Consider the following 72,089-nt stretch of genomic DNA (forward strand, 5'->3'; position numbering starts at 1 on the left):
TTTGGGTTGGAAGGGACCTTAAAGATCATCGAGTTCCAACCGCCCTGCCATGGGCAGGGACACCTCCCACTAGACCAGGTTGCTCAAAGCCCCATCCAGCCTGGTCTTGAACACCTCCAGGGATGGAGCATCCACAGCTTCTCTGGGCAACCTGTTCCAGTGTCTCACCACCCTTACACTACAGAATTTCTTCCTAATATCTAATGTAAATCTTCCCTCTTTCAGTTTAAAACCATTACCCCTCATCCTATCACTACACTCCCTGATAGAGTCCCTGCCCATCTCTCCTGGCGGACCCTTTCAGGTACTGGAAGGCTGCTATGAGGTCTCCCTGGAGCCTTCCCTTCTCCAGGCTCAACAACCCTAACTCTCTCAGCCTGTCCTCATAGGAGAGGTGCTCCAGCCCTCTGACCATCTTCGTGGCCCTCCTCTGGACTTGCTCCAACAGGTCCATGTCCTTCCTGTGCTGAGGACTCTAGAGCTAGATGTAGTACTCCATGTGGGACCTCATGAGAGCAGACTAGAGGGGCAGAATGACCTCCCTCGACCTGCTGGCCACGCTTCAGGATGTGGTTGCAGCCCAGGATGTGGTTGGCTTTCTGGGCTACCAGTGCACATGACCATCTCATGTTGAGCTTCTCGTCCACCAGCACCCCCAAGGCCTTCTCCTCAGGGCTGCTCTCAATCCATTCTCTGCTCAACCTGTATTTGTGCCTGGGATTGCTGTGACCCAGGTGCAGGACCTTGTACTTGGCCTTGTTGGACTTCATGAGGTTCGCACAGACCCACCTCTCAAGCCCGTCCAGGTCCCTCTGGATGGCATCCCTTCCTTCCAGGGTATCAACAACACCACACAGCTTGATGTCATCGGCAAACCTGCTGAGGATGCACTCAATCCCACTGTCCATGTCTCCAACAAAGATGTTAAATAGTCCTGGTCCCAGTACTGACCCCTGAGGAACACCACTCATCACTGGTCTCCACTTGGACATTGAGCCGTTGACTACAACCCTTTGAGTGCAGCCATCTTGCCAGTTCCTCATCCACCAAGTGGTCCATCCATCAAATCCATGCCTTTCCAGTTTAGAGACCAGGATGTCATGCGGGACAGTGTCAAACGCTTTGCGTGAGTCCAGGTAGATGATGTCTGCTGCTCTCCCGTTATCTACCAATGCTGTAACAACATTGTAGAAGGCCACCAAATTTGTCAGGCATGACTTGCCCTTGGTGAAGCCATATTGGGCTTCACCTCATTTTCCACATGCCTTAGCAGAGATTCCAGGAGGATCTGCTCCATGATCTTGCTGGGAACAGAGATGAGACTGACTGGTCTGTATTCCATGAGGCCTCCTTTGTTCCCTTTTTGCAGATGGGGGTTATATTTCCCCTTTTCCAGTCAGTGGGAACTTCACCGGACTGCCATGACTTTTCATACAATGGAAAGCAGCTTAGCAACTTCATCTGCCAGCTGCCTCAGGACCCATGGATGGATTTCATCAGGTCCCATGGACTTATGTACCTTCAGATTCCTTAGATGATCTCAAACCTGATCTTCTCCTACAGTGGGCAGTTCTTCATTCTGATAGCCCCTGTCTTTGCCTTCTGCGACTTGGGCAGTGTGGTTAGGGCCCTTGCCTGTGAAGACTGAGGCAAAAAAGTCATTCAGTAACTCAGCCTTTTCCATATCCTGGGTCACCAGCTCTCCTGTTTCCTTACGGAAAGGGCCCACATCTTCCCTAGTCTTGCCTTTAACCCTGACATATCTATAGAAGTTTTTCTTCTTGTCCTTGATGTCCCTGGCCAGATTTAATTCTACCTGGGTTTTAGCTTGCCTAATCTGGTTCCTGGCCACTCGGACAGTTTCTCTGTATTCCTCCCAGTCTACTCATCCTTGCTTCCACCCTCTGTAGGCCTCCTTTTTGCTTTTGAGCTTGTCCAGGAGATCCTTGTTCATCCACACAGGCCTCCTGGCTTTTTTCCTGACTTCTTTCTTGTGATATGCTGCTCCTGGGCTTGGAGGAGGTGATCCTTGAATACTAACCAGCTTCCTTGGGCCCCTCTCCCCTCCAGCACTTTTTCCCATGTTACCCTGCCAAGCTGGTTCCTTAAGAGGCTGAAATCTGCTCTCCTGAAGTCCAGGGTAATGAGCTTGTTGTGCACCCTCCTCGTTACCCTAAGGATCTTGAATTCTACCATTTTGTGATCACTGCAGCCAAAGCTACCCTCGAGCTTGACGTTTCCCACCAGCCCCTCCTTGTTGGTATGGACAAAGTCCAGCATGCCTCCTCTTCTCATTGGCTCCTCTACCATCTGAAGAAGAAAGCTGTCATTGACACATTCCAAGAACTTCCTGGATTTCTTGTGCCTGTTGTCCTGTGTTGTCCTTCCAACAGATATCGGGGTGGTTGAACTCCCCCATGAGAACCAGGGTCTGTGAACGCGATGCTGCTCCTATCTTTCTATAGAGGGCCTCATCTGCTCCATCATCCTGGCAGGTGGCCTGTATCAGACCCCACTGTAATGTCACCTGCCCCTGTGTTCCCTTTAATCTTGACCCATAAGCTCTCCCTTGGGAGATTCCATGCAATGTGATATCATGCTCAGCAATAAAAGCTGGGGGAAGAAGAAGGGGGAGGGAGGGAAACATTGGGCATTTGTCTTCCCAAGTATCCTTTATGTGTGATGGAGTCCTGCTTTCCTGGGGATGGCTAAGCATCTGCCTGCTGATGGGACATAGTAAATGAATTATTTATTTTGTTTTGCTTGCCTGTGCAGCTTTTGCTTTACCTATTAAACTGTCTTTATCTCAACCCATGAGTTTTCTCACTTTTATCCTTCCAATTCTCTCCCCTATCCCACCATGGGAGTGAGCAAGCAGCTGTGTGGAGCTGAGCTGCTGGCCAGGGTTAAGCCACAACCATTTTACTTCAATGTTACTTCTACTCTGGAAGAATCAACATTTTACTATTCATTATTCTCCCCTCTGAGATTTCTCCTATACTTACACACACTTGCTTGAAAGAATATGACTGAAATCAATAGTTCCAGCACTACATTCAGCTGCTTCTTTAAGCTGTTGTCTTCACAGAATCACAGAACCTTCATGGTTGGAAGGGACCTTTGAGATCATCGAGTCCAACCACAAAAAAAAAAAAAAAAACCCCAAAAAACCACCCACAAAAAAAAACCCCAAACAAAGCAAAAAAACCCAAAAAAACCCACCATACCCACCCACAAACAGACACAAACCAACAATCTCGGGCACTAGAGCATGCCCTGAAGTGCCACGTCTATATGTTTCTTAAAGACCTCCAGGGATGGCGACTCCACCACCTCCCTGGGCAGGCTGTTCCAGTGCCTGACCACTCTCTCAGTAAAGTCATTCTTCCTGATATCTAATCTAAACCTCCCCTGCCCCAACTTCACACTATTTCCTCTGGTCCTGTCATTATTCCCTTGGGAGAAGAGGCCAACACCCACCTCTCTACACCCTCCTTTCAGGGAGCTGTAGAGGACAAGGAGGTCCCCCCTCAGCCTCCTCTTCTCCAAACTAAACTGAGGCCCAGTTCCCTCAGCGTCTCCTCGTGTGACTTGTTCTCCAGACCCCTCACCAGCTTGGTGGCTTTCCTCTGGACACGCTCCAGCAGCTCCATGTCCTTCCTGTAGTGAGGGGCCCAGAACTGAACACAGCACTCGAGGTGAGGCCTCACCAGTGCCCAGTACAGGGGGACCATCACTGCCCTACTCCTGCTGGCCACGCTATTCCTGATACAGGCCAAGATGCCATTGGTCTTCTTGGCCACCTGGTCTTGTAGAGGATTAACCTGGGCAAGAAACCAGAGACCCCCACCAAGGCCGTGAAGGTACTTGGTTTTGGAGCTTTCTCCTACCAGGTGATGGAGATTTATGGAATCACTTTTTAAGACCATCTATTTCTGAAGTATGAATGCTTTGTCAGTGTCTTCATTTGCTTCATGCTTTGGACAGCCATCTCTTGTTCCTTTTATTTTATAGTAGGTTTTTGTGGGGGTTTTTTCAATTGAAGATACTATTAGTTTCTTGAATTTGCAGTCATTTTTTATTTTTTAACTAGGCTTCCTGGGCTATTATCTGGTTCTCATTTTTGTGATTAGCCTCTGCAGCAGGCCATCATTACTATAATTAATAATACTGATGTAGTTGCACAGGAGCTTTCATGTATGCTACTTGCATATTCGGCTTCTCCCTCTTAGTTATACCTGTAGAAATGCTGTAGCACTTCATCCTGTATTTGATTAGTGATTTGAATAGCACTTCTTACCACCTGCACTTCCCTAAATTTTTTCCATTATGTTGGTAGGACCTGACTATGACATAAATGGTACGGAATAAGCAGTGGAGGAGCAGAGCTGGTATAGTGCTCTGTTTTGGATTTGGGATAAGAATGGTGTTGATAGCACACTAGCGCTTTTGGTTGTTGCTAAGCAGTCAAGGCCTTTTCGGCTCCTCACACCACCCTGCCAGTGAGCAGGCTGGGATCGCACGAAAAGTTGGGAGGAGACACAGCTGGGACAGCTGACCCCAACTGGCCAAGGGGATATTCCGTGCTATCTGATGTCATGCTCGGTATATAAAGCTGGGGGAAGAAGAAGAAAGGGGGGATGTTTGGAGTGATGGCATTTGTCTTCCCAAGTAGCTGTTACAGAGCCCTGCTTCCCTGGAGACGGCTGAACACATGCCTGCTGACGGGAAGCCGTGAACAAATTCCTTGTTTTGCTTTGCTTGTGTGAGCAGCTTTTGCTCTGCCTATTAAACTGTCATTTTCTCAACCCACCAAGTTCTCTCACTTTTACTCTTCTGATTCTCTCCCCCATCCCAGCCCAGGGGGAGTGAACGAACGGCTGCGTGGTCCTAGCTGCTGGCTGGGGTTTAAACCACGACGGGGAGGTAACTGCGGGCTGAGCCAAAGGGGCTGGCATTTGGTGCTGGGCTGTGGCACGGCCACTGGCAGGAGCAAGAGCCAGAGGGACCCGCAGCTGCATCAGAGCAGTGCCTGGGGTCTGACCCCTTGGGGAGGAACCCACAGCTGCTCCCACTCCCCTGAGGCCACCCCCTGCCCGATGCTGAGGGGAGAGGCGACTGATGCGGTGCCGCCTGGTCCTGCCTGGCTCCTGCCACCTCCCTGGAGATGGGAGCGCGGCTCCTGCTCACTGCGGCACCAGGGGGGCTCTTGACATGGCTGTAAATCAATTGCTGCCATCACTTGATTATAAGTATCATAGTTTAATATTGCATATGCATTGAATAATCAATTTACAATTATTTAAATAATAACAAATTATTAGTATACAAATATTGTCTGATTATTAAACACTTAATAATTAGCGAAATACACTAATACAGAAAGTATTGTATAAGTGTAACATGAAAACAAAGATGTAGTTTGGCTGTTTTCTCACTGGAAAGTTCCTTTCTCCCCAGGGATGGATGAGCCGGTTCTGCCCTGGGTTTGTCTGCAGCCAGTGAGGGTGACCAGGCCGGTGGCGCTGCCCCCACAAATTGCTGGGCAGGAACCACGCGTGTGCTGGGACACACCGTTTGTGCCCTTGAAAGGAGGCAGGGAGAGACCTGCCCAGGCTTTACTGAATCCCTGAGGAAGAAGCCAGGCTGCCTTTGCCGAGGATGATGCTGTCGCCTGCCCTGTTCCTGGCTGGGGACAGCCCTGCCCATCCTTAAGCTAATTACAGCTTCTGCTCAGTGTGGGCTTTGACAAGGTCATAAATCAATCACTGTCATAAGAATATGAACTGTCATAGTTATACGTTGTCTAAATATGGACTAATGAGTTAATCACTGTTCCAGCTGTTGTACATACCTCACAGAAAGAGCTGGACACATGAAGACGGTGTGGAAAGTGCCTTTTCCCCCAAGAGGCTCTCTCAGATGTCAAATTCGGTCTGGTGCACGCCAGCCTCCCAAACTTTGGGGACCAACACAACTGGTAGGCACCCTGCCTACCTCCTGCCCGCCTGGAACCCAACGCCTCCCACCCCCCTGCACCGAAACAGCTATGTTTTCTGAGCCCAAACACATTAGGACTTTGTCTCTGCTCCAACCCCCGAGCCGAGTCACAGGATCCCGTTTTCCAAGCCCTAAAAATGCAGGACTTGGGCTCCGTTTTCAAGCTCCAAAAATAGCCCTGTGAGCCTGTTTTTCAAGTCTGGAAAACATAGGGCTTAGTCCCTGTTTTCAAGTATTTGAAAATGCAGAACTTAAGCCCATGTTTCTGACCCTAAAACCAGCCAAACAAGCCTGGCTTTGAGCCCCTGAGCCTCCTTTCAAGGCCTGAAAAACACAGGACCCTACCTCTGCTCCCGAGCCTCGAAACTAGCCCATCAAGCTTGTTTTTGAATCCCAAAAACACACACCCCAGCCTGTGTTTGAGACCCAAACCCACCAAATGACCGTGGTTTTAAACCCCCAAAACACGACTCGGTCTGTGCTGGGCCCCCAAATCAGCTGTACGTGCCTGGTCTCCAGCCCCAGAGTTGAACTCAAAGATGGTGTTTTGAGCTCCAAAAGCCACCTTTCACCCTAGAGACCATCATCTCCTGTGTTATGTCTGGCCCAGTGCACGCCGTCCTCCTCCATTTCGGAGACCGGTGCGACAGCCCAGTTTCTGCACCCCAATCTGGAGGATTTAGCGCCGTTTCTGCCCCACCTCAGGTTGTGTGTGTGATGTCTGGGGAAAGGGGGAGGGGGGGGAACCCCGCAGCCCCGTGTCGTGCCCCCCACACACACTCCAGAGCTGGGATGGAAGCACCCTCCCTACAGACTCAGCCCATCGCTGACCCCAAACCCTGCCAGCCTGCGGCAAGGGCGGCCCTGCCCCTTCCACGGGGAGCCCGGGAAAGGCAGCCTGGGCAGGCGGCAACACCTCCCGCCGCCCCCACCTCCTGGGGAGGCAGCTGGCCCCCGTTGCTGCCCCCTCGCCCTCCGCTCCCCACGGCCGGGCTGGGGAAGCGAGAGCTGGGCCGGTGGCACCGCAGCCGCCTCACCGAAGCGCCGGCGCCGGCCCGCCCCGCCGCCGCCTCCCGCACGGCCTACCCCCGCGCCGGGCCGTGCTCCTGAGGGGAGTCTCCCCGAGCACCGGCCGCCCGACAGTGCCCGCCGCGGGGGCGGGAGGAGGGGGCGGCCGGCGGCCGCAGCGGTGACAGCCGGTACCTCAGCTCCGCCCGGACAAGCGGTGCAGGTTCGCGGAGTAGGGCGGGGGGAGGGGGGGGGTCGGGTCGGGCGCGGTACGAGGGTGGATAGCAGCGGCAGGGGGATCACCCCGGGGCGGGGCGGGGCCGGGCCGGGCAGGTGACACGCAGGCGTGCGTGGAGGCCGCGGTGGCGAGGGGTGGGGAGGCTCAAAAATTGACCCGTGAGGGAAATGGCAAAGTATCCCTGAAATTAACGTTCCACGCGTCTATAAAGCTTAAAGAGCCACACGTTGTCGTCTGTTGTGGCTGCCCCAAAGCCGCTGGCAGCCGGAGAAAACCAGCACCAGGAGGTCTGCCAGCAGCCCTCACCTCTCATTCTGCCCCTCTACTCCACTCCTGTGACACCCCACCTGGAGCACTGTGTCCAGCTCTGGAGTCCTCGGCACAGGAAGGACATGGACCTGTTGGAACGGGTCCAGAGGAGGGCCGTGGAGATGACCAGAGGGATGGAGCCCCTCTGCTACGGGGACAGGCTGAGAGAGTTGGGGTTGTTGAGCTTGGAGAAGAGGAGGCTCTGGGGAGACCTCATAGCGGCTTGCAGTTTCTGAAGGTGTTACAAGAAAGCTGGAGAGGGACTTTTTACAAGGGCGTGTAGAGATAGGATGAGGGGGAATTGGCTTCAAACTGGAAGGGGCTAGGTTTAGATTAGATAGCAGCAAGAAATTTTTCACTATGACAGTGGTGAGACACTGGAACAGGTTGCCCAGGAAAGTTGTTGAGGCCCCATCCCTGGAAATGTTCAAGACCAGGCTGGATGGGGCTTTGAGTAACATGGTCTAGTGGGAGGTGTCCCTGCCCATGGCAGGGGGGTTGGAACTCAATGATCTTTAAGGTCCATTCCCCCCCAAACCATTCTATGATTCTATGAACCCAACTGCTCCTCTAATCTTTTGTGAGGAACAACCTCCTGGTAACAGGCAGTGCCATTGTCCCCTGCCCTGGAGGAGCGGGAATGTGGGCAGAGCACAGACCTATGAGGATGCCATGTAATGGGGACCCCCAGCAGCTAGGGACATATCTTTTAAGAGGAGGAATTACCGTGCTGTGGCCAAATCCCCAGTTGCGAGTGCCTTAGGAGAAGCCTGCCAGTGGGTCTGCCACATCATGGTGATCGTAGGGCTGGGAGTGGTGGTGGGGAAGGGTGAGGCAGTTTGTGGTCTCCTATATGGTGTGCTGCTCCCTGGCAGCTCCCTGAACGGCTCGGCTTGGCCCTCACCAAGGGAGCTCGGCCATGGCCTTTCTGAGGACTCATGCGCGCACACACAGAGCAGTTGAGCTCCTGCTCTCTGGACATCACCCCATAGGAAGCACCTAGGGACCCTCAAATTCAAAAACATTTCAGGAGAAATCAGAATAAACATCCAACAAAAGCTAATAAAGCAACAATTACAACAAAACAGACAAAACCAAACCAAACAGAAACTCGAGGGAGAAAAAGCCCCAAACCTCCCCATGTCAGACTCAAATGAAAAAAACATGAGTTGGCTCTACTGAAACAACCAGGCCTTGGTGCCCAAGACTGCACCACTTACCCCAGTCCCAGGCAGGCTGTCACCTTCACCATTTCAAGGCCTCTCAGCTTGGTGGGTGCCACATAATGCCTTCAGATCTGGGAACTGATATTTCTGAGGGCAAAAAAACCATTTCCACGTCCAGGGCAGACCAGAAAGTTCCCTCAGGGGCCTGTATACAGGCAGCAGCACTGGGTCAGGCACTGTGACAGCACGCAGATATGTTGGGAACCACGATTTCACTGGAGAGCACAAAGATGGGTGCACAGGACTCTCACAAGTGAAAAAATATTAAGTGAGGCGAAAAACTAAAAGAAGCCAAAGGAGCTCCCTGGCATGACTTAAGCATCTCTTTTTCTACAACCAGATTTGTGCACAGGAGTGTATATATGAAGGACATACACATTGTTATCTGCTTCGTTCAATGTGCCTGAAGGACTGACACACGTTAAAGCCTCCTGCACCTCTCAGCTGGAACGAGCACCAGGAGAAAAGGCAAGTCCTGCTCATGGAAATGCAGCCTCCAGCCACTGATGAAGGAGGACCCCAGGGGCAAGCAACAGCCAGCGCCCTCCCAAACTTGGTGTGGCAGGATGCCACCAGCTCAGTGTTGCAGCTGATAAATCCTGGGCTGGAGAGACCCCTCCTTTACCTGGAGCCATCTGGGGGGCTGCGGGGCTTCAGCAGCCACCAGCCTCTGCTCTCAGCTGCTGCCTCTGCACTGGCCACACAGCAGACGGAATCTGCTCACTGAGGAGCAGGCAAGAAGCCTGGATGTAAAAGTGACTTCTAACATATTTCTAAGGGAGGGGGATAGTTATTTTGTAATGCCACAGAGTGTCATATCTGCCACCTTGCTTTGTTAGTGTTTTGTTAATTTGTAGACTGACTGGAGAGCGATTTAAACAAAAGCCTTCAAATCAAGATCAGGACCTTCAATTCTCATCCCTCCTCCCTAACACTGGCCATTGAACTCTTGACTTTGGAAGATACTCTCCCTGACTGTTTGTGGAAGGGAAGATGCCTTAGGAGCTGACGGTCTCTCCCGGAACTATGCAAAAAATGTGGGGTGAAGCACCCCAAAAAGTTAGATATTTTCTCCTAACTATTTTTGTTTGATTTCACTGAGTTTCTTCCAGAGAGACCACCTGCCTGAGGGCCCTTACAGACCCTAATTGCCTTGAGCAGCCTCACCTGGGTCCTTCCCACCACCATTTAAGCACCGAGGGGGCCCTTTTTTTTTTTTTTTTTTTTTTTTTTTTTCCCTTGGCTGTGGCTTTGTGCAGCTCTGGTCCTTACCAAGCTTGGTGTCCTTCCCTGGATGTCTCAGTTTCATTAGCTTGTATTTGCTTTTTAAGTGTTTGACCTTTGGCTGAACCTGCTGTTGCTTCTCGCTCAGCTCTGCTTGCCGTGCTTGGCTGCTGGGGGAGTCGGGCTTCGTCTGTGAGGCTGATGTATGTGGGGTGTTTTGGTTTGTTTCCCCTCATGGGATTTTGGGGCTGGCCTGTAGCTTTAGGTTAAATTGCAAGCAGTGTAGGAGGCTGCAAGTGGTGTACCCTGTTACAGCTGTGCAGGCTTCTGTGGCTTGAACGGGGTAGGGGTGCTGTAGTTAAATGTAGGTCATGTCTCTGCCTCCCCAATAGCTGTTAACTGTTGAGTGGCAGGAGATTCTTAGCTCTTCAGGATGGCTCAAGATGTCATTTGGGTATGCAGTAGAGTGATCTTTGCTCTATAACCGTAATGCCTTACTTACTCACTTTGCATTGTTTCAGGATTGCACTGAGCAGAGTGCTGTTGCAGGCATCCTTGCACAGCAAGGTGGTGCTGTCCTGCGCATGTGTTTGCACAGGGCTACCTATGTTGGTGTCACACACATCTATAGGGCAGGCCCTTAGAACAAGTGCTGGTAATGGGGAGGGATGTCAGGCAAATGCCTGTTGTGAGACATGTCTGTCTTTCTCCAGGTCCTAATGACAGTACCGGCTCAACTTCCTCAAGGAGGAGAAGACCTTTGTAGGCTGTGCTTGGCTGTTGGATGCTTACAAAGAGCAGCTTAAGAACGTGTAAGTACAGGGTGCTTGCGTGCCTTGTACCCCATCCATACTAGCTGCCACTCTGCCCTTGTGCCTGGTGCTGGTTTCTGGGTCTACTGGGGTTATCTGCCCTGCCACAGGTCAGGGATCAGCACCTCTAGGAGCAGCCCCTCTGGGGTTGCCTGTGATGTTTCTCCTGTCTCTTGCACCCCTGGGGAGAAATTGCTTGTGAGAATTTCAGCTCCCCTGGTACGCTACTGGGGCCTCTGACCTGGGACTTGTTGGCCACATCCTGCCAGTGGGTAGGGTCCTGCCTTGAATACAAGGTGGCCCTGACCAGCCTGATCTTCCATGCCTGAGGACACCAATGTCATGCAAGGCTGGACCCTGCCCACAGGAGTGAAGTGGGAAGAGGCAAGATGCTTTGCTAATTTCTTACACCCACCTTGTTAGTCCTCTGTCTTCCTGCTCACCTCAGGAGGGATCTCTGGGAGAAGCCACTGAGTTCCCCTCCCCAGGACATCTCCTTGTGGTGGTGGGCAGCCAGTGGCTGAGGGCAGCAGCAGGCCTTAACTGCCCTGAGCAGTCTTGCCTGGTACCTCCCTGGGCTTCCTCTCTGGGGTATGGAAATGGGTCCGGACAGTGACAGGATTTGGCAGGGGCTTGGGAGTGCTGTGCTGTGAGGAGCCTCAGATGGCTGCCCTGGGCTCTGTGGCAAGTGAGCCTGGGCTGTCTTAGCTTAGGAAGCCTCTGTTAGTCCTAGTCTGCAATAGGCCTTAAAGACTCTTTCCCCCTCTGAGTTGAGGGGCCAGTTTCATGAACTGCGCTGTGTAGTGTGAGCTTGATGGTTTTTTGGATTAACATACACTTGTTTGCTTGTTTGTGCAAGTCCTGTATAACAGTCAGCACAGTGCTTTGAAATTGGATGCTGCAGCATCTCCATGCGTTCTCAAGGCAGTGCTGATCTATGTGAACTCACGCAGTGGTGTTGTCAGGGTACAAATTTTGCATATAAGCAAACATAAAAGGAAAAGCCTCTAAATCCACTAGCTGCACAAAATATAAAGACCCTGTACACACAGTAAAGGGATTGTGTCTTCTGTGATCCTCTGACTGCCAAACCAACAGTCCTTTTGTGTTTCTGATGAGCTGGAGCAGAACTTGTGTTGCCTCTCCTGCCTCGGATTTCTCTCCAGATGGTGAAGACTTCTCTTCACCAAGGACCGGTCACAGACTTCATGACCACTCTCCTGCATAACTTCCTGTGTGCCAGACTGACAGGTGTATGAGGACTGGATTTCCACCTTTCTGGTAGAATGCAGAAGTGAAATACTGCAGGAGATGAGGCGCTTTTTTTTTTTTTCCTCTTTGACTCTGGATTTTTTCTTTCCTGCTTATAAAAAGCTTTTACTGACATGGGGCAGCCTGGCCGCTGTTGGCAAGGGGCTCTGCATGTCCTGTAAAACTGCCAAGGTTGTGGAGGGAGATGTGGGCAACTTGCTTTAATGAAACTATTCCTCTGACCTCAGGTGAGTTAGGCTGACAAGATAATGGAAATTAGCTTTAAGCTATCCTATCCATTGGCCCAGGAGTCAAATTCTGCTTTTAGGAGCTACTGCTGCAATTCCTAGTGTAGAAAGTCTTGTTATGGGAGTGGCTGGGACTTTTGGTAGCCTTGGCCAAGTCTGGAAAGGTTTGCATTGCATAACCAGACACTGAGGTGACAACTTGTGTGTGGGACTTAATCATCTTGTGAAGGGCTTTTGTGAGCACCCGGTACTCACCTCTGGTAGCCTTTTGCTGGCTGTTTTTTCACTGTTCCAGAACCTTATCTGATGAGAAGGTAAAAGCATGTTTCTTGAAAGAAGTTCTTGTGTGACCTTTTTTCCTCCCTTTACAGAGGCTGTGGAGTAGTGAAACTTTCAAAGATGCAACCTGTCTGCAGACTGAAAGCTGTATCAGTTATTTCAGAATTAAAATAGGACATGTGTTTTGGATGACACAAGCACAGAGCTTTTGACAGCAGCGAAGTGTACATTTGATTCTGAAGATAAAATCACTTCACTTTCAAATGGCTGTTGTAACTTTCACTGGGGAATTTAATATCCAGCAAGGGCTCTTGCAAAACCTTTAAGGTGACCTATAATGAAAAACAAAATTGCACTTCTATTGTTGAAAATAACTTGATCAGTTCAGAGGTCTATTTCTTGCTTGATTTCCCACTTGCCCCTTTGTCCATAAACAAAACCTGAATGACAGTCCTCCTTCCAAGAAGAGAAGAAATCTTTCCACCTCTAAGACCAAGAGGTGCAAGTATCATTTAAGTATGTACTTTGAAGGTAGTGCTTAGCATGAGCTGTGTTTTCAGAGCATGGTATCTTATTTGCTGGGCATTAGTCTTGCATGCTTGAAATACAGAACAAGCAGTGCAAGTTAATACTTTTTGAAGCTGTTCCATAACTTGAAGGGAACATGGTTGGAAGAATCAACCACTGTGTATGTCAGTCTGGCAGAAGAGTTCTTGCTTGAAGTCAGCCCGGCCTCCTTGCCCGCACTGCTGAGAACTGCTGTGTGAAGCTCAGCTTGGGTAGGCACTGATCAGACTTAGAGAGCTAAATGAATCCTGCAAAGTCGCCTGGGTATTTCTTTTGGTCCCTTGTGCTGACAACTGAGCTTGAACCCGAGATGTGTTGCTGCTGAAGTCTGTAGAGGCATTGGTTGTGCTGTTCTCCCTGTGAGTGAGAAATAGTGCCACGCTAAAGAGCTAATGGTATGAACAGAGACAGCCAATGGGATGGTAAAGGAACAGCTGTAGAGACTAAGGTAAGAAATGTTATTATTGATGCTTTTCAACATTTGTAACATCCCAATCCAGTGATCTCTTGTATACCTGGAAGTAAGATGCTAAATGCCCCCATAATCCTGGATGTGTCAGAGTGAGGGGGGCATCAAAGGATGCAGGTATGGAAGAGGTGAACAGGCATTTACTCGATGTTATGCTGCTCACTGGTTCCTGGCTGGCTGGCCTGCCTGCAGAGTACTTCCCTGTCTGCAAAAGTGCAATATTAAACTTTGAGTGGACAGTTGATAATTTAGAGTGTAATTTATGGTGTTTTCAGATTCCCTTAGTTTTAGGTTCATATAAAATGTCTTGTTTATTTTCCTGATTATTCAACTGTACATATGATTAAAAATAATGAATGGTTATTAATTTTTATGGTTAGTACTATCATTACACCTACTCAGATCCTTTGATATTATTGCGAAAATTATCTTTAATAGTTTTAATAGGAGCTGTTCCCCCATGCTAATAGGGATATAAATCAAAGTATTAAACAAGATAGAAAGTACAGTTTTGGACTATATTCTGAAATTGAATCCCCTCTGTGGAGTGGATACCTTCAGGTTTTGCTCAGAAGAATAATGATGTATGTCTCTTCCATGTACTTACACGGGAAGGGTTTTAACAACTTGACTGGCATCAATTAAACTGGCTGTGGCAGCAGGGAGACAAATTCAAAGGCAGAAGAAAGAGCAGCTAGGATGTTGCATTGCTGAGCTCTGTTCTTACTTAGGTCAGGAGGTTTTATGCCACTGGCTGCAACAAAGTGAGGTATATGGAGTACTCTAGGGAATCCTACCTGAACGACTTCAGCATGAAGTACAGGACAAGATGCCTGTGCTCTGATATTGAGTAGATATTACTCATTAAATTCCATAGGAGCATGCATTAGAGTTCCCTGTTTAATTACTGGGATGCTAGCTCTGTTAAAACTGAGGCATGGCAGAAAGGAATAAATAATCTCTCTGGTCATCTTCTAACAGATGTCTTCTAAACATGGTAAACCTCTTCCTTCCTATTGTCCTCTGTTGCTTAGCTGCTCGTAACATGGTGAAGACTAACTAGCAAGGGTACGGTGCTGGCAATGGATCCGAGGGTCAGGCTGGCTTCCTGTGCTTTCAGGTTTTATTGGGTGTTTCACCAAGCTCTAGTTAAAATGCCATTAATTTTTGTGAGACTTTTTTTTTTTTTTTTTTTTTCCCCGGTGAATATTGAAGCTCACTTCAGACAGCACAACTTTCTTGCCAATATCAGGGAAAGCAGTATAGCAGGATAATACTTTGGCGTGTTTTCTGTATTCCTAAAATTTCCTGTTCAGTGTTAAAATCCCTGCTTTAAGAGGATTGCAGACTATTTGCTACAGATCCTGCTAATGAAAGATCTTCAGATACCCGGTTTAAGCTAATTGTTGCTAGTCTTGTCGCAGTTTTTGAGGCCAAGGGTATTGCTGCACTGCATGGGGGAATCTGTTAATGTATTGAGTGAAGCTGCTAGAAAGGAAACGTCAAGTGCAATGGAAACGAGTTGTGCACCTAGCTTATTGCTGGCCAAATACTCTGAGCAATTGTGGGGTTTAGGGACTTCAATTGGAATCTGATGGCTGCATCTCGGAGGTGTTGGCTTTTTCCTCCATTCCTGGTGACCCCCTGTCCTGGGAGGACAGCAGTGATGGCTAGTGTTTAGTACCATAGTTGATAAGTGGACAGTGATTTTGTTTCTGTATGTGGGGTGGAGAGTAAGGGCTGTAGAGAAACTTCTCACAAGAGGAAAATAAGGCAGCAAAGGAAGTTGTTGAGTGGAGAGTTTAAAACTTTTAACTTGCAGTGCTTAATTAACCTGTGGACCTCACTGCCGGAGAATGCTATGGAGGGTATTAGTAAAACTTCAGAAAGGTTTAGTCAAGTTAATGAACATGTTGAATATCCATTAATGCAGTTAATACTCTAGATAAAATCTTTCTTGGGAACACTCATCTCTTACCTGTGAAAATGGAAGGATGTAGTGGGATCAAGATCTGTATTGACTCTTGCTTTAAATAATTGCCAGATAGAAGAATATCAGTTAGCTGGACTTCAGTCTGATCCAGAACAAGACCTCATAGTTTCCTGATCCTAGGTTTTGAGGACAACTTGTTGTTCCTGAACAATTTAGGTGCCAGAGTTTAGATGGGTCACTGAGAAAATAGCCTGGAAAACTGGAGCTGAACTAGAACTGCTACCAGCATTACTGCATTACTGTTGGTGCTTTTTTGCAAGAGATGATGAAAACCATACAAGCAAATGGGGGGGAATTACAGATGCGTTTTCTCTTTGACCTTAGTAAACGAGGTCTTCAGTGCCAGGCATCTTTCAAACTATTTGATTATATATCATCATGTGTGTCTGTCCAAGAGCATCTCTCGTTTGAATATCAACAGCTCCCTCTATCTGCCTTGAGTAAACAATGGGCTGTTGCACATCAAGAGATGATGCTGCGTTCTTGTTTCCTGCCCAGTGAAATTCATGCTCTCTAGATACGTTTGCAGCTTAAATGGGTTAACTTTGAGATGGTTTTAGGTTTTATTCGTATATTTTTAGGAGTGGTTGTAAAATGTTTGCTATTACTGCAAATTTCAGTTTATGAATGGAACAACTGTTTTAAAAAAAAAAAAAGGCTGGGGGGGAGGGATGGGGACCTTGCATCACTGCAAGAGACTATTTTCTGTTGAAAGGTAGCTTTGAACAACCCGTGAATTACTGTCACATTGAACATGTCTCTGGAGATTTGAAAGTTTTATGCCCTCTCCCAAAGTGCTGCTATTGTCTGTGTAACAAATGTGAACTGAACTGTTCTGTTAAAAGTAAGTCATGCACACTTAAGAACATAATAGCAGCTGAGAGTTAACAATGCTGCTACATTCATTGTTATTGTACTACAACTGAAGCTCTAGCAAGCCGTTTGCCTTGTGATGAAGAGCCAGCGTGTGATTAAAGGCATGCTATTAACATTTCCTAGCTCTTTTCTCACTTTGACATTTGTCTGGTATCAGGGGTTTTTGATCACGATCTCAGCAGCAGCCTTTACTAGGCACAGCACCTGAAGGTTTCACAGAGCTGCCTCTAAAGGATACATCATCGCTCATCTGGGATTTGCTGCAATAGGTAAAAGAGAAACAATAGCCGGGCTGAACTTTGTTTTGGCTTAAAATACTTTGCCCAACAGCTTTTCTTTCTTTGGTTTTTTTTTTAACACATGAAAACAACTGAGACTCTAGCTCCAAAGTTGAAGAGAGATGCTGGCTTGATGCAGCTGTAATACTGGGAAGGAGTTTGCGATGCCTCAGGCTCCGGGGTGTGTTGAGATGACAAGCCCAAACGGGTTCTTCTCCACAGCAGGAAGACAGCTATTGGCGGTTTGTGGGAGATGTAGTCCAGCCAGGGTGAGCTGGATTCAAGTGGCACATACAGTCCTTATGGTGACTATGGTTCTTGTGAGGTTTTGCTGCAGCCTTTCTGAATCAGTCTTTCATAAAATCACAGAATGGTTAGAGTTGGAAGGGACCTTAAAGATCATCGAGTTCCAACCCCCCTGCCATGGGCAGGGACACCTCCACTAGAGCAGGTTGCTCAAAGCCCCATCCAGCCTGGCCTTGAACACCTCCAGGGATGGGGCATCCACGGCTTCTCTGGGCAACCTGTTCCAGTGTCTCACCACCCTCAAAGGAAAGAATTTCCTCCTAATATCTAATCTAAATCTCCCCTCTTCCAATTTAAAACCATTACCCCTTGTCCTGTCACTACATCTCCTGACCAAGAGTCCCTCTCCGGCTCTCCTGTAGGCTCCCTGTAGTTTTAGTGTTTCTGTTTTTGAGGGATTTTTTTTCTTAATATAGAATTTCACTGAATTTCACTGAATTTTTTAGAGTTGGAAGGGACCGTAAAGATCATCTAGTCCAACTCCCCTGCCGAAGCAGGATTGCCCAGAGCATGTCAGAGCATGTTACCCAGGACTGCATCCAGGCGGGTCTTGAAAATCTCCAGAGAAGGGGACTCCACACCCTCCCTGGGCAGCCTGTTCCAGGGCTCTGGCACCCTCACCGGAAAGAAGTTTCTTCTCATATTTGAGTGGAACCTCCTATGTTCCAGCTTGTGCCCGTTGCCCCTCGTCCTCTCACTGGCAACCACTGAAGAGAGTCTGGCTCCCTCCTCCTTCAACCCACCCTTGAGATACTTATAAGCATTGATAAGGTCTCCCCTCAGCCTTCTCTTCTCCAGGCTAAAGAGTCCCAGCTCTCTCAGCCTTTCTTCATAAGGGAGATGCTCCAATCCTTGAATCATCCTCGTTGCCCTTCGCTGGACTCTTTCCAGTAGTTCCCTATCCCTCTTGAACTGGGGAGCCCAGAACTGGATGCAGTATTCTAGTTGTGGCCTCCCCAGTGCAGAGTAGAGGGGGAGAATGACTTCCCTCGACCTACTGGCCACACTCTTCCCTATGCAGCCCAGGATTCCATTGGCCTTCCTGGCCACAAGAGCACACTGCTTGCTCATTTTGTCATTTTGCTGTCTACCAGGACCCCCAGATCTTTCTTTTCAGAACTTGACTCCAGCAGGTCCACACCTAACCTGTAATTAACCTGAAATTAATTCCTAATTGCATGGAGGAATATGTTTTTTCTGTTAGGTGACTGCAGCCTCCTTTCTGAATAGGAGCAAGATACCTTCAAGTGTTTTTCCCAAGCAGCCAGATTAAAAAAAAAAAAAACAAAAAAACAAAAACAAACCACAAAAAACCCCCAAAACCCACAACTCCCCCCCAAACAAACAGCAACAACAAAATAACTGAAGCCAAAATAAACCCCAACCAACCAACCCAACCCACCATCCCACCCTCTTTTATTTCCTCCCCGAAACCAACAATGTCAGTCTGCTGCTGTTGAGTTCTGCTTTTGTTGTCTTTGGATCTGTGTTTGTGGTCAGAGGTAGAAGAAAAAAGTTGCAAGGAGTGTGGAGTTGTGTTTTGTGGCATGGCTTGACCAAGTGAGTATGCCTATACTTGATAAAAAGCTTGTATAAAAGCAGCCATTTATAGAGTCCTCTGATCTTTCGTGCTTCATGGCTGGGCCTCAGGGATGGGTTTTAGAGGCATGTACCTTGTAGAAGACAAAGTTAAAGCTTTGTCAGAATTAGAATGCACTCACAAGTTTTGGTAGCCTACCCTGCTAGCTACTGAAACTGGTCTAGCACCCAAGTCTCTCCTCAGAGGTGACAGTGCCACTGTGGATGTGCTTGTTGGATGTTCCCTTCTTGATTTAACTCCTATACTTCAGACTCTCTTTAAATATACATATAAAGTGAAACTACCTTACATTTAAAAGGGACAAATTCATGATGCATTTTTGTTGTTAATAAAACATGAAATTCTTTCACATGATAAAATATTTCATGGGTTTTCTTTTCCTTCAGTAAATGTTGTCAGGTTCAACAAACATTCTTGAATGAAAAACAGTAGCTTCTGAGGAGGAGGGGCGGGGGGGGGTACACACCTAACCAACCCAAGCTGTACAGCTCACTCACAGCCCACTCAGCCCCAGGCTACATGGCTAAATTATTGAACAGTGAGCAATGACCGAATGAATGGCAAATGCCTGGCCCTTCAAGTGCTTCGGCTCTTCTTTTTTGGTTTTTTTTTTTTTTTTTTTTTTTTTTAAGCCCTCTTTCCCATCTCTGGTTGCCAGGAGGATGACTGCAGCCTGGCTGGCTGTGGTCACATCACCCTGGGCACCCCAGAGTCACTGTGGAAGGCTGTTAGTCTAGGTGCCAGCTTGAGCTGAGCCTGAATCTGGTGCTGTACCCATTAGCCAAGTCTAGTGTAACACACACAATGCTCCATTTGGCAGGAGCAAAGGTCTCAAGTTGTTCCCTGTAGTCAAAATACTCATTTCATTGGGAATCTTTCCTGAACTTGTACAATTTCTCTCAGTAAAACTTTCCTTAATGCAAGCTCTATGTGTAGAGAGCTTGTTTCAATGAAATAACATTTGCTTTTTTTTTTTTTATTTTTTTATACGTGCACATATAGATAAAATAACTAGTCTTAATTAGAAAGGGAAGCGTTACTGTCTTGAAAGAATACTGCTTCTACGAAACTTAGTTATGCTTCACTCTACTAGAAGTTGTAATGTAAAATTGCTCAAAGAAGAACAGCATTTGGTGACTGCAAGATGGTATGTTTATATGTAAGAAATCATCCTGTTGTCAGTGGTGTTGATAACAGACCTGCCAGCTAAAGCAGGGGGAAGTCGATGAACGCTACCTTATTAATGACATAATGAGGGCTGTTGGGCTTGGTGTGCTGCTCTGTGGTTAGTTGCATGTTTTCAAAGAAAATAATTCAGGGTTACCTGTTATTTTGTGTGCAAAATTACTAAGTCTATGGTGGGTTCTATTCTTTTTCTAACCCTATGCTGCTCACAGCATTGGTAGGTTTTTGTGAACAAAGAGCACATGCTCTAGGGAGACAGAATCACAGAATCTTCATAGTTGGAAGGGACCTTTGGGGTCATCGAGTCCAACCATATAAAAAAAACAAAACAAAAAAGCCGCAGCACACAAACCAAACACAAAACAAAACACCCAACCCAACAATCTCGGGCACTAGACCATGCCCTGAAGTGCCACGTCTATATGTTTCTTAAATACCTCCAGGGATGGTGACTCCACCACCTCCCTGGGCAGGCTGTTCCAGTGCCTGACCACTCTCTCAGGAAAGTCATTCTGCCTAATATCTAATCTAAACCTCCCCTGCCCCAACTTCAGACCATTTCCTCTGCTCCTGTCATTATTCCCTTGGGAGAAGAGGCCAACACCCACCTCTCTATACCCTCCTTTCAGGGAGCTGTAGAGGGCAATGAGGTCCCCCCTCAGCCTTCTCTTCTCCAAACTAAACATGCCCAGTTCCCTCATCCTCTCCTCGTGTGACTTGTTCTCCAGACCCCTCACCAGCTTGGTGGCTCTCCTCTGGACACGCTCCAGCAGCTCCATGTCCTTCCTGTAGTGAGGGGCCCAGAACTGGACACAGCACTCGAGGTGAGGCCTCACCAGTGCCCAGGACAGAGGCACCATCACTGCCCTACTCCTGCTGGCCACGCTGTTCCTGACACAGGCCAGATACTTTGCTGATGTGTACCAGTTAGATGAATCTAGCCAGATTGGATAGATGAACGTAGGAGACAACTATATTCCCTATGCTGTACTACTAAACCAGATGCCTGGCATCTTCTTCCTGTTGTCTTGGCATTGCTTGCATGAGCACCCGCTTGCTATCGGAGCCAGCTGGCTGCAGGGAATCCTCTGACTTGCCCTTTGGCTTTACTGGTCCCAGAGCACAGCCTTTCTGCTTGCAAAGCCTGGAGAGCTGGCCAGGAGGCATTGAAGTCTGTGTGCTTGGGCTATGGGTGTCTGAGGCAGTCTTTAAAGCCCAGGGGTATTGTTTCCAAATCTAATTGGTATTTTGGATCTCCCATGAAGTATTTGGGTAACTAGAACTTTGAGTGTGTGTGTTTGGGTGGAGATGGTGGGGAGAAGCCTGGGTTGGTTTGTTTTTCAGGCCAGTGAAGAACTGTATGGCCATTCCAAGGGGAAGTGAAGGTATTTCCCAGCTGGTTTGGTGCTTAGAGTTTTAAATGCCATTTCTGTCAGCTGCAATGACAAAGGGTCATCTGGTCCTTCCCATGTGCCTTGGACTTGTGTTGTGGGACTTAAATTCTCCATGCATGCATGCAAACCGTGAACAGAGGTGGCCTGGACCATGCATCTTCTGTCTGAAGAATGGAGGGAAGAAATGTTTCCCTCATGGTCGTTTGATTATGAACATAAGGGAGCCATCTGTCCCTTACAAAAGACTTGCAGTGAATGAGGACTGAGGGCACTAGAAGGGAAAGGAGGTATGTCCAGGAACAATGTCTGAGCTGATCTTTCAGAGCATCTTCTGGCTGGTGCCACCACCACCGGGGGCTGTGGCATGCAGGGGGCCAGCAGCTATCCAGGCTTATCAGCTGCTGCAGCTAGCAGGGAGGAACTGGGCTAGCACACAGCCTGCCTGTCTTCCACCTTTGGAAAACACTCAGCTTTTGACTTCAAGCACTACATGATGGTGTCCCCCCACACAGCTGGGAGCACCATGTGAGGCACAAACCTCGAGTGAGGTCTAAGCTGAAGGAATAGCCAGAGGCCTTAACCAGTCTCTGGTTACTCCATGAGTGCTGCTGTTGTCCCTGGCCTTCTGTCTACTCATCTGCACCTGCAGGGTTGAAAACGCTAAAGAAATCCTGTTCAGTCCGAACCAAAATGTACAGCTGGGCTTTGTGTGCACAGAGGGCTTTGTAAAGGTCATGAATTGAGCTCTTGTGCCAGCCTTTTTGTGATTTACTTCTCATTGTTTCTCTTTCTCCAGGAATTCCTCTTCTGAATTGCCATCTGGCAGCTTTTTTAACAGGGAGTTCTGTGTTGCAGGTTTTCTATTAACTCATGTCTTAACGCCTTTGTGTGGGAAAGCGGGACCACGGTGGAGGTCTGTCACTGCTATATCTACTGGAGTCATGCTGGAGAGTTACCACTTGGGTTTTTGGAGGGGAAAGAACAACTAGTTCCAAATAGTCTGCAGCACTGGTTGTAAGCTAATCTCTGGGACAGCAAGGAAATCCAGGGTGTGAGAAAGACTGTCGGATCAAACACAAATTCATTTGGTTTTACAATCAGTTCTGTGTTTGAGGTCTGTGAGGGGTTCATTCAGGCTCATTCATAAGTCTTCTGTTACCAGTTCTGAGCATGTTTTGAACCAGTTTTGCTCTGATGCTGTGAAAAAAGATTAGGCACAAAAGGCCAGCTGCAAAGATGCTTCTTCTGATCGCTTGGGTTTACTGCTGCGCTCAGTCCTGCAGATAGCTGATATAATAGACTGACATGGTTCTGTCTCTCCCTTCAGTAACAAACACTATAAAATGCTCAGAATGCTTTTGATTAGTAGTGATGTAGTTATGGCACATGTGCAGCCTTCGTATGTATTTCTTTCAAAATACTCAAGGTAATTAGGTCACACTATCAGCATCAAAAATTCTTCATAATTCTGCTCTTGGAAGAAACCAGCATCTCCTTCTGCGCAGAAGAGTGAGGGAAGTTGAAACTCAGCCTGTTTCTATTTAGGAGCTGAAATGCACCAATTGTAAATAGAAGATTGTTACTACTGGTTTGTGGTGTCAACTATGGCAGAAAAGCAAAGGCTAGGCTGTGCAGATCAGGAATCCTGGGGAAGGATTAATTTGGCCATCGGTGGGGCAAGTGTCTGAGTAATGGCTTAAGATCCTTTTGATACGATAGAGTGAGTTGGCTGCTAGCTTAGCCTAGATGCCTGACTTTTAGCCATTCAGTCTTGGGTAAGATGATTCTTTCCTGCATATCTATATTAAGAAACAAGCTGTTGATTATCTTCCCCCCTCCCCAGTCTTAATAATTACAAGATTTCAAAGGATATCCTAGCAAAGATAGAAATTGGGGTGGGATGTGTGCACTCACCTATCTCTTCCTCAGGCCAAAGCCCACTTTGCAGATGGAAGGCTGAGATGATCGGTGAGTTCTGGCTTATGCTGCACCCCAAGAAAATACTCAATGTCAATGTATTTAAATAGTGAAATGCAAGACAGAAACATTATTAATTAATGAGAAGTGTCTGCACAAGGTAATTGGTGATCCCCAGGGAAAATGTGTTGCATCCCCTGAATGTTGATAAACCCCACTTTATCTGTGGAGTTTTGAGGAATTAATAAAATCCAGCATCTCCTTTGCTTTTGTTCTGACAGGTCGTATCTCGTCTAGTGCTTCCCCTGAAAGAGTCAGATCCCCTTTGCCTTTTGTATCTCCTGGGGTCTCTGAACTCCACTTTGTTCCTAGTATCCTTGCATAGACCTGTTTTGAGGTATGAGTTAACATGGTGCTGCTTGGTCTCCCAAATGTCTAAATTTGAGTCCTTCATACTCAGTTCCCAAAAGGTGCGCTGTTTCTCAGGAAGCTGTGCTCAGCTAGGGGAAAGAATTGTAATCTGGAAGTTGTATTTGCAGAAAATTGGAGAAGCAATTATAACCAGTTAGCTGCCATCTATCTGAAAATCCCATCTGTGCAAACCTCATGAAGTTCAACAAGGCCAAGTGCAAGGTCCTGCCTGTGGTTTGGGGCAATCCCATGGACAAAGACAGGTTGGGCGGAGAATGGCTTCAGAGCAGCCCTGAGGAGAAGGACTTGGGGGTGTTGGTGGATGAGAAGCTCAACGTGAGCTGGCAACGTGCACTCGCAGCCCAGAAAGCCAGCAACATCCTAGACTGCAGCAAAAGAAGTGGAGTTGAGGTGGGCAGTTGAAGAGGGCAGTTTTAGATTAGATATCAACAAGGAATTTTTTCATTATGAGGGTGGTGAGACACTGGAACAGGTTGCCCAGAGAAGCTGTGGATGCCCCATCCCTGGAGGTGTTCAAGGCCAGGCTGGATGGGGCTTTGAGCAACCTGCTCTAGTGGAGGTGTCCCTGCCCATGGCAGGGGGGTTGGAACTAGGTGTTCTTCAAGGTCCTTTCCAACCCAAACCATTCTATGATTCTACGATCTTTAAAATTAACAACTCATAAAAACATCTTTGAAAAGTGAGAAAAAATAGAAAGGTCCAATGGAAAAAATCCACACTGCCTTTTTCTCTTGCACAGGCTTGCTTATTCAAAGTTTTTACCAGAAATCTAACAAAAATAAAATGACTGTAAATAACAGTGGACCTATGAAGGCTTCTAGGACAAGAGGAAATGGCCTCAAGTTATACCAGGGGAGGTTTAGATTGGATATTAGGAAAAAATGTCTTCACTGAAAGGGTTTTCAAATATTGGAACAGGCTGCCCAGGGAAGTGGTGGAATCGCCATTCCTGGAGGTATTTAGAAGATGGGTAGACATGGTGCTTTGCAACATGGTTTAGTGGTGGTTTTGGTCATGTTAGGTTGATGATTGGACTCGATGAACTGCAAGGTGTCCCTTCCAACCTAGACAATTCTATGATTCTGCTGGCACTGGTAAACTTGACATTGTGTCCTTAAAATGAGCTTGAGGAGCCAGCCACAGCCTTGGCATCTCCTGCTGTAAAATTTGTTTTAATAGAATGCAACAGACAGATTGGAACAAGACAACCCTATAAATAGTAAAAGTTTTGGTGTGATGGTTGAGACAGATTAAGTGAGGCTTTGTAGACAAATAAGGCCACTGAAGATATGTTTCAGTTCTTGGATTTGGGGTGGGGTTTGGGCTGGTTTTTTCTTCTCTCGGTTAACACTGCTTCATTCTTCTGGATTCATAAAAACTGAAGCTGAGTCAGGACCTTGCTGGGTCCCCAAGATCAGCCTAGAACTGTAAATTGTGGCTGGCTCAGCAGGACTTTCCAGACCAATTTCCACATTATTCCCCCTTTACCAACACAGTTTAAACTTTCTCCTTTCCAAGGCAAAGAAAACTTTGTGGGGCTCAAGTTTTAATGCATAATGCGACCTTCAAAGTCCAAAAGAAGCAGGCAGAAATCAAAGGCTTGACATCAAGTAAGTGATTTCATTCTGCAAATAGCAATGCAGTTGGTTCTTCCATTGAAGAGGCTGTATTGCCTTTAGGATTTACTGTAATCACGACAGCCACTTGCTGGATATTGATAATCTAGCTGCTGCCACTCTGGAAAAGGTGGAAAAGGTAGTTCACTAACCACTGTATAACAGCTTTCTTAGAAGTTATTTCCCAGCTGGCTACATGCGTTTCTCAAAGGGTTTTTCCTTTCCATTTTACATATGTTAATATATATTATTTTTCTTTTGCATAAGATCCCCAACAGCAAGTGGAGTTCTCATGCTGGAAAGCAGTATTTCCATTTAAAATGGTCACAAATCTACTTTTTGTGCGGAGGCAAAGGCACAATTCACGTAGCTAGACCACCGAGCAGACATCTTCCCGTGCTTGCTGAGCAAGACTGGCTGGGAGCGCAGTGACAACATGGGGCTGATGCTGGGCAGAGCTGCCTGCCTCAGAAAAAAGAAATCCTGGGGTTAGCAATTATCACGGAATCACGGAATTGTCAGAGTTGGAAGGGACCTCTAGAGATCATCTAGTCCAACTCCCCTGATTATGGTGCAACCTACCTAAATGCCTGTAACTAAGGACTGGCTTTTAGACATCAAAGTCTGAGAATTTCCAGCCTTAGCAGAATTTTTATTTTAATGTTGTTTTCTAGCATTTCGATGGCAGGTGTACCTTTTACATGTCAGATTGTCTCTTGATTCCAGTTTTGTCAGCTCTAATCTTGTTCCACAGGTTCAGGGATGAGTGCGGCCCTGCAGTTTTGTATGAGTTTACAACTCAGACAGGAACGGATGGTTGTAACTTGGCTGTCTAATCTGGCAAATCCAGCTAGCCCTGGCCCTAAGGGACCAGTTTGGCCATGCTTATCGTAAAGCATTTTTTGAACATATTCTAGTGTCTCCGATGGTAACTGTTCTTCTAGGCTTACTCTGGAGCCCAGGTGAAGCCATGGCATGCCACTTCTTGGCATACGTCTTCCCTCACTGCCAGCAAGGCAAAAGGGCCTCTTGAAGAAAGATTACTTATTCCAAAATACTCCCTGGTGTGGGAAACTGCATTTTGGTAGCAAGCACCTCTCACCCAGTATGTGTGTTGGTTGCCATGGGTGGGAGGACTTGCTCTGCTGGGTTATCAGGGAGCTCGTTTCTTTGTTTGCAGTGCTCTTTCAAGTTTTGCAAAGAACAGGCAAGCCTTTGCAAGTGATATACCAGGTGTATCTGAGATATACCTGGTAAAGCAGGAAATAGCGTCGTCAAAGCTCAGTGGACAGGCTATGGTATCATGCTTAAAAGAGCCCTGTGTTCCTCCCCGAGATTGCCGTGTACCTTTGGTGTCCTGCCTGGTCTGTGGAGAGATGGGAGAGACATGTTCCTGCTGTTAGCCAGGAGTTCCTCTCCTGTCTGAGACAGGTGAATTCATCGCTCTGAGAGACACGCTAAGGTGGAGTCCTCACTCAGTTATAAATCATTTATGCTTTCTCAGTCCTGCGCTTCCCAGACCTCAATAATTTAATCGTTCCAGCTGAACAGGAGTTTTACCTTGTTAAATTCAGGGAGTGCGGCTGATGGCAGCAGTCTTTTATCCTGTCCTTCTCATTTTCGGTCAGACCCATAATGAATGATTAATCTCAATGTGTTGCAAAGGGTGCAAGTACCTGTTTCTTTTGCCCCTAATAAAATATATGCCATTTGATACGATTGTGCAGCATCTGTATTTGGATTTTTTTTTTGCCATTTCATCTGTTTTATATTGTAAAGCCACTTGAAGAGCTGTACTCTAACTCTGGAAAATGTGATTTTTTCCCCCCTGTTGTCCCTCTTTATTTTTAATGAACTGATTTCACTATTTCTAATGCACGTTAGCTTGTGTGCCTTTGCCATCCATCCATGCTAAGACTCAAGTTTATTGATTCTAAATATACGTTCCACTAGTCTTCTTGCTTATTGTCAAAAATCAAAGCAGCCAGATACATCTCTGATCTACAATCTTTTCATGTAGATCATGAAAAAGCTATCACTTTAATAATCAAATCTCTCTCTCTCTTCATGGTCTAGAGCAGACCACAGGTGTAAATTGCTACATCCCCATGGGGCTATTCAAATGGACACCAACAGGGGCTGTGGTCTTCCAGAGCAGCACATTTTCTGACATATCTGTATATTGGAATCATGCAAGTCAAACAGTACTTAAATAATGCAAGAGCATCGAAACAATGGGTCCATTTTCACTGAATTTTCACTGATTTTTTTTTAGAGTTGGAAGGGACCGTAAAGATCATCTAGTCCAACTCCCCTGCCGAAGCAGGATTGCCCAGAGCATGTCAGAGCATGTTACTCAGGACTGCATCCAGGCGGGTCTTGAAAATCTCCAGAGAAGGGGACTCCACACCCTCCCTGGGCAGCCTGTTCCAGGGCTCTGGCACCCTCACCGGAAAGAAGTTTCTTCTCATATTTGAGTGGAACCTCCTATGTTCCAGCTTGTGCCCGTTGCCCCTCATCCTCTCACTGGCAACCACTGAAAAGAGTCTGGCTCCCTCCTCCTTCAACCCACCCTTCAGATACTTATAAGCATTGATAAGGTCTCCCCTCAGCCTTCTCTTCTCCAGGCTAAAGAGTCCCAGCTCTCTCAGCCTTTCTTCATAAGGGAGATGCTCCAATCCTTGAATCATCCTCGTTGCCCTTCGCTGGACTCTTTCCAGTAGTTCCCTATCCCTCTTGAACTGGGGAGCCCAGAACTGGATGCAGTATTCCAGTTGTGGCCTCCCCAGTGCAGAGTAGAGGGGGAGAATGACTTCCCTCGACCTACTGGCCACACTCTTCCCTATGCAGCCCAGGATTCCATTGGCCTTCCTGGCCACAAGAGCACACACATTGATTTGTCCTCTTTCTTGAAATTATTTTTACTAAATTTTGCTTCTTAGGTTCTTTTTGGGTTGAAATACTGAAAGCACAGTAAGATGGAAAATGAGTCGTATGGAGTCGTAGGAGGCTTGATTGCTTGTACGCCAAGGCCGGTGCAGAGGAGGGCAACGAAGCTGGTGAAAGGCCTGGAAAACAAATCATATGAAGAGCGGTTGAAGGAGCTGGGACTGTTTAGTATGAGGAAGAGGAGGCTGAGGGGAGACCTCATCACTCTCTACAACTACTTGAAAGGACACTGTAGAGAGGTTGGTGCTGGTCTCTTCGCACAGGTAACTAATGACAGAACAAGAGGGAATGGCTTCAAGCTCCAGCAGGATAGGTTTAGACTGGACATTAGGAAAGAATTTTTCACAGAAAGAGTGGTTGGGCATTGGAAGAGGCTGCCCAGGGAGGTGGTTGAGTCACCATCCCTGGATGTGTTTAAGAGACGTTTAGATGTGCTGTTGGGGGATATGATATAGGGAAGAACTTTGTAGTGTAGGGTAGATGGTTGGACTCGATGATCCCAAGGGTCTCTTACAACCTGGATGATTCTATGATTCTATGATTCCTAATTTACTAATGTTTCATTCCCTTCAAAATAACCCTGTAACTTTTATGTTGTAAATTCAGTACTTGCTGTTTAATATTGCGTAAACTGTATTGCTAGTTCTCAGGACTAAACTTACTAAAATAGCTATATCCAATACATGCTGGTTTGGGTAGCTTGAAAGCCTAGTGGATTTCTTGGGGCAACTCAACAGACACATTGTTAACTGACTTGCTGCAGTGTGATTTGTCACAGGTTAACTCCTCAGATAACTGAGGTTCATACTTCACAAGTGGTCCTGAAAAGTCAATGACCGTGTAAACATAATTCTGCAGCTCACTTGAATCTTCGTGTTCTCAGGCAAGGTTACAAAACCAAAGTGGTCATGGTTTCATGACCCGGGTTATATTATTATAACCCGGGTTATATTAATATATTATTATTATAACCCTTATTATAAGGTCAAATAAGGGTTGACCTTATTTGTCAGCCCACCTCCCCAGCGCAGTGACCCGCTAGTGTGTTATTTTGGTTCTCTGGCCTTACTGAAATGCTGTCTCGTAAGCTGGGGGCTTGTGGTATGGAGATCTTCTTAGTAATGGTGATGCAAACTTTTGTTCATAGCAGCTCAGCTGCTGTCTGTGTAACCACCCTTGGCATCAGTGATGCTTTTTTCAAAAGTTGCAGCTGATGAAATGCTGAGCTCATGCACCGTTTTCCATCACTTACATTCAGATATTACAGATGACCTCAGAGGTATCTACTCATTTTATGGGCACCCTACCTTTGAAGTTATTAGTGCTTAATTTTCACTGCTGCTTGCACTCAACGTTAGTAGTGGCTTCATGAATTACTGATGTGGTGCTTAAAGGTGAAAAGTAAAGACCTCATCAAATTCTGGATATTTGCATACACATTGCAGATAATTAAGTATCTGAGAGGCAATGCTTTTTTTTTCTTCTCTCCCCCTTTGCTGTTAGGGTGTTCAATAAGAGAGTCCATTTAATATCGTTTGCTGCTGAGGATTAACCTTTGTTTAATGCTGTCCAGTCCTATATGGTATATCATATGCTGCATTAACCCTCATTTGCAAATCAGCTTCCTGTGTTCTGTTGTGTTTACACTGGCAAGATGCGAGAGGTAATTATAGAGCTCCTTTGTTAGAAATTAAGTGCAGCAGATGAAATCCTTTAAATCAGAAATCACATATACAGTTCCGTTTCAGAACTCAAGGGGAACGTCTTTTTCTTTTCCCTCTGAAATTCTTCTCCATCAAATCAAAAGCAGTTCTTCAAAGTATTGAAGTGTATACTTAGTGTTATACTCCTGAATCCAGTAAGACACTTCTACCTTTACTAAACAGGCATGTTTGTAAACAATGCCCTTAAACACATGCTTAATTAGTTATTGAGACAAGAGGTATGGTGTATGTATACTGTTGACATTTAAAAAAGAGGATTTTTTTTCCTGTTACGTATGACCTCTTTAAAGCAGGAAACATGCTTCTAGCTTGAGTAATGGCTTTTTTTTCTTTTTCAATGGCATTTCAATTCAGTTTAGATAAAAATGATCTTTTAAGAATGAGTCAAAGGTTTAAATGCCTGTTTTGCTCAGTCCCCTTCGCAACCCAATTCAGATGTACAGCTTCTTTGAAATAAATAATTGTGCCAGAAGCTATGTTCATCAGGAAACTGTTTTTAGTATCACCTGCATAAACCAAATCACAGATGCTTCAATCAAGGATGATTTTTTTTAAAGAAAGCCTTTAAATTGCCTACTCTGCAGTATCACATGCTTGCCTGTAATTTAGTGCCTTATCCGATGGAGTGTCACAGAGATTAGCTTCTTCTGGAATGTAGAAATGCTTAAAAGATTAAAAATCCATATACAATTCCCTGGGTTTTTTTTTACAGAATACTAAAAGTATCTGAAAAATGTTTACATTATTGTAATTCTGATAATAATGTTCTAGACATTCTTTCTGCCTTCTATTGTACAGTGTATTTTTTTCTTTTTTTTTAAACCAGAATAATAAGTTAAACTTTAGATTATATATTATTTGGGTTTTTGAAGTTGCTCTTTGTTTATTGAAAAGGAGACAGAAAAACTGGCATTACGAACAGAGGTGTACCACCACTCTGGCATGCATGGGTGCTCCACAAAGAATTACTTGAAAGAGGAACTGTGAGGGATTTTAGCTCTTGCAGGTCTGAGCCAATTGTTTTAGGAATAGGAGAACTCTGATGTTGTCCATGCTTCCAGTGATGACAGGTAACATCACACATATGGCATGAGACTTTCAAAGGTGGTCATCATTCTGCTCTAGCTGTTATGGTGGGACATAGCCATCTGTTGACTTGATGGGATTAGAGTGGGCAAAGTCAGGTGTTAGTGTAAATAAACCACTTGTTTTAAATTTACTTCATGCTGTCTGGTTTGGCAGCGCTAGCGTACAACTCCGCAGCTTCTTCTGCTGGTGTTCTTTGATGTTGGTACCTTGTGTCACAGTCCAAGCCAGGCTGTGTCCCCTATGACTGGAGCATGCATATGTAGTGAAGCCTTTCGGTTATGCAAAAGGGAGATGAATTAACACAGCAGCTGCGGCATCTGGAACAATCATATTGAGGGCACTTCGGTTGGGTCTAGGGCCGTTAACAATTTCTGTGGTGTGTTAGTGAATGGATTTGTGCTTTGTGAATGCAAGAGTGGGTATTGTTACCAGAACCCTTCAGGAAACTGGTGGATAGCAGTCTGTTTGGTTTGCCGGAGACCCGCCAGAGGAGTGAAGGTCCAGGATGGTATTTCTACAGTTGATGCCACTCTGCCTGTACTATTGGTGATATCAGTCAGCAATTTTCAACTGACGGATATCCCAAAGTTTTCCAGTCATTGCAAACCTATTTGTAAAGTTCTTGTGCAGAGGACTATGTAGGCTTTGTGGACATTATAATCACTATTGACCCCAGGGGTCAATACTTGGCCCAGTCCTGTTCAACATATTCATCAATGACCTGGACGAGGGCACAGAGTGTACCCTCAGCAAGTTCACTGATGATACCAAACTGGGAGGGCTGGCCAACACTCCAGAGGGCTGTGCCACCATACAGCGTGACCTGGACAGGCTGGAGAGCTGGGCAGAGGAGAACCTAATGAGGTTCAACAGGGGCAAATGTAGGGTCCTGCACCCGGGGAGGAAGAACCCCAGGCACCAATATAGGTGACGGGTGGATCTTCTGGAAAGCACTAGTGAGGAGAAGGATCTGGGAGTCCTGGTGGATAGCAAACTTTTCATGAGCCAGCAATGTGCCCTTGTTGCCAGGAGGGCCAATGGGATCCTGGCCTGCATGGGGAAGAGTGTGGCCAGTAGGTCGAGGGAGGTCATTCTCCCCCTCTGCTCTGCACTGGTCAGGCCACAACTGGAATATTGTGTCCAGTTCTGGGCTCCCCAGTTCAAGAGAGACAGGGAACTACTGGAGAGAGTCCAGCGTAGGGCAACAAAGGTGATTGAGGGATTGGAGCATCTCCCTTATGAGGAAAGGCTGAGAGAGCTGGGACTCTTTAGCCTGGAGAAGAGAAGGCTGAGGGGAGACCTTATCTATGTTTACAAGTACCTAAAGGGTGGGTTGAAGGATGATGGAGCCAGACTCTTTTCAGTGGTTGCCAGTGAGAGGACGAGGGGCAACGGGCACAAGCTGGAACATGGGAAGTTCCATTCAAATATGAGAAGAAACTTCTTTCCGGTGAGGGTGCCAGAGCCCTGGAACAGGCTGCCCAGGGAGGTTGTGGAGTCCCCTTCTCTGGAGATCTTCAAGACCCGCCTGGCTGCAGTCCTGAGTGATGTGCTCTGGCAACCCTGCTTTGGCAGGGGAGTTGGACTAGATGATCTCTAGAGGTCCCTTCCAACTCTGACAATTCCGTGATTCCGTGATATTCATGGGTTCTAATGTAGCGGTGAAAATCACTGTTAGTAACAAGAGCATTGCATCCTGAGTAAAACTGATTGTTGAAATCTTCACTAGAGACTGGTCCTGACCTGGGTTTATTTGCAACAGATTCTAAAGGGAAAATTCTCATATGCAGGTACACGCTAACCTGGCTGGACTTATTGATAAAGAGACTGAAGACTGAATCATGTGCTCCTGAATGCGTAACACTGATGCTCAGACTTGATCACAGAGAGATTTAGGGGCATTGATCGCCAGTGTTGAATGGACATCATGCTTCATTTGGAAGTGCTTCGGCCTCTAATTCATCTAGCTGTGACTAGACTGTGAGCGAGAGCCATAGGGGTCTTGCATGTCCTTTTATCTGGTGAAAAAGTTAGCCTGGCAATAAAGCCTGCTGCAGATCTGCAACAGCCACTTGTGGAGGAGCAAACGGAGTGATACTGAGAGTGTAAGCTCCATCAAATTCAGAGGTATTCATATTTCTATGTAGTTGCACTAATAGCTAACAGGTATAAAAGTCCATTGCTCTTCCAAAGATACATGGGCATTTTCTATGATTCTATGATTTTCATTGGTTTTGTTGTAGGGCACACAAATATCAGTGTGCATTATAGACAAATTATATTACTAAAGGAGGTAATTGCCTGGAAATACTTCTTACTTATGTAGAAGTTGTCATAACAATTTCATAGCTAAGTGATTGCTTATCTATTAATTTTCTTCCTTCCAATCTACGTAGAAGTTCCTAAACCACCCTCTGGTTTGAAGCAGAAGAAACCATGTTTGGACTATCACATGAATTTGTCTGCTGTTAATGTGGGGATGTAGGTCTGTGTTTGGCAAGGCTTTCTTTTGAAAATATCAAGGCAATTCAATCCTATGAAAAGATTAGGTTTGCGAAATAGCAGTTGGCTATGCTTTCCTTTCACAGTCTTATATTCCCCAGGATAGCTCTTAATTGCAGATGCAGAGATGACCTATCACCTCTTTTTAGGAGGCTGCAAGATCTTCAGTAACTGCTGTATCTGTGCCTCTTGCAACATCTTTGGGAAGCAAAGCGGTGCCGTTATCCTAAATCATTTGTCCAAGATCACAGAGGAGGTGAGTGGCGGGGCAGGACTTGAACCCACGCCAGCACTCTAATCTCTCTGCCCTATCACTGCCTTCTGTTTAACGACTTTGGGGGCTGATAGCAAAACCTTTGGAGCGTTGCTTTGCTGTAGATGATCTATCATCTAGTGTCCAGTGTGTGAACCACCTACTTGTGCACGGTGCCTCAAAACCTAAAATGTTCTTGATTGTAACGTGTGGAGGTTGTAAGCGCTGAATTGAATTGACTGTTAACACCTGCTCAATGTAAGTGTGTGTTTAAATGTAGCCTTGCATAGGAGCGAATGGTGGCAAAAGCTGCCGGGTTCTGGTATTGTGTTTAGCAGCACGAAGTTTAAATATCAGGAGGAATAGTTTTCTTCTTTGTGGATGTGCCTGCCTTGCAGTATCAGGGAATGTGTTGAGACGTTACGCTCAACAAGCTGTCCAGATCCTCTCTGCTCTGATAATGAATTAAAAAATTCAGTCTCAGGAGGTTTAAGTATGTACCTTTAACATGAAATTCACTTAAACCGTTGTGGAGAGTGTTGGAGGGGGAGGAAGAGGGAAGAGCAAGGAACAGCTCAGCTTCAATATTATTTTTCAAAGAGACATATCGGCACCTAATAAGTTCTTCCATCACATTCAAGTAGATTATCATTATCTACCTTGCAGTAAACATTGACTTTATCTAGGCAATTGTGAAATGCCTTAACCGGTGTGATGTAATGCACGAGCCTCTAGACACCTGACCTTAAGCAGTCTTAAAGTCAAATGTCATCCTCTTCCTAGCTTCTATACCTCTGCAACCGGGCTACCCTTCACTCGGTCATTTCCTTGTCTATTCTTCATTGAATAGTTCAGCAGAAATCAGAGCTGTTTGCTGGTTTATACCAAATCAGGCTCTGGCTTTAAACTCTGAAGCTTGTAACAAAAATCTTAACAAGCTTACCTTCATCACCCAAAAGAGCCTCCAAAAGACATTAGGGTTTCTGTGTCCCAATTTCCCACATTAGGGATGCCATTCACCGACTTGGACCAAACCTGTGAGTTTGAGGGTATTCGTGGACTCAAGTTGGGCTTGGAGGCAAAAGGCCTCCTGCCTCCAGCCTTTCGAGAGGTACCTACCTATCAGCAGAACTCTGCAGGGGAAGGATGGAGTAACTATCCCATCAAACAACTTACCCTTACTTTTTTTCTGAGCCTTATCTAAACAGGTTCAGGCTACTCAAAATTTTTATAACCTTCCAACACCGTACAAGCCAGCCATAAAGCAAGAGCTCCACTTGTTTAACAGCCAGCAAATCAAGGTGTGAAGCTAAGCACATGCAGTAGCAAGAGAGATAAGAAATGTGCCTCTTCTGCCGCATTTATCTTTAATAAGAGGATGTCCAAGAGCTTCAGCTTTCTGTTATCTTTCACAAAGATTTACCAGAACAAGTGGTACTAAGCCTTTAATGCTGTTGCTTTACATATACAAAAATGCTAATTTTTGTTTCCATTTTTACTCAGCCTGAGTTGAAAAACTTCTATCTTAAATAGCAGTGTCTCATTTTGGAAGCTATCTTTTTGAGATGCCAAGCAGTACTGGTGATATCAATGGAGTACATGGACTTTTTTTTCCCCCTTGTATTTGCCCTATATAGCCAGTAAGCATGATATTTGACATTATTTATTTTGTTTCTCGTTTCGTCTCCAAATTTTTGTGGAAATAATCAGAATTACATTGAAACCAGCATCAGAACTTCAGAACTTCATTGTGACAGATCTCCTGTGCTTGTTCGATCTAATGCAAAAATGTAGTATGTGGAAGTTAAAGCCTTTGTCTGACTTCAGGGTCTGTTTATGCCAACTTGATACCTTTTTCTCCGGCCTGTGGTTGTATCATAGATGACGTTGTTCTGCAAGTCCTGAGTTTTGGAGGTGAGGCGCAGCCCCCGTAAGTAACTCGTCTAACCCTTTGGTGCTGGTACAGGTCTATGGTAGGGCAAGGACACTTGACCAGAGGATGGGACTGGGCCACCCTGTGGTGGTGTTCCTTCCATATGCTGGGACCAGTCACTGTAGACATAACGGGAAGAATTGTGCTATATATCACCCTTCTTTCTTATCTCAACTGTTACAATGGTCTTCCATGGTCTTCGTTGTTGTGTACCACTGTGATCTATTGATTTTAATCAAGTGATGGTAACATGTCACCCAGATCCCAGCATGATGAAACTTGAATCTTAAAGCCAGTCCTCCAGATGGGCCTGTTACATGGCTTGTGAGACCTGCTAAAATGCAGCAGTTTCCATTCCTCACCAGAACTGCTATTTCTGGCACAAGCATGTCAAAACGCTTTTTATTCTATGACAGCATGCCTGTCCTCTTGTCTCTGAAACGCGGTTTGCTTGTGAGGATTAACAAAACCGGTTGTAACCAGGTTACAGCAGTTTGTGTGGGAAGTGTTTCCTACACAGAAGCCACAGCAGCACTTCCTACTACATAAGTTAGACACCTAAGAAGATTCAGATTTTAATTTTAATCTGCTTTTGTTTACTGGAGAGAAAAAAAGAAAACCAACCCACAACACAGACACAAAAAAGAATTAATTGGTCCTGCATTGCACAGAGAGAATGATTAATCTCCTGCATACAGGAGCATCTGTCTACTACTCCTGCTTGAATTCCTCAAAAGGCTAAGAGTGTTTCTAATGGTCATTTAAATAATAAATGCCACCACACTCATTAGGGGTGTATCAGTCGTTCTTTTTCTGCTCTGGTGCTTGTTGTATTCTATTAATATTTATTGAATTCAAGGAAATTCATCCTGAGCTAGTGGTCCACATTTCTTTTCAAGGTCACGAAATATAAATATTTTATTTATCTAATTTAGAAAAACGACATTAGATGCGATGCAGCAAACATGACAAGAGTATGAATTAGTGGAAAGCTTCCCTCGGGAAATGCATCCAGGTACCAGTAATGGATAATTATAAGTCCAATAGCTTCTCTCCTAGCAGGCAATAAAGGCACATAATGGGAATACAAACGCTCACCTGAAAGTGTGCATATTTACTATGAGGGCAGGGGAAGCATCTAAATCTCTTTCTGGTGTGTGGGCCTAAGTAGGCTAATCAGAGCTTCAGCTTCAAAACTTTACATGGATATGCATGCGGGCTATATGGCAGATTTTAATTAGTCCTTTGGTAATGAGTATGCCTAAATCCATTAGATGCTTGATGATGTGACGTGTTGGCTCAAAGGTGCTGGCTAAAAAATATGCAGTGATATGAATGACCAGAGTAGCTCATCTTGAGTATTGCACGGTGTTTTCTTATCCCTGGCAGACTACTGGTCTCCATTCAAACAGGACTGCATTACCTACTTGCTAGCCCAGGAAGGTCCTGTTTCTTTCCCAACAGCTGTGAGATGAAGAGAAGATCCTGCTGAGATGACACCAAGTTATGACACCAAGTTAAGCAGGAGTGTTGATTCCCAGGAGGATAGGGAAGCTCTACAGAGAGACCTAGATAGATTGGATCATTGGGCCAAAATCAATGGTATGAGTTTCAACAAGGGCAAGGGCCAGGTTCTGCACTTGGGCCACAATAACCCCAAGCAGCGCTACAGGCTTGGGGAAGTGTGGCTGGAAAGCTGCCTGGAAGAAAGAGACCTGGGGGTTCTAATGGCCAAGCGGCTGAATATGAGCCGGCAGTGTGCCCAGGTGGCCAAGAAAGCCAACGGCATCCTGGCTTGTATTAGAAATAGCGTGACCAGCAGAAGTAGGGAGGTGATTGTGCCCCTGTACTCAGCACTGGTGAGGCCACACCTGGAGTATTGTGTCCAGTTTTGGGCACCTCAATCCAAGAGAGATATCGAGGTGCTGGAGCGGGTGCAGAGGAGGGCAACGAAGCTGGTGAAAGGCCTGGAAAACAAATCCTATGAAGAGCGGTTGAAGGAGCTGGGACTGTTTAGTATGAGGAAGAGGAGGCTGAGGGGAGACCTCATCACTCTCTACAACTACTTGAAAGGACACTGTAGAGACGTTGGTGCTGGTCTCTTCACACAGGTAATTAATGACAGAACAAGAGGGAATGGCTTCAAGCTCCAACAGGGTAGGTTTAGACTGAACATTAGGAAAGAATTTTTCACAGAAAGAGTGGTCGGGCATTGGAATAGGCTGCCCAGGGAGGTGGTTGAGTCACCATCCCTGGATGTGTTTAAGAGCCGTTTAGATGTGGTGTTGGGGGATATGGTGTAGGGGAGAACTTTGTAGTGTAGGGTAGAACTTTGTAGTGTAGGGTAGATGGTTGGACTCGATGATCCCAAGGGTCTCTTCCAACCTGGACGATTCTATGATTCTATGAGATGCTGTGCTCTGAATGTTCCTGTAGCTTAAGCCTTCTATGCCCTTTTCTACTGCATATTCAATTTTTGCACACTTGGAGCCTGTCGTCTTTGTGTTCCCTGGAGGTGTAGGAATACTTCCTTTGTGACGATTTCATTTTGAGCAAGAACCATCTTTTCTTTATGTTCATTCTGCCTTCTCCAACAAGAAGGTGAGATGATGTGGGCTACATTTTAGAAATCGATAATTACATTCTTGCAAATGCTGGCTATAAGAAAACAATGCTTCAAAAAGGAAAAAGCCAGTAGATTGTGTTTACTTCCTCAAAATAATCACCAAGGAACAGTTTCCCCAAATTGAGTATTGAGCTGTCAAGAATCAAAGAAAACAAATGAAGTGGCACTTAATTTAATTGAAAATTGTGCTTGTGAGTTTTTGTGTTCGGTTTTTAGCACATCGTAGTCTTTTGCTATTGCTAAGGTTGAAATTAAAATGAAGTGTTTATTGCTATTGTCTAGAAATATCGCAGACAAAGCACAGGCTCCAGAGAAGTGGGTGTTGAATAGCTTGTGTCTTTGAAGTAGTTCTGTTTTTAAATAACACACACAGAGTATCTAAGAGAAGATGTTACAGGAAAATTGGCTGTACAAGGGAAAGGTAGTAACTCTGGAGCTTTGACTTAAGTGGCGTGTGACCTGTGCTGCTTCCTGACTTTCCACATAAGAATTCCTATGGCCTATTCTGACCTGAACTGGATATTTTATCGCCCCTGTCTCACTGTTGACTTTATTGGTATCAAGCTCTGATAATATACCACTAATTGGCAGCTCATTGATATTCTCAGTGGCAAGGCCTTTGATGAGAACATGCAGGGGGAATAAATCACTCCATCTCCCTTCTTGCAAAGCTTGCTTTGCTCTGTAGGGAGCAGGTCTGATCTGCTGAATCCTGGTAGAAACCGTATGAGATGGAGTCCCTGGAGTAAACAAGAGGAGAAATAAGGCCCTTGTATAGTCATGGGAACAAGCAGAGCTCTGATAAATATAGAGCTGAGTTGCTTCTTTAAAAGCATGGAGGCTCTTGTGACTTTAACCCTGAGTGATGATGATAGACAGCTGGCAACAGGAGCACAAGATGCTGGGAGAGGAAAGACTGAGAAACTGAGGTAGCAGGAGAAATGGAACTAAATGGAAAAAGCGGATATCTCTGGAGCTGCACATATAATCAAAACGTTAGATCAATGACTGGTGGGCCTTTGTCATGGATGAAATCGATCCCTCTGTACGGGGGACACAGGGCAGAAAGCGTGGGTGTCTCTATACCCCAGAAGCAGGATACAGGCGAGCAAGATGAAGAGCGATTGAGGGAGCTGGGACTGTTTAGTTTGAGGAAGAGGAGGCTGAGGGGAGACCTCATCACTCTCTACAACTACTTGAAAGGACATTGTTGAGAGGTTGGTGCTGGTCTCTTCTCACAAGCAAATAGCGATAGAACAAGAGGGAATGGATTCAAGCTGCAACAGGGTAGGTTTAGACTGGACATTAGGAAGAAATTCTTCACAGTAAGAGTGATCAGACACTGGAACAGGCTGCCCAGGGAGGTGGTTGAGTCCCCATCCCTGGATGTGTTTAAGAGCCGTTTAGATGTGGTGTTGGGGGATATGGTGTAGGGGAGAACTTTGTAGTGTAGGGTAGATGGTTGGACTCGATGATCCCAAGGGTCTTTTCCAACCTAGATGATTATATGATTCTAAGCAGCTCAGTAAGCCCCTAAAATGGGTGGGGAAGTATGATAAGAATCTGAACAACATGTGTGGCGGAGTAGGACCAGTCTACATATGGCAGGGTCACAGAGAGGAGGAGTGTTTTGGGGACTGCTAGCAGAGCAAGCCAGGACGGCAGAGCAGCAGCAGCTTGTTGAGTGGGTCTGAGCAGGAACCGGCTCTGGAGATGGGCCTGTTACCGCAGGAGCTTGAGAGTGTTAGGCTGGAGAGGGAGGAGAGGCTTAATGTATTTGGCAAACAGCCATAGTAAGGCTTGGAGTTTGTCATGTGCTCGAGCAGAGCAAAAAATAGTCATGGCATCTTCATTGTTGCTCTTCTCTAGAATTGTATCAGAAATCACGCCTGCTGCATTAATGTATATATCCTTGTGTGTTACACCACATCCTCCCCTGATTTCAAACCAACATGGGAAATACGCATGTCCAAAATATCTTTGGCAGCAAGCTAAACAAGCTCTAGTATGACAAACTCCTAAGTAAATACTGAACAGTTGCTAATTAAAGTTAAGTGCATAGTCCCTGATTTTTCAATTAACACACTCAATAGATAGTGATGCCTTAACTATTTTTGTGTCTAAATATACTTAAAAGAAATCTGTAAGTCTGGAGGTGAACTTTACAAGGCAGATGGTTCTCTCTGTTTTCAATGGTAGGGTGGAGGAAGATTTAACTGAAATTGAAGGGAGGCTTTCATGGAAATGTATCGGTCTGAAAAACTTTGGCCGTAGATAACTCTGGCTCTTCCCGTCATCTTCCATTTATCTTCACTTTAATCCCAGACGAGCCTTTTTCAAGCAATTACTTGTCCCTTAACTAGCCATGAGGACAGCTAGTCTGCAAGAGAGCGCATTGGCCTTCGTTAGGTAGTTCTGCCAATTACCCACACAGTGGTCCACATTCTCTGCTGGGAGCTGCGGAGGTGACACATCGTTTCGTGCAAACCAGGCAGCTGCCTTCCATCTGTAGTTGATGCAGAGGAGGCTGAATAGCCCCCATCATGAGAGCAACGTGTGATAGATGAGATGCCCTCCGGAGGTGCCAGCTCTCACTGGGGACGAACAAGGTGACTACCTTAAACAGGTCACCTAACAATCAGATATATAAAGGCAAGTGGAAGTGGGGAGATGCCCATCGCTTAGCTGCTGTCTGGACTCCTGAATTCCTAATGATAGCCTGCTGCTAGCTCGTAGCCATGGCAGCACCCGTAATGGCCATTCGTGTAAAAGCTGCCGCTTCTAAAAATAAATACCTATACAAATCAGGGATAATGGCTTAAATCACTCAGTACTGGAATTTTTCAGAAGTGCTTAGCGTTAGAGCTTGTCAGGATTTTCTCAAATATTTTTAATCAGAAAACGCCAGCTTATTGAAACACGAATTCTGGGGACAAAGGTCTGTTTTCAAGAAGCTGACTACTTTAAAATGAAAAAAAAACCAAAAAAAAGTCCAGATTTAAGGTGTTTTCATGGCAACACGTGCTGACTGAAAAATTCCTGTCTTCTAGCCTGAAATGAATTTTAAAAGCATGTGTTACATTGGTGATTTTTATTTTGATTACGGATCAAATTTAGAACAAAACAATTCAAGTCATTTTAAAAATGTACTAAATTGGCTCGAGCTGACAACTGTGCATGTCATTTAGGGTGTGCTTTTGTGGTTTTGCAATTTCAGTATTAGTGTCAACTTGACACAGGGGATTTCTTTTCGTATTTTTTATATTCTCCTAGGCAAGTAAAATAATGTCTTGTCTATCTGTATTGACTACCAGTCTAAATGTGTTCCGTTATACAAAAAGGGTGGGGTTTTGGGTTTGGGTTTGTTGGGTTTTTTTTTGAGGCCTAGTGAGAGAAAATCTTGGGAAAATTCAAAATGCTTTTGAAAAATCTGTGCTTCCGGCACAGACTGGCTGCTTTGCCCGACTTCAAAAAGCCCTCAAATAGTGCTCCTTGCTGACCCTTTTTTGCCGCGATTCCCTTCCCTGGTGCGGACTTACCTACTCCGAGGAGATCTTGGTCGCCTTGGCGAATCAAGTGACATTAGTGACATGGTTTAGTGATGGTTTTGTTTGTTTGTTTGTTTTTTTAATCAGAGTTAGGTTGATGGTTGGACTAGATGATCTTAAAGGTCCCTTCCAACCTAGAAAATTCTATGATTCTGTGATTCTACATTTAGGGTTTTAATGCCAGGAAGTGTATTTCCCTTTAAAGTGAGGGCTGTGAAGTTGTCTTCGCTTTGGAGGGACTGGGGAAATGGGGACACATGTCTTGGAGGATTGACGTTGGCTTCCACTGGTAAGAAGTGCAGGCTGCCACTAAGCCATGAATTTCAAACCTCAAACCAAAGTAATTGGGCTGAGAATTGCTTTAGCAGTTGGCTGCTAATTCTGAAAAATAATCTACCACCTGTTGTTTAGTCTGTAGAATTAAAGCAGGTTTAATGTTTGAGGCAAGAGAAATTTATTGCTCCAGATGGAGCACAATTTTAAAAAAAAAAATCTATGGGCAAAGATCAGCATTCAGTGCAGGAGCCTACTACTTTTAAAAAGGCAGCTTGGTACAAGCCACAGCACTCTTAATAGAAACCTACAGACAGAGCTGTTTTCCACCTTCAGACATTGTTTTCTCTATTTGGGAGTCACCACAGATGAGTTTATCACAGTTCTCAAGCAGATATGTGCAATTGTAGCTCTTTTCCCTGTGTACATCATCAGATTTTAATAAGAGGCGATAATTTTATCGTCCCACTGAGAATGTAATCAAAGATGCGTTTGATACACAGGATAAATAGTTGCTGGAGATGGAAATGTGAAAATTCAAGGGTTATTTTGTTTGCGTGCAATTTACTGACCATCTGGAAGCAGGAAATACTGGCAGTGAGAGACTTTCAGGGATCAGCGATATGAAATAGATGAGAAGACAGGGTAAGGTAAATCTATCAGTTGGACAGACTAGATCATATTGCTGGGAGTATTTCTGCTCAGAAAAAAAAAAAACAGACAATACTTTTTTTTTGTAGATGTATAATTTTTGTGACAGAAGCGTGTTCGGGAAATATTTCCCAGTTTGGATGGGGGGATATTTTCTGGTAGGGCTAGAAGAGGGGACTTCACTCATAAACAGTCGTATGTTGAGGGCCTGGGGAACTTACAGGGACAGGGAAATGGGGGTTCAATTCCTGCTCTGGCTCAGCCTGGGGTACAAATTTGAGCTGATTGTGTCCCATACTAATGCCCTAACCAGCAGATGTGTGGCTGTTTCACCTGGGGCATTGGACAGATTGGGAAAGTTGGATTTTAATGGCCCACTATTAGCGTGGTTGGTGGGAACAGGGGAAACTTGGCCAACATCATGCAGGGGTGTGTGTTGTCACACCAGGCATGTTGGTGCACAGCTGTGTTGCAGAGGTGATGATCCTTTGGAGTTGATAACCAAAATATGCAGCAGGAGCCCCTGATGCATGCACTGATCCATCCTTGGGCAGATTTGGGGATATATTGAGTGGAAAGTGGAAGAGGAGACACCCTATGCTGGATAGGATCCATAAAGAAACTTGCCTTCTGGGCAAGCTTTGTATTGAGCCTTTTTTCCTTTGTACTTCGAGCTGCTTCTTCCATTTCCCCTCTGTAGTATTTTTTTCTCCTTGGCTTCAGTCATCTCCTCCTTGCTTTTTTCCCTCTTTGGCTCTCGAATTCTCGGGACTGTTGGATGAAGTAAATTAAATTTCAGTAAGTAAGTCTCTGATTTGTCCACAGAGCCCTTTCAGGACAGGTCATTTATTCCAGTCCGGGAGTTTTCTGGGACATCCTGGGGTTTTTAACAAAACTCCTAGGGGGTCGCGTGTCTTCTTTCCGCCATCTCCGCAGTTTAGCTATGCAAGTGCTGGCTACCAGCTGCTCCTTGCTTCCCTCACAGACTCCAGGTCTCACACCTGGTGACTCTGTCTCCCTGTTTTCCCCAGTCAGGTTCATCCAGCTGAGTATATTAAAGCTGGAAATTCATAGTAGCCCAAACTGGTCTAATCACAGCAATCCGGTTCTTTCTGCCACTATTCCCTGGCCATGTGGCCCTGGCACCGCCTGTGCACCCAGCCCGTTCAGTTTGCTCAGCCAGCAGAAAACTGGGGGCATTTTTGGTTTGCCTTTGTGGGATTTTGGGTTTTTTTCCACCAAACTGAGGAGGCTGGGCACAGGGTCACATGTGGGACTTCTGAGTATGGGATGGCACTGTGGCACTTAACAATTGGATCCATTCAGTCTGCTTTAAAGCCAGGGGTCTCAGGTCCTTTGGTCAAAGAAGTGATCCTTGCCTGCTGGAAACTACAGGCCAGTCGACCTCACTGGAAAGGTTATGGAACAGCTCATCCTGGATGTCATCTCTAAGCACGTAGAATTAAAAGAGGTCATCAGGAGTGGTCAGCATGGATTCACCCAGGGGAAATCATGCTTGACCAATCTGATAGCCTTCTATGATAGAATGACTGCCTGGGTGGATGAGGGGAGAGCGGTGGATGTTGTCTACCTTGACAGTTTTTCACACTGTCTCCCATAACATCCTCATAGGTAAGCTTAGGAAGTGTGGGTTAGATGAGAGGACATTGAGGTGGATTGAGAACTGGCTGAGTGGCAGAGCTCAGAGGTTGTGATCAGTGTTGTTGTAGGCCTGTAGCTAGTGGTGATCCCCTGGGGTCAGTACTGGCTCCAGTTTGTTCAACATATTCATCAACGACCTGGATGAGGGGACAGGGTGTACCATCAGCAAGTTTGCTGACGATACAAAACTGGGAAGGGTGGCTGACACACCAGAAGGCTGTGCTGCCATTCAGAGAGACCTGGACAGGCTAGAAAGTTGGGCGATGGGGAACCTGATGAAGTTCAACAAGGGCAAGTGTAGGGTGCTGCACCTGGGGAGGAATAACCCCCTGCACCAGTACAGGTTGGGGCTGACCTGGGAGTCGTGGTGGACAACAAGTTGACCATGAGCCAGCAATGTGCCCTTGTGGCCGAGAAGGCCAATGGTCTCCTGGGGTGCATTAAAAAGAGTATAGCCTCTGCCCTGGTAAGGCCTTATCTAGAGTTCTATGTCCAGTTCTGGGCCCCCCAGTTCAAGAAGGACAGGGAACTACTGGAAAGAGTCCAGTGGAGGGCTACGAAGATGATCAAGGGAATGGAGCACCTCTCTTCTGAGGAAAGGCTGAGAGACCTGGGTCTGTTCAGCCTGGAGAAAAGAAACTGAGAGGGGATCTTATCAATGCTTATAAATATCTAAAGGTCATCTGTCAAGACGACGGGGTCAGGCTCTTATCAGAGGTGCCTGGTGACAGGACAAGGGGCAATGGACTCAAGCTGCAACACAGGAAGTTCTGTCTGGACATGCGGAAAAACTTTACTTTGAGGGTGAAAGAGCCCTGGAACAGGCTGCCCGGAGAGGGTGTGGAGTCTCCTTCTCTGGGGGTATTCAAAACCAGTCTGCATGCATTCCTGTCCAGCCTGCTCTGGGTGGACCTGCTTTGGCAGGGGGTTGGACTAGATGATCTCCAAAGGTCCCTTCCAACCCCTACAATTCTGTGATTCTGTAATGTAACAGCATCTGGCAGGGATATTTTATCAGGTGCTAGTGTTTCACCGTGGGTGCTAGACCCTGTCCAGCTCTTTCAGTCAATGTCTGAGAACCAAATAATCTTAGCACAAAAATCTGCTGAGAAAAGAGATCTGTAGCTGAAGTTCTGCACGTGGAAACTCATGCATGTACATCATGTCTGAATTAATCTCAGAAATGGTAAATGAAAAAAATCCCCAAATTATCTAGGATCTCCTGCAGCTCCAACCTTTTCTTAATTCTTCATTTATTGTAATGACAGTGCAATTCGTTGTGGAGATGAATGTTATTTTTTAATGACTAAACTAATAAACATATAACAGAATTTCGGGTAAATGGAAGGAAACAAATCCATTTACTTTGCCTTAGAAAATTGGTAAAAGCTAACCTATGCAAAGTGCCAGACGTTAAGAATTTTCTCCCTGTCAGAGCTGGATGGAAGACAGAAAACTGGAAATAAAATCCAGAGCCAGTAATACATATAAGTGCTGTGCTGCTGCATTTTATCCCTCAAAAGCAGTTCTATTATATGCAGCACATATATGTGTTCCATGTTTTCATCTTTATATTTAATTCACAGTTAATTTCACTCTGGAGACCAAAAGCCCTCTTAAATTCCTCAAATGAATAGCGTGATACGGATAGTGCTCAGGGAAAGTGTCAGCCATCTCCTGGAAGGTTTGCTTCCTTCATGTATGTGGAGGATACGAGTGTAGATTTTATGTCAGCACATTGGTGTGATTCAAGCTCCAAAGATTTTATCTGGAAGCTTGGAGGAAGCACTGGTTTGGGTTTGAGAAGACGTGGTATTGGATGACTATGCTATATAACGTCTTTGGGAACTTGGCAAATACTGGCAGTTCAGTTCCCGAATACCCTAAGTCTGGCCCCAGAATCTTTGCATCTGCCTCCCTGACACAGCACTGACACAAGTGGTCAAGCTTTTTCTTCTGTATCTTATTGAGACTATCAGAAGGCTGAGATTGAGAGAGTCAGAAGGTTGAAAGCAATGTGAATTAGGCTTATCAGTGCCTAATGTTTAAAATCTGGCCTGTCATCCATAGCACTGCCATAGAATCATAGATAAAATAGAATCGTAGAATGGTTAGAGTTGGAAGAGACCTTAAAGATCATCGAGTTCCAACCCCCCTGCCATGGGCAGGGACACCTCCACTAGAGCAGGTTGCTCAAAGCCCCATCCAGCCTGGCCTTGAACACTTCCAGGGATGGGGCATCCACAGCTTCTCTGGGCAACCTGTTCCAGTGTCTCACCACCCTCACAGGAAAGAATTTCCTCCTAATATCTAATCTAAATCTCCCCTCTTCCAATTTGAAACCATTACCCCTTGTCCTGTCGCTACATCTCCTGACAAAGAGTCCCTCTCCGGCTCTCCTGTAGGCTCCCTTCCGATATTGGAAGGCTGCTATGAGGTCTCCCCGGAGCCTTCTCTTCTCCAGGCTGACCAACCCCAGCTCTCTCAGCCTGTCTTCATAGGGGAGGTGCTCCAGCCCTCTTGATCATCTTCATGGCCCTCCGCTAGACCCATTCCAACAGGTCCATGTTGTAATTCTTTCATTTAAAATAGTTCTTCAATTTTTTCTCCTTACTCTGATATCCTAAAGTAAATTTCCCCCATTCCCCTGGATTGTTTCGGATTATTTCACAGGCCGATGCAGTCAGAAGGGATTGACACCCCCACTGCAACTGATCTTGATGTCTGGGAGTACCCTGCCAAACTGTGTTACAGCCTGTTGAATGGGTCTGTTTCTGGCCGCACCCAAAACATATAAAGTGCTAAGAAGGACTCAGGAAAATATACTTTTTGGTTTGTAGAACAAAGTTTTTAGAACTATTTTGTAGAAACAAAGTTTTTTGTTCTTCTCAGTCGAAACGAACAGCTGTCATTTTAACTTTACTCTTTCTGTTCTTAAGCTGAGGTGGATGTATCTAGATTGGCTCCACTTCAGCTTCCACAGTAACAGATCTTTTTCTGGCATCAGAAAAAGATGCAAATTATTTTCATGTGGCAGGTGTTTCAACTAAATATCCTGGGATCAAACTAACATTTACCAAGTACCTTGAATCACAGCTTTATGTACTCAGTGGGCATTGCCCACGGGGAGGTAATGCATCATCAGGCCGAGAAGTTTAGAACACAAAGGAGGAGAATAACAAATCGCAAATCAACAAACTCAATTGTATTAAGCGTGCTGCCCGGGGATGCTTTCCTCTGGCAGGAAAATATTCACATGCAAACTTAACTATTAACGAGTTTAGAAAATAAACCCACTGTAGGTGTATCTTAGTTGTGTGGTGACGTGCAAGCAGTTAGGACCCCGAGCTCCATTTCAAACACCTGCTTGTCATATCCTTGCTTCAGGAAGGGATGATTATTGCCCTTCAATTAAACTGAATTGAGTATGACAGGAATCTTACCCAATACTGGCCACTGAGGGGGTTGTTCTTGCTGAAATTTGAATAACGTGCTATTATGAATGATGGTGTTTTAAATTAGTAAGAACACTGAAAGAAGTAAAAATAGACAGGACGTTGTGAGAGTTCCCAGCAGCTGACGTGTTTGGCCTATTGTTATATAGCTGAGTTCATTGCAAAAGACAGATGAGTTTCAAGGAGTCTTAAATGCGGTGCCAAATAAATTAAATAGATGAGAATGAGCTTTGTAATGTGTTTGGGTTAGTCAAAATCAGAAAACTTTGATACATTCTCTTTTTAAATTATTAGTGTTCCCCATAACTACATGCTTTCATGTGGCCTTCTAATCCCTTAAGAGTTTTCTGCTGGGATCAAGCTCAACACAGACAATTAAGGACAAGGTCTGTCGTGGTTTGGACTGGGCTGGCCACTAAACAGAACAGTATAGGTGGCTTTGTTATTTTTACTACTCTCAGACTGGGTTGCCAGCCTGCTAAATGAGGACTACTGCCTTGCTTAGTGCTGTAGCTGGAAGGTCCACAGTGGTTGGTCAGGAAAGTGCTGCGAGAGTGAGGGGGTCCTGGGGGCTCCTGCAGTCTGCGGGAACTTAGTAGATCCCCATTCTGGACCTTAAACACACGGTTCCTGGCATCTCATGCTGGCAGCTCCAAATTTCTGGCATGGGAAATAACGAATGGATGAATGTAATATCTATGGCACTCATCTAGTGTAACATCAGGAGTTGATAAAAGACACGGAGACCACACTGAAACCAACCTAATGCTTCCCCCATGATAGTCCTGTGTGTTTTTCCTGTGTTTTGTGTCTGGAGGAAGCATGTTAGGGTCTCTTGGTAGCGCTGCTCAGATGGGATAGATTTGAGGCTGTTCAGACATATGATGTGAGAGATTGCTTATGTTTTCTCCATCCTGTTTTGTAGCTTTCTGTTGTCTTTACCTTAGTTTGTTTCCTCTTATTTCTGAGGTTGAAGCACTGGGGCAGCTCTTACTCTGGGAGGTTAGGGGGCAGCGCTGCTTATACTTTGCACCTCCATTAAAACCCTCCACAGTGAATTAGTTAACAATAAAACTGTTTGCCTCTATTTTCTGGCTCAGCCATTCCCCACTTTTTGAGAAGGCTTTCCCTACCAGTTTGAAACCATAGTTTCTGTCAGTGGCAACTCATAACAAAGCCCGTATCAGAATGAGCATCCTTCAATTCTTTATTGTCTTTTTCAGCTCCTTTAATGCTGTCTTAATAGTACTTTTCTCTGAAGACTTCTTTTCAGGGCTTCTTTTCAAATAAATTGGTGTTGAAATGATAATAACATAGCTTCTCTCTCTTTTTTTTTTTTTTTAAATGCACAAAATTATCTCAATTGGCATTAAGTTCAGGGAGTCATAAGGCCAAATGCACCTTCATAAATCTGAGATGACTTCACTGAAGTCTTTGAATTTACAGTCTCTTAACAGAGAGCACAGGTTGACCCCAGAGCCCACAATATTAGCTCTAATGGGAAATTTAGAATTTTCTGGTGCACTGAATTCAGTGACACATTGGTAGGATTATCTGAGGATGGAAAGCAAATGTTTGCTGTACCATAGCATTCCCTTCTCCTCTGTATACATCTCTGCTCTGTTTGAATGGTGAATCACAGTGACTGAGATTCAGTGTGATCATTTTAATAACCAGGGTTCAATTCAAAACAGCACTTTCGCTGGGAGGATTTTTCTTTCCTTTTTTTTCAGGTGGAGGTGTTGGCCAGGGTTTGGGTGCATTTTGTTCTTTGTTCTTTCAGTACCAGCCTTCCTAAGGGCTTGTCTGTGGCAGCAGCACTGTCCAGTGGCTTCTCACCACCACAGCCACTTCCCACCACACCACCCCAGTGATCACTTGGGAGCAGCAGTAATCAACGATAAGGCCCCAGGCCATTAATATGGGATGCATGGGGTAAGGGGTAGTGGTGTCTGGAGTCCTTGCACGATGGTACTCTGGATGGCGGTACTCATCTTGTGCTCAGTTTTTTTTTCATTGGGTTTTTGCTTTCAGGCTGCAATTTGTGCAAATTACTGTCTTTCTGTGCCTTGGTCATGGAGGTTTCCAGGTAAAAGTGCTTTCTTTTTGCTTGTTAACTTCTTCACAAATGGAATTCTGCATCTACAGTGCCCCATCTCTGATTTGTTTGTTTACAATATCAGTCATATCCTCGTTTTACCTTATCTCAGGGCTGTGTGCTTGTTTGCACTCTTCTATCAATGTTAATCAAGGATCTAATCAAATATACCTCTCTTTGTCTTGACTTTGTGGAGCTTGCTGATTAATGTGGGAGGGCTAATAGAGAGGATGCAGTAGAAAGGCTGTTCATTTAGTGCAGTCTGTATACACACATGATGTGCTGAACTCCACCCCAAACATGCTCTAATTCCATGCCCTGCTGGTCCTGTGTCTATCCATTCATGCCTTTCCCAACTTTGTTTTCGGAGCCCTGCTCAGAGCAGTGTTGGCCGCCTGGGCAGTCCTGTCTCTGCCAGTGTCCTGCTGGATCCTTTCTCCCTACTGTGTTGCCTGGAATGCTGCGATGTGAGTCCCTCCTGCCAGGTCTGTGTGGTATTGTAAGTGGTGAGAAGACTGGGTGACGTGAGCCTGCTCCTGGAGCCTGTGTTCTACTGTGTCAGCAATCTGCTCCTCTTCCGAACAGGCTGCAGGCTACCCGAAACCCCAGGACAGGCACTGTTTCTATACACAGCTCGTCTGTAACTGCAATGCCAGGTGTCAAAGGCTCCAGGTAAGCCAGGCATATCATGAGCAGACCTGCCAAATATAGCTGGTGGATAGGACATGCTGCCACCTGGCTGTCGAGGTTTCGGCTGAATTTACCAAAACTGGACCGACAGATGGCCCTCCCTGTCCAGGGGAGGCCCCTCCCCTCTCCCCCCCCCCAAAAGAGAGAGAGAGGAGAGAAAGAGATAAGGAGATTCAGAAGTTTAGAACGAACTAAACTACTTTAATGAAGAATTAATATTAAAATAAAAATAAAGAAGAAAATAATGGAATAGATACAATCTATACAAAACCGTATCAAGCTCCCAGGTTGACAGTCACGTCACCGGCAGGCACTGGGGAATCCCAGACTGGACTCAGCGACGGATGGGAACTGGATTCCAGCTCTGGAGTCAGGAACACACGGATCGGGATCAAAGGCAGATGAACAGACAGAGTCCTCTCTGGACGTCGGCCATCGCAGGAAGGGGGCTGACCCTTTGATCCCTCAGCTTTTATACTGAGCACGGGGCAGATGGGATGGAATACCCCAGTTGGTCAGGTTTGGGTCACCTCTCCTGTCTGCTCCTCCCCACAGGTGGGACCCCTCTACGCTTTTTCCGTTTCTGACCCTCCAATGGGGCCAATAACGAAATTGGCTGCCCTTGGTTGTTACAGCAATAAGGATAAGCAAGGGCCTCTCTGCACACCATCCCTTGGCATGGAGCACAAACATTGGTCTCGTCGCTCTGAGAACGAGCAGTTTTCTCCACAATATGCCGTTAATTTCAGAGAGTCAGAGGAGGCCTGGCTAGGATGTAAAATGACTGAACAGAAAATTGGTTCGGTCTTACTCCAAACTGGGATGCTGGCATATACTGGAGAAGCACTCAAGCTACTATAAAAGGGGAGCGAAGGCAGGCTAAGGTCAAACCTTGTTTTCTTCAGTGTCCTGAACAGAATTTGGCAACAGTGAAATGAAGTATAAAACTTGCCTACTACAAAGCAACCTGACACATGCTTTGACCTGCATAGTAGGGCAAATGCCTGCAGCAGTTTATAAACATCAGTCCAGCTCCCATAGCAACACCATCCGTGTCACCAATTAAGTGATAATCACATTGCGGTAATCTGCAAATATTTAAATTCTACAAGATTGGCTTGTCAGTTTTGTCACATATGTTTATATGCAAACAGATCTTATGACTAGCGCTTCCAAAAGTCTCTAGGAGTGTGTCAGTGCTGAACACTCAGCAGGTTTTGTTGGTTGGGTCTGACCTGAATGTTAATCATGCTTTTCCTTAGATGAGCATTAAATCTCTTCTGCTTCTGGAGACCAACATCAAAATTCAAATATTTAATTTGTTCGTTGACATTTATTAAAATAGCTTTGTGCTTGAATATCAAGCTAAGGCAACGGCAGCTAATTTTGTTAGTCTAGATGACACTGGAAGTAAATTTAAATCTGATTGAAAAGCATTTAATACTCACTAAGAAAAGGAGGGAATGAAATGTCAATGGTATAAAATGTTGATATCTTAAAACACAGCAGAGTTTAAGTAAGGTTTGGCTTTTGAAGTAACTGAATGAAACTTCAAAAACAGTTGCAATAGGGGTATCTCTAAAGGCTGGGAGAGGGGTCTTCTAATGCTTCCCAAAATAGGTCTCAAGTGTCCCAACAAGGCAGAGACCTCCCCTTGCCTAGGGATGAAGTAAGGGATGTTGGAAGCCTCTCAGACCATTTATGTTTAAGTCTTACTCTTCAGCCTGAAAATTCTTGGACTGGGAGGTTAAATGTGGATTCAGTGGTGATGAATGTGTCCTGTAAGCATTTCGCTTTACCAAGAGGGGAAAGTTGCTAATTCAAAGGCTGCCATTTAAGTGCCAAAATATATACATTTATATACAGGTATGTTGTAGAAAGGGCTCGTTTTGAATGATATTAAGTGCGTAAGCTCCTTTAACTTCCAAATAATATGAGGAAAGGCATTTACAAGTATAGATGCAAAGGGAAGGCTGCAATGTAAGTTGAAAATATGAGAAGATTGGATAAGAGTACTTGTTGACCTCTTTAATCACCTCTTCAAGTAACTGGCTGGTCTCCTATTAATAGTTGGCTTGTTGTGTATAATTCCAGTTTTAAATGATTGCTTTTACTGTTGGCCTGGAACATGGAATTGTGAATTTATTTTTAAATTCATTGTGAAACCACACAGCTGTAACTGAGAGAAATGTGTTTAATACCCTAGGGGTAGGGATCAACTAAAGGCATGTAAGTACAAAGGATTATTTCTTCTCTTTTTAAGAAAAGCTTCTGTATATTTACAGATCAGGAGGTTGGTATACATATTTATTCTGTAGACAATGAAGGGCTAAGTCTTTTTTGCAAACAGTATGAGGTTTGTTTTGAGCGTTTCTGTTTTGGTTCTGTTTCCTCGCATTTCTCTAGAAACACTTCTTTTGGACCCCTCTGCGGGTGTTTTGCTGTGTCCTTAATCTTGACTGTCACGCTGAGCTAGCAATGACCTGCTGAAGGGGAGGTTAAGTGAAGCTTACCTATATTAAAATACAGCTGTCAGCCAATGTGACTAACACCAGTTTGAGTAAAACTGGTTGTTTATCTAGGAGATACTGTTCTGGATTTTCAGTGGAGTGTCCTACAGAAAAGCCTGAAAATTCATAAAACGCCTCAGACTGAGAGTCAGTTTGAATGAACCCCAACTGGGATCTTACACCGCGAAGTTCCTCCTGGATGCTGTGTTTCAGGAATGCATGAGAGCTAGCATCTGGTCATATTGAAGAATGCAGATGAGGACATTGCTGGTGACAATTAGTTTGTCAAATGCTTACCCTAGGCAGAAGTGACCATCCTGTTTTGCAAGCAGTGAAAACACAGACACCAATCCCGGAGTGTTATGTGAATGACAACTGCTGCTTGGTTCTTTGGCAGAAGTGGCTTTTAACTGTGTACGGAGTTTGTAGTCAGAAAGAAATTCTGTTGATAACATTGTGTTGATAAAGATGCCTTGAAGCTCTTTAAGCAACTTTATAGATCCATATGACTTCCCAGAGAGTAATTTTGTTCATTTATTGGTTTTGCAATTGTGTGGCAAAGTAGAGCGATGCTTTATTGTCTGTCTCTTACTCTCCATTTAGTTGAAGGAACAGAGAATGATTTATTAAGGCATCTAGGTTCTCGGTTTTTTAACTTAATATTGAAGGGAAATGTCAGAGTATTCATGGTCTCAGTCATCAAGAAGAGGAATTTGGCCCAACACCCAGCTGATCTCCAAGCGCAGTTTCCTACTGCTCTGGTACTCAGCTTCTCTGAGAAGTGATGCTTGCTGCTAATTTACAGAATACCTTTAGCAGCAGATGAACAACTTCCCATAAGCTATTTGAGGAACATGCCTTTCTGCAATCTGGAAAGACCATATGTAGGAGAAAGTTGAGTCTCTATACTCTTGTAGTCTTTGAACTGAGTCCAAGCAGTGCCAGTCTTCCTGTGCTGATGTCCTGGTTTGAGGTAAAACAGAACTAATTTTCTGTTCAGTAATTTTACTTTTTTAGCTGGGCCTCTTCTAACTAACTAAACTCTGAAAATTAACAGCATATTGTTCAGAAACTGTTCACTCTCACAGTGATAAGACCTGATTATGCCAAGGGATGGTGTGCAGGGAGGCCCTTGCTTATCCTTATTGCTATAACAACCAAGGTCAGGTCAATTTGTTATTTGCCCCATTGGAGGGTCACAAGCAGAAAAGCGTAGAGGGGTCACATCAGTGGGGAGGAGTGGACAGGAGAGGTGACCCAAACCTGACCAACTGGGGTATGCCATCCCATCTGCCCCGTGCTCAGTGTAAAAGCTGAGGGATCAAAGGGTCAGCTCTCTTCCTTCAATGGCCGACGTCTGAGGAGGACCCTGTCTGTTCGTCTGCCTTTGATCCCGATCCGAGCATTCCTGACTCCAGATCCAGAATCCAGCTCCTGTCCATCACCGAGTCCAGCCTGGGACTTTTCCCTGTGCCTGCTGGTGACGTGATCGTCATCCTGGGAGCTTGATACGGTTTTGTATGTACTGTATACTTTTTTTCCCCCTTTTTTTTCTTTTCTTATTATTATTTATTATTTCATTATTTATTAATATTTTCATTAAAGTAGTTTAGTTTTTTCTAAACTCATAAATTTCTTTTATCTCTTCCTCTCCTCTCTTTTCCTTAGAGCGGGGAGGGAGGGGCCATCTGTCATTCTGATGGGTCAATCCGGTCAAAACCATGACAGCCGAGAAGGCTGCTCTTCACTGCCACTGGAAGACAACTGAAAGCAAACTGCTTGGTCACAGCAACACACTCTCTGAGATGAGATCCAGAGTTGATTTGGAGAATCCCTGCCCAAAGCCTCACAGCAGTCATTTTTATAAAAAACCCAAACCAACTTTTCAACAACTGTCACTCTGCTGTTTCTTGACAATCTGGCTTCACTCCAGGCTCAGTAGCTTTGTGGAAGTCAAACACAGGAGCTTCTGGAGTACCTGGGTTCCCTACGCCAGGCAGAACATAGAGGGGGGCTTCTGGGGTTTGCTAGGGCTCCCACTAGCCTGAGAAGTAATCAGACTTCTTGGATCTGTGGTCCTCGGAATGTGGGGATTTGAGATTGATTGCCTTGTGCTGAAGGAGGCAAAAATCATCCCTAAAATCAGGTTTTCCACGCTCCCCATGTTCTGTGCTAGGTGGCAAAGTGTGTGTGCAAGCACGTGTATGCAACTGTATGGCTTTACATAGAAAATGTCAGAGTTTGGAACTGGTAGAAATCCCATATTGAAAAAAACAATTTGCTTATGAAATCGTATTTATCTTTTGTTTATCTCTATATCCAGGGTATCAGAAAATGAAGCATTTCTGTTTTGAGGATGGATGCAAAACAGGTACTTGTCAATCTGTCTGTACCCTCTGTCTGAGCACCGTCACACTCTGTGACCATTCAGATGGGAGCTCTATGTGAATATCCTTCTCTATTTTGCTCCCTCTTAGCTAATTTTTAAGGATTCGGATTTGGGGATAGCCTGGTTTTTTAGCTCTTAATTTGAGAGATTGAGAGCACTCTGAAATGAACTGTTCATTTTTCTTGAGTGTGTTGAAGCTCGCGGTCTTTCCAGCCAACTTCAGCAGGGAGTTTCACAGGTATTAGCAAACTGCCAGGGAAAATCTTGTGTTTACAGTGAGTCTCTATCCTAACAGCAGCGGGTGCATGAAGAATTAGTGTCAGCTTCGTTAGATAACACGCCTGCTCTGGCCATGTGGGACAAAGTGGTGCCCCTGAGGGAACAGCAGTCCCTGGAGGACTTGTCCCTAGGATTGCTGTTTTCACTTGGCTTCTGTGATTGAGTGATAAGCTACTGCAGGCAAGTCAAAAGAAGAAAGATTCAGCCTGTATTGTTAAATATTGAAAGTGTTTTGAGCCCAAATGTATTGTTGAAGGTTACATACCCTATTTTCAAATACAAATACTCCTTCCCAAATGATTCCCCCTGACCTTTGCCTGGGGACATTTTGCTGTAGGAAGGAGTTGATTCCAGCAGCTATGAAGAAAGAAGCATCACATGAGTCTTTGGTTTTAAACTAATCTTAGATAATAAGTACGCAGATTTTCTTGCCCACCTCTATATGAGGGTGGGTATGATATCTTGGTTCTCTGTAGATAGGAGAAGGGCTCATCAATAAAGAGCTCCAAAAGCAGCTTCTAGTGGTTTTGAGATCGGGCACATGTAAAAGGAGAGATAAATGTGATAGCTGGTAAGACGTAGTGAAAGCAAGCCTTTTAAAGTTATTTCTGGCTCTTCCTTTTGTCTTGCTTCCTTGTCATTTCGCCAGCCACGTTTGTCCTTAGATTTACCCAATCTTTCTTCGTCCAAATACTTGCATTTCCCAAGGACTGGCACAGCTAGAAGCTAATGCTGTTTGTATTGATATAATAGAGATACAGACCTGAAAGACCTGACATTTCTGCCATTGGGTCTAAGCCTTCTTGCTATCTATCTTTGCAGCTGTATGTAGATGCCAGACTGGATAGGGAAGGAGATTTGCTCATTTTTATGGTGCATTGTTATATGGTTATCAGCTCTAGCAAGAGGAGGAAAATTCACAAGAACTGAGTGCATTTATGAACACTGTGCAAAATCTTGGCATCACGTTGTGGTTTTTCTCCAGTGTTAATTAAACTCTCATGATTGTGACCAACCCTTTTGCCTTTGGAACAACGTTGAAGAGGTAGGCTTAAAAACGAGCTAAATTCTTCTTATAAACTCCACGAGAATCACAGGGCCATGGATAGCGTGTTGTATATCTATTGAAAAAAATTCTTAGTGGTGGAGTTGCTGCCCTTCCATAATTTGGCTGCTTTGACAGGCAGCAGGAAGCCCACAGCTGTCTCTATCTAGCTGTCCACCCTTTCTATAAATATATGTGGCCACCTTGCTCTCAGATTGCGAGAAAAACTGTTTTTAAACTAAGGCATGCATTGATAGAGCTGGTTAAAAAGGTTGGCTTTTTTTTTAGCTTGTTAGTTCAACTCTTAGGGAGAGGTGCAGAGGGGAGTCTTAGGGAGAAGTGAGTACGTTAGAGAAAGCAAGGTTTTAAATGTTTCTTAGTTCCCAGGTGGGTGGGCTAGGCATCGGATACTTAGCTAGCCTCTTTATTCTCAAGACACAGGTCTCTGCCTTGGCTTAGCTTATGCCATTCAGAATCATAGAATCATCCAGATTGGAAGAGACCCTTGGGATCATCGAGTCCAACCATCTACCCTACTCTACAAAGTTCTCCCCTATATCATATCCCCCAACACCACATCTAAACGGCTCTTAAACACATCCAGGGATGGTGACTCAACCACCTCCCTGGGCAGCCTATTCCAATGCCCGACCGCTCTTTCTGTGAAAAATTCTTTCCTAATGTTCAGTCTAAACCTACCCTGCTGGAGCTTGAAGCCATTCCCTCTCGTTCTGTCATTAATTACCTGTGTGAAGAGACCAGCACCAACCTCTCTACAGTGTCCTTCCATGTTATCATCATGTCTTCCATGTTATCATCTCAGTTCCCAGGTGGGACCTGTTGCCTGCGAACTCAAGTAGATCATCCCACCTGTCTGCACCAGCTCTACTGCACATGCCTCTGTGGTTGCAAAGAATCTTTGTGTTTGGGGGGGGAGAAGCTGATTTGCATACACTTCATTTTTATTCTTGCAGTAGCTGCGCTCTGCCAATTATGCTACAAATAAACTGGTATGTAGGAAGGTAATATATAGTATGTTCCTGGCTGTCCTCTCTGTAGCAAGAGCTGTGTAGGTACAGTGTCAGAGCATTACAGGGATTACAGTTCATTTCAGAAGCTGGCCGAGGAAAATAATTGACGTACCTGCATGCCTGCAGCACTCTGAGTATACATCAGGAGAGTGGATTTCATGGCTTTAAAGCCGCATGCTGTGTTTTGGAAACTCATCACTGTCTCTTCAATCTTTGCAAATGGGCACAAGCAAGGACCTGATGGATTGTTTTACCAGGAGCCAGCTGTCATATGTTGGCATGCCAGACTACACTCTATTCAGCTTACTTAAACCTCTGCTTTCAACCGACACACACACAAAAAAAAAAATCAAACCCAGCCAAAGTTTGCTGTACAGATAAACTCTATTCAACTCCAAGGATAAGGAGACATGATTTTCAGACCCGTCTCTGCCAGTAAGGAGTCTGGAGGAAAAGATTTGTAAATAAAGGATGCAGATAAATGGCTGCCGGGATATACCGAAGCACAGAAATGGGTCAGAGGCTTTGGAAAATATTACTATATTCCCAGTCATAATTCCATGCTAGCCCATGGCCCATGTTTCAAACACTACCTGAAATTAAAAAGCAATTTTTAAAGACATTCTTAAGTCAAATAAGAATCTTCAGTAGAATTTAGACTCCTTCAGTAGAATTTAGACTCCTAAGTGATTTCCACAAATGGATCAAGCGTGTAGGTGCTTTGGAAAATTTTACACTGTGGGCCTTACTATTGACACTTAGTTTGAGTTGCCAGGCAACAAAATGCGGGTTCCTTCTTCATGCCTTAGACCTATGCACTGCTGGGAACTGTGACAGAGCAGTCCTCTTTCCTTAGGAGCGGCGACGTTTGATGACACATTTCAACTTTACAGAAAGTGATTGTGCCAGGTAAAGTCAAGGGGCAAAAAAGGAATTGGACTTTATTTTTAAAAATACTTAAGGAACTGGTTTGAGATAGTGAAGGTAAGCGACTATACAGATCATCCATTCCCTCGTATCGATGGATCCCTTTGGATGCTCCCTATAGCCTGTGGGGCAGTCGAAGGCAGTGTGGGGACACATCATATGTAGTTCCTACAGGGAACTAGGGGCACAGAACCATCTCCTCTGGTGTCCTTAAGCTCTTTCCTGATCCTTTAGAGCTGTTGTCCAAGTCTGGACACTTAAAGAGGCTGGCTGTCCCTTATAATTTTTCTTCCACTTAATTGTTCCGTATTTGCTCTGGTAGTGCACCTACCGTTCTGTTTTTCTGCTTGGTTTTATCCCTCCCCACCCTCTCAGGACTATTTCCCCCAGCCCCAAATCCAGTCACAAAAAAAAAGTAGTTCTGTAATCAATAAACCTTTTTTGTTTCACTGACTTTATTCAGACACATTCTTTTCTTCCGTAAGAGAAAACTGACATGGTTATTGTTTGCTAAATGCATGAATTATTTTTCCTGTTACTCATTTCAAATATACTCTGCTGTTCTGGAAATGCAAGTAGTTTTTCACTTTAGAAGGTTCCGTGTTCTAAGTCATAAACAAATGGAAGGTTTCATATTATAACAGCAATGAAAAGGTATGACTGAAGAATAAAAATACCACTAGAAGTGAATGTGTGTGTGCGTGTGCATATGGTGTAGGGAGGATAGCTTGATTTGTAGGAGATGATGGTTGTCATTTCTTTGGTCCTGATTTTTTTTAAGCTGTTTTCCAAGGGAGAGATGCAGGCAGTTACATGGCCAAGCAATTCCTTCAATAATTCTGAAATCTCTGGGCCCAGTTGGAAAGAGGGGCATTTGAAGTTTATTGTATTCCTGCGTGATTCACGAGAACAGGTGTCTGGAAGAGGTGAGCAATGCCGGTTAGCGGGCTTACTAAGGTCAGGACACAAATATACCCCTTAGAAATTGTTAGGCAATAGCTAGCTCAGTTGCTGACTCGCTTGTACTGGGTAGCGTGATCTGCGTGAGTTTTGCTCTAGATTAGCCGCCGTGTACAATACCTTTTGCCAGGCAAGTATTGTTCAAGAGAAAAAGAGCGATGGGGGATGTGCAGCAGTTACTATCCTCTAGGTGCAGAATATCCATCTGCACTGGTTTCACTGATCACTGGACAGCTTGTTTGGGTTCTGTTTTGTTTTCCATGCAACTTCAACAAACACCAAATTATTCCAATGGTATATAACACTGCTGAAAGGTATTGATGAGATTCGCCCACAGGAGGGTTGGCTTGTGGTTTTAAACTTTCTTACCCATTGAAGTGTGGATTATAGTATAAAAATTCCTGTTCACTGAATGCACTAAAACTAACTATGGAGTACAACCTTTTATTTCTCCAAGTAATTCACCATAACTTCTTGGATATCTTAGAATAAAGTTGGAAATATTTAACACAGAGGTAGAAGGTGGCAGCTTTTAGGTGAGGTACAGATCCTTAGATGGAAGAACAAAGCAACAGTTGGTGACATCGTAAGGTGGAATTACAATACAGGGTGAGTTACTGGGTTGCTTGTCCTTAAAAGTCATCATCATGTAGGATGACTTTCCTTGGACTCCAAAAGAAATTAATCACTCCAGTTACTCTAAGCATTTGATAAGGTGCTATCAAGAGGCACCAGCTTCTTTCCATTTGCACAACAGCAAGGCATTTTCCCTTGCACCGGAGAGAAATTCCACTGGGCAAAGTTAAATTTTGTGGATGAGGGATTTAGCCAGCGTAACCCAACTGGACATCTTAGTGAAGAGGTAGGACATCTTAGTGAGGAGGTTTCATTCGTGCTTCTGGATACTGTACGTTTTGTTTAGCTGTAACTGCAGAGTTTTCTGCGAAATGTTTGGCTGCTTTACTGAAGTGTGGTTTGGGATAGTGCCATATTCTATGTAATTTAGCTTGCTACTTCTCTTATTCAGTGGCCCATTAACTTGCTTTAGATTCCTCGATACGGTTTTTCTCTGCTCTTAAAAGAAAGTTGTGCCACCACCTTGAAATCTTACTCCTTCTGTTTTATGAAGTGCTAGATCTATTCCTAGAAGCGTTAATAATGTATGCGCTTCGCAATTTCAGTATCCAAATACTGAAGACAGCTGGTACGTGAGAACCTATTTAAGTTGATAAGGCAAAGCTAGATGAATAGGATTATCTGTTTCCTAAGCGTACTTAATACAATGGCATATAAATCTTATACCTGCAATGCTCATTATGAAAATGTCTGAGAACAGGCTCGGAAGTACTAGAATTGGTATTAAGAAGCACTGCATTCTTAAATTGAGAAGGATATTAAGAGTCAGCTGATTCTCCTGTTGGATATCTAGGTTGCCAACCTGGCAGAGCTGAGCACAGGGCATGGCAGGTCATAGAAAAAATGCAAGCGATAGAATGAGAAAGTTCCCAATGTTGGGTTTTTTTTCTGGAAAACCAGAATCCAAATCCTTCCTCCAGTTTGGGAAGCGATATCAGAACTTACACTGACTGCTGGGGCTGCAGAGAACCTCAGCCTGAAGGACAGCATTTCTCATGCACTTTGCTTGAGAAAAGTGCTAATGAACCACCAGCAAAACTTCTTTAGCCCCAGGACATTAGTGAGAGACTTCACAGCCTCATCCTCAGCTGCTTTTCTTGAGGCACAGCAGGAGAGTTGTGGCAGGGTCAGAGCTCGGGGAGTAGCGCTGCAGGGCCTGGGCTTAGCACTTCTGTTGCTTCAGGCTTCCTTTTATTTCAGAACAGCAGCTCTTTCTGAATTTGCTGGTCTGAGGTGAGCAAGCTACAGATTGGAAATTTGAGTTGTTCTGGAGAGTTTCTCCAGTGTTTTTGGACACTCTAACTGGAAAGGTGCCTTGTTGGGGAAGACTGGAGATAAACAACATATGGAGAAGTGAAGGGGACTTGGGGCAGCCGATGTGTAAGAGCTTTCCCAGGCTTTTTATATTCGTGGTATGGAACAATCACCTGAGCTAACTTTTCTTTGGAAGGCACTTTACATGGTGTCGTGGTTTTGGCTGAATTTACCAAAACCGGACCGGCAGATGGCCCTTCCCCCCCCTTCCCCCCCCTAAAAGAGGAGAGAGGAGGAGAAAGAGATAAGGAGATTCAGAAGTTTAGAATGAACTAAACTACTTTAATGAAAAATTAATATTAAAATAAAAATAAAGAAGAAAATAATGAAATAGATACAATATATACAAAACCGTATCAAGCTCCCAGGATGTCAGTTACATCACCGGCAGGCACTGGGGAGGTCCCAGACTGGACTCAGTGACGAATGGGAACTGGATTCCAGCTCTGGAGTCAGGAACACACGGATCGGGATCAAAGGCAGATGAACAGACAGAGTCCTCTCTGGACGTCGGCCATCGCAGGAAGGGGGCTGACCCTTTGATCCCTCAGCCTTTATACTGAGCATGGGGCAGATGGGATGGAATACCCTAGTTGGTCAGGTTTGGGTCACCTGTCCTGTCCGCTCCTCCCCACCGATGTGACCCCTCTACGTTTTTTCCGTTTCCGACCCTCTAAGGGGGCAAATAACAAAATTGGCTGACCTTGGTTGTTATAGCAATAAGTATAAGCAAGGGCCTCCCTGCATACCGTTCCTTGGCATGGAGCACAAACATTGGTCTTATCACTCTGAGAACGAGCAGTTTTCTCCACAATATGCCGTTAATTTCAGAGAGTTAGAGGAGGCCTAGCTAGGATGTAAAGTTACAGAACAGAAAATTGGTTCGGTTTTACTTCAAACCGGGACACATGGTTTACCCCCCTTATGGGGCAGGTGACCCTACATGCTGACGTACATTTTCTTTCTTGCATGCCTTCCTCTGAGAGTGACAAGCTTCCACCATGCAATCCTGCCATACAGGCTGGACTTTGCATTTTGAATCTGGCTGTACATTAAATGCCACATGATCAAAATGAGCTTTCTCTGGAGACTTTTCAATCACATCACATCTCTTTTAAGGTTCAGCAAGATCCATAAACACGTGCCTTACCAGCTTGGAATAATCCTATTAGTATCAATGGGCTTTCTCATACACTCCAAGCTGGAAAGGGGCTTTGCTGAATGAAGACCTTTGTAATGAACATGGCGTGAGGAAAACGCAGCTTTTGTTCCTTTCGATTCCTTAGAAAACTCACTATAACTCTGAGAAAAAGCTTAATCAGGCAAGGATTTCCAGGAACATTAAGCGAAATTTTCATTAATAAACATGCCCACCATAGGGGACCATTGCTTAGGAAAGTAGGTGGCGTTAGCAGTCCTTGAAAAGACACGGTTTGAAGTATTTCAATCCAAATTAAAATGCTATTGGCTCTTGCAGTTGCTACACAAGAAAGAACAGAGAATAAATATGACGCTTGAAGGCTGGATTCCTACTGGTGTCAATACGAATACTCTCGTCTACTTCACAACAGTTTGGTCTTGTCTTCTTTTCTGTACCTAGCAAAGGAAGCGAGCGCGATGTCCTGGATGCTGCTCTTTGGGAAGTGCAATGTACGTGGGCTTTTTAAAGCCAGTACCTGTGGTTTTTGTGAAAAGCACAGCAGGGCCAATGCTCTTTGGATTGTGCACAACACAGACTTAGCTCCTTAAAATCTTACCTGTCTCATACCAGAGTGTGTTCTTCTGGCTGATGTCACCAAACTGGAATCCCAACAGCGTAATCCTGCTCAGGTCTTCTAGGTGTTAACTATGATTGTTGTAACCAGGTTGTTAGGGAATGGAAAGAAGGCAAGGGATAAAGCAGACACGCTCAGAATTCATCTGGGGTTATGGGAAGGCTGTGGAATGAAGTAACAAACACATCTTGCCCCTTCTGTGTACTTCTTGTTATAAAAGCAGTGCCACTTCCCAGTCAGAAAATGAGTGAATTCCCTGCTTTCCTGAGGGCAGCTGGTTCCTTCAGGAGCCCTAATAAGCTCAGGCCTTACTTCAGAAAATAAGAAGAGAAAATGCCCGTTTGAATGAAGAAAAAAAGCTCATGGGATCTTTGCTGAGAGTTAGGGGAACTTTAAAAACCAAACGGTAGCAGGAACAAAAAATACACTTCAAGTCACAGGAGAATTCTAGCTAAGGCCCTACCACTGCTCTGTCGCTTCCACAAACAGTCCCTGCCTTCTGGCTGTGCTGGGAGGGATGCTGAGCCCATGAGAGAGTCCAGCAAGAGAAGACGAGGATCAGGAGGTATTGCGCCCGCCAACCCACCGTAGACAGCCCTGCGACGCTGGGATGTGTGTGTGAGGGCTCTGAAGGAGGGAAGGAAGCATGGCTGTGTCGGTGCTGCTGGCCTCTGCAACACGCCAGAGGTTCCCGTTTCAGCCATATGCAGCAGCGATGATGGCAGTGTTGTTTTTGGCAAAGGGAGAAGACGGAGAAGCTTGGTGGCTGTTGGATGCTTTGGAACTTGTCGGTAGGTACCTCACTGGGACTGGAGCTCCCTAAAAACGTTGTCCTGTGTGTGGTTAATGTGAAGCCTGGCTCTCAGCTCCATAATACCATGATCCAAGGCAGATGCTTTACAGCATTGCCTGTAAGCTGGTGATTACAAAAAAAAAAAACATCACTGAGCACTTTTTTCACTACCTGTGACTGAAAAGGCATTGATTTATTATATCCCAAAGTACTGTTAGTCATCACCTCTTCAAAATCTTAGGTCTGATTCAATAGACTATTCCTTTTCTTGGGCTAAAACCTTCAGTGTTAATTAGAATATAAATTTAGTAAATAAAGGTCAGAACTTTTTTAATGCTTTACATAAAGCATAAGAAAACGTAATCTCAGGGTTGTAAACAGTGTTGCTATTAAACAGGCAGGAAACACTTCCAGCTGGAGTCTCTGAAATGTAAATGAGCCCATTTTATCCCTTGATCTTCACAAACCTCTCACCGTGTTGCCACTACAGAAGAGGAGAAAAACAATTCCAGTATTGCTTCCAAAGAGACCATGTGTTTATTGAAACCAGCCTAGAGCAAGGTATAGGCACGGTGTTTAGTACAATTTGTAGCATTATTTTTAATCTAGATTCATCAGAAATGGTAGCTTGCAGCAAAATCTGGTTTTGTACTGCCTCAGATGGAATCGTAATGGGTCCGAGCTGCTACTTGTATGTGGATGCTTCCCAGGGGTGTTGACACAACTGCTAAACGTACACCTACAAAGGCATCCGTTGTCATTGTTGTATATGTAGACATTGAGTAAGGAGAGCACAACTTTGGACTCATGTTCTTGTGTATGTGGAGAGCAAATCAAGGAAACAGCTGAGTGACCTTCCTGATGTCACAAAGTCTTGTGGATCCTTAGTAGGAATATACTGTAGGATCTCACAGCATCCTTTGATTTATAGCTTGCTCCTGTGCAGATCCCTTAGTTGCGTTGCAAGGTTGAAGAGCAAGGCAGAATGTGAGCTTTTGTGGCTGGATCAATGAACAGGAACAATCTATCAGATGGACTGTGCTATGCAGAGCTAAAAGAGCAAAACTAGAAGGACTGAATAATCCTGATGGTTTTATGGGACAAGTGAACAGTCTACCCAAGTTCTGGAGCTACTTGTATTTCAAAGGGCTTAGAAGTGCAAGGAGGCAGTGAGAAGCCTGGACAAGTGATGTCTCAAGGAACGGTGGGAAGCTAGGGTTTTTTAAGAGAAGCAAACACTAGCGGTTTTGCCTTTTTTTCCACTAGAGGGTATAATCTGTGGTTTGCAACAGTTATGGGACTGCTGTCTCTCAAGCCCTCTAGAGATCTCCACATCTGGAAGCTAAATAAACTTCCACCAGTTTCACCTGCTGGATTTGAGACTGGGAGTTTGAATGGCAGCTGAGTTGCAACTTCACTGAAGGGGACTGTAGCTGCTCTGTGATAATCAAATTTGGTTTGCTTGACACATAATGGGATTATTGATTAGACACCCGCAGCTTGCTATTTCAAATCACATCTCCTGTTCATTTCCAAGGGATGATTGACGTAGCCTAACATGCTCAGCATCATTAAATGGAAACAGTTATTTACGGTGTTGCATCATAATTTATCACTAATTCCCAGATCTGACAGAAAAGAATCACTTTGTGTGCAAGGCATTTTTATCTTGCCATTAAAAAGTATATCAAAAGCTTTAGATAAGAACTGAAGCTGAAATTCCTTCCTAGTCTATCTCCAGATAACCTCATCTGCAAAACTGAAGCGGGGAATGGCGGGACGTGTTAAATGTGGTTCCTGATCCTTCAGTAACTTCTGACATACTGTGGCTGCGCTCCAGATGTGGATCTCAAATCAGAGCGTGCTTATGCTGAACGACATCTTTGTGAAGTTCTCTTGGACATCACTGTCCCCGTAAACAACAAGATAGCAGCAGCACCAGCCATGGGCTGATTTTAGTGGCCAGATAACGTGTGCTGCGTGAGTCTTCATTCAGGAATTCATGACACATTGCTTCCATTCAAAGGAGGTGATATTTACCAGGAACAGGTTTAATGTGCTTTTATTACCTCCTCCTTTTCTTGAGGAGAAAGGTGTGTGGCAGCCAAAATTTTAAAGTAGAGGCACTGTGCTTTTGCTACTGACCCAAAGGTGTTGGATTTTTTTATCCTGAATCTCAAGCATTTCACCTTCAAAATCTCTCTCTGATAATTTGAAAGAGCTGAACTGGAATCCTGCCCGATGAATGATTTTACGTGAAAGCAGCTGTGCATAAAATTTTCACTGAATTTCACTGAATTTCACTGAATTTTTTAGAGTTGGAAGGGACCATAAAGATCATCTAGTCCAACTCCCCTGCTGAAGCAGGATTGCCCAGAGCATGTCAGAGCATGTTACTCAGGACTGCATCCAGGCGGGTCTTGAAGATCTCCAAAGAAGGGGACTCCACCACCTCCCTGGGCAGCCTGTTCCAGGGCTCTGGCACCCTCACCGGAAAGAAGTTTCTTCTCATATTTGAGTGGAACCTCCTATGTTCCAGCTTGTGCCCATTGCCCCTCGTCCTCTCACTGGCAACCACTGAAAAGAGTCTGGCTCCCTCCTCCTTCAACCCACCCTTGAGATACTTATAAGCATTGATAAGGTCTCCCCTCAGCCTTCTCTTCTCCAGGCTAAAGAGTCCCAGCTCTCTCAGCCTTTCTTCATAAGGGAGATGCTCCAATCCTTGAATCATCCTCGTTGCCCTTCGCTGGACTCTTTCCAGTAGTTCCCTATCCCTCTTGAATTGGGGAGCCCAGAACTGGATGCAGTATTCCGATTGTGGCCTCCCCAGTGCAGAGTAGAGGGGGAGAATGACTTCCCTCGACCTACTGGCCACACTCTTCCCTATGCAGCCCAGGATTCCATTGGCCTTCCTGGCCACAAGAGCACACTGCTTGCTCATTGTCATTTTGCTGTCTACCAGGACCCCCAGATCTTTCTCTTCAGAACTTGACTCCAGCAGGTCCACGCCTAACCTGTATTGGTGCCTAACATTCTTCTTCCCCAGGTGCAGTACCCTACACTTTTCCCTGTTGAACCTCATGAGGTTCTTCCTTGCCCAGCTCTCCAGCCTGTCCAGGTCTCGCTGGATGGCAGCACGGCCCTCCGGGGTGTCAGCCACCCCTCCCAGTTTGGTATCATCAGCAAACTTACTGAGGATACCGAGGATACAAATTGTACTGTTTGCCTAGTTCTCTTGCCATATTCTCCCAAAGGAGCTAAATAGCTCTTCTGGGTATATTTAATATTTTTTGTGAACAGCCTCCTTGACTTTGTGACAGTACCTCTATGCCTGTGAGACACCACCAGCCTCACACTTGGACTCACCTGAAATACCTCTGTAATACAAAGTCCCATTCTTGACTTCATACTTGCAGAAGTGCTGTGAGGTTGGAGGATGTATGAAGGAAACACACATGGTTAAATGGGCTGGAAAAATATGCATTATACAGAGAGATTCTAGGAGCTCTCTGTATTTGTCTCATCAAAGCAAAGATAAATGAGCAACTTCCTCCTAGGCTGTAATTACCTCTAAGGGGAACAAAAACATTGATAATTGACAGCTTTGAGCTTGACCCTAGGAAATAACAAAATCCAGTAGTTGGAAATTGGAATTTGGAGTGGAAATCAGATACAAAAGTTTAAGCCTGTGGTTAACTAACTGTTGGAGTAATGAAGTTGAAGTTGTATGATCAGTGATTTTAAATCTAAACTGGGGTTTAGGTTTTTTTTTTTTCCTTAGAACATACACACTTCTTCTAATATAAGTTTAAGTGTTTGGCCTGTATTCTCTCAAGAAGAGACCAAGAGGTTTTAGGAGCTTAGCTCTTGTTTTGGCAAAGAGGTGCTGTGCGGGTGATAATCCTGTTTGAAAGGCAACCTCCATCTTTAAGCTTCTAAAAGGGGTGAGGACTGTACTTTTGAAAATCTAGTCCTAACTGTGGGATTTGAGATTCTGAAGGATTAAGGCCATGAAGCTGAAGAGCAAATTAATTTCTCTCTTTTTACATCCATCAGCATGGTAATGGGTCTAGGGCAAACCAGACCCTATGGTTTGAATTCCTCTCTCATTTCCTGCCTTGTATTCTGTCATGTTTGGAATTTCCACAGGTGTATTTGTATTATACCTGAGATTTAGGCTCCCTACAAATCCCACTTCCCCTAGCAGAATGCAACGGGAAGGCTGAACGTAGTCACATAGCAGATCTTCAAGTCTCCTAAGCAAAGGATATGTTTCTTTGCATACTTTAAGAGCTCAGTTGCAATTACTTCCTACAAAATGATGTACTTGTGCATCCCTTCTGATGTACAGTACCTGAAAGGGGCTGGCAAGCATTCTTATCCTCTGCTCCGTTTCCTTTGCCCTAGGTGCCCCTCCCCACATATATTATATATAAATAACTCGCTGGACAAAAAGGGGTCCTTTCTGTCTTTGATCTGGGTTTATCAACATCCACACGCCTACACAAGGCTGAGCCAAATTCATATTTTGCCTTTATTCCCAAACTGTAGCTGACTCTTCATTCACATTTAAAAAACCCCAGAGCTTTCCTTTATTTAACAGGCTTCCTACTTTCTGTATAGCATAAACCCGAAGTGGGACCATGGATATGCAGTTCAATCAAGGTGTTCTCTCGGCTAACCAACACAAATGACTTCTTTAGATTGTCCTGTTCTTCAGATGCTGGCTCAGGATCCAAGTCAAATGAGAATCAGGACTGATGCCGCTGAGCTTTTATTCACCATGCTCACTTGTTAGTTTTCCCCTATTTATGAATCCAAAGCCTCCATGTGATAATTGCAATATCCTAGCAATATTTATGTTAACTCAAATTTTAATCCTTTTGCATCCCTATTTTAGTTAATACAGAGTGTGGGAAAATCTCCTGTGCATACCTCAGGCTCAATTCTAAATATCTTGTAATAAGAAACATCTGCATAATTTGTGACAAACTCTAGACATTTTGTGACCAACATAAAATAATGATTTTTGTTTAGAACAGAAATGCCCACCTCACCTGAAGTGTGCTATGATTTAAAGTAGAAGCTCTGAAATCTCTGGAGGTAAATGGAATGTGTTCCTGAAATAAAATCCTAGGTTTATTTTTAGGGAAACAGGGAAGATTTCAATCCGCTAAACAATGAATTCTCATTCTAAATTATTGGAAATAAATTTTATTATCTTATGCAAGTGAGCTTGTTCCGTCATGAAAACTTAAAGTGGTCATCTGATTCCTTGGAGGAAAAAATAGCATTTTAAAATTTCCACTTACATTTTAAAAGCAGGGGAGAAAAATGTTTTGAAAATATTTTGTGACAATTTAAATCCCCAATTTCAGAGGCTTTTAGTTGTTGATAATAATGGGAGAAAAATGTCCAGTTTGGGGTAAGGAGGGGGGTGTGTGGGGGGGAAGAAGCAGAGGAAAGATTTGGTACACTTCTATTGAAATTCATTCAGGTATCAAGTGACTTTTCCTGTAATTTAGGTGAGACAAGTCTTTCCTCTATCATATTTGACAGAAGGTAGACTTTATTTTCTTTTTGCTAGAGGAACGCACCTGTACTATGGGATCTTTGCTGTGAGGACAACAGATGTATCTACAGTTAATGCCAAGTCCAGACCTTCTTACTAGCCTTTTTAGTGGTCCACAACCAGTCTAATTATCACAACTCTGCTGAATTTCTAGGTATAAAGTTTACCAACTATGCCCTGTCCTGCCATGTAGCTGGAGCCTTTCTTCATGCTGCACAACTTGAGTGCAGAATGGAGTCTGCTGGAAAATCAACGTTTGTATGTTAAATGAGGATTATTTTCTTCCCCACATGCACCACTTTACAGTCTACATTGAATTTTGTGTGTCATTGTATTGGCCAGTCACCGAGTCTTAGATGTTCTTCCTCTGCAGCTCCTCAGGCAGTCCTCACCTCTTAACTGACCTGAATAACTTGGTATCTCCATTGGAGATGAGAGGAGTTGTTCCTACATGAGAGAGAACAGCCCAGTGTCATTACAAGGAGAACAACATAAAATCATAGAATCATCTAGGTTGGAAGGGACCTTTAAGATCATCTAGTCCAATCATCAACCTAACTCTGATAAAAAAAAAAAACAAAAGAAAACCAAAAAAACCCCCCACACCCACATCACTAAACCATGTCTCTAAGCACTATGTCAACCCGTCTTTTGAAAACTTCCAGGGATGGTGCCTCAACCACTTCCCTTGGCAGCCCATTCCAAGGCTTAATAACCCTTTCTGTGTAAAAATTTTTCCTAATATCCAATGTGAACCTCCCCTGGTGCAACTTGAGGCCATTACCTGTTGTCCTATTGCCTGTGACTTGGGAGAAGAACATAATAGCATAAAAAGCCAGAATCCATCAGAGCTGAACTGGCCATAATGGCCTGGGCTGGGATCAGTGAATTTGATAGCAAGCCTTCCTCTGAAAATGGTGGGTCTCAGGCTGGACCTTACATGACTTCCCAGCCAAACAGGGGACCTCTCTTCAGTGGTCCGCAGGAGGGATTCAGTAAGAGGTCTGTGATGCATCATCATCCCTTGGCTTCCCGGACTAGTCTCAACTCGTGCCTTTCTGCTTATCCTCAGAAACAAGGTTGCTGCATGTTGTACAAAGTGAAAGACGTCCTTCTGAATGACTTCTGAATGATTTAGGTTAAACTTAAATGCCATTCCAGCCAGCCTGCTCTTCCAATATGGCTTTCTCAATTGCTTCCAGCAGGGGACTACAGAATGCGAGGACAGAGTATGCTCATCCATTTTTGCCTTTGTACAGAGAGCTCTTCCTTCCAGCTTTTTTTCATAAGTTTTTAGTTACTGTAAATCATTGAATCATAGAATCATTCAGGTTGGAAAAGTCCCTTGGGATCATTGAGTCCAACCATCTACCCTACTCTGCAAAGTTCTCCCCTACACCATATCCCCCAACACCACATCTAAACGACTCTTAAACACATCCAAGGATGGTGACTCAACCACCTCCCTGGGCAGCCTGTTCCAGTGTCTGACCACTCTTTCTGTGAAGAATTTCTTCCTAATGTCCAGTCTAAACCTACCCTGCTGGAGCTTGAAGCCATTCCCTCTCGTTCTGTCATTAATTACCTGTGCGAAGAGACCAGCACCAACCTCTCTACAGTGTCCTTTCAAGTAGTTGTAGAGAGTGATGAGGTCTCCCCTCAGCCTCCTCTTCCTCATACTAAACAGTCCCAGCTCCCTCAGTCGTTCTTCATAAGATTTATTCTCCAGGCCCTTCACCAGCTTCGTTGCCCTCCTCTGCACTCGCTCCAGCACCTCGATATCTCTCTTGGATTGAGGTGCCCAAAACTGGACACAATACTCCAGGTGTGGCCTCACCAGTGCTGAGTACAGGGGGAATAACATGCAAGTGAGTAATATGTTCGTATTTTAGACTCTGAAATTCACTTTGTGGGGATACCAAATGTGCTCATGGTGCTGCCAGTTGGAAGTACCAGTTTCTTTTTGGCTGTGGAGAGGTTTGGTGGGGCTTTTTTGGCCTTTCATTTAGCTTTCTTAAAACGTAGGCTTCTGACCCTGATCTTGTTAGCTTCCTTTCTTTTCAAAGGGTTATAAAACATCTGTGACATGAAGAAAATATCTGGAAGAAGCTTGACTGCCTTCCCGTACAACCTTGGCACTGGGAGCCATTGAGCGAGACTAACTTTACCTTTGTTGG

Source organism: Numenius arquata, chromosome 5, assembly GCF_964106895.1.
Source record: "Numenius arquata chromosome 5, bNumArq3.hap1.1, whole genome shotgun sequence".
Taxonomy (NCBI): Eukaryota; Metazoa; Chordata; class Aves; order Charadriiformes; family Scolopacidae; genus Numenius; species Numenius arquata.